Source organism: Miniopterus natalensis, chromosome 16 (assembly GCF_054644295.1).
Source record: "Miniopterus natalensis isolate mMinNat1 chromosome 16, mMinNat1.hap1, whole genome shotgun sequence".
Taxonomy (NCBI): domain Eukaryota; kingdom Metazoa; phylum Chordata; class Mammalia; order Chiroptera; family Miniopteridae; genus Miniopterus; species Miniopterus natalensis.
This window is the reverse complement of record NC_142096.1, coordinates 43291911-43360400: the sequence shown is the minus strand read 5'-3', so window position 1 is coordinate 43360400 and position 68490 is coordinate 43291911. Positions and strand designations below refer to the sequence as shown.

At 54.9% G+C, this 68490-nt stretch overlaps 4 protein-coding genes across 5 annotated transcripts in view; 1 reads left to right on the top strand and 3 right to left on the bottom strand.

Annotated features, from left to right (window-relative positions):
• GPIHBP1 (glycosylphosphatidylinositol anchored high density lipoprotein binding protein 1) overlaps nt 1–851 on the bottom strand; it is a 1985-nt gene extending 1134 nt beyond the window's left edge. The window contains exons 1-2 of the mRNA XM_016220187.2: nt 792–851; nt 179–304 (exon numbers count right to left, since the gene is read on the bottom strand). Of these exons, the coding sequence (XP_016075673.2) occupies nt 179–304; nt 792–843 (178 nt within the window). The 5' untranslated portion in view covers nt 844–851. The remainder of the gene's footprint in view (nt 1–178; nt 305–791) is intronic.
• An 11527-nt stretch (nt 852–12378) lies between these two features.
• On the top strand, nt 12379–14086 carry LY6H (lymphocyte antigen 6 family member H). The gene is made up of 3 exons (XM_087825219.1): nt 12379–12455; nt 13004–13123; nt 13384–14086. The coding sequence occupies exons 1-3, from the start codon at nt 12389–12391 to the stop codon at nt 13617–13619; spliced, it is 423 nt and encodes a 140-aa protein (XP_087681345.1). The 5' UTR covers nt 12379–12388; the 3' UTR covers nt 13620–14086.
• Nucleotides 14087–32923: 18837 nt separating this feature from the next.
• LY6L (lymphocyte antigen 6 family member L) lies at nt 32924–35513 on the bottom strand. The gene is made up of 4 exons (XM_087825218.1): nt 35463–35513; nt 35399–35426; nt 35145–35261; nt 32924–33144 (listed from the first exon to the last, which is right to left on the bottom strand). The coding sequence occupies exons 1-4, from the start codon at nt 35511–35513 to the stop codon at nt 32924–32926; spliced, it is 417 nt and encodes a 138-aa protein (XP_087681344.1).
• Nucleotides 35514–57672: 22159 nt separating this feature from the next.
• LY6E (lymphocyte antigen 6 family member E) lies at nt 57673–60823 on the bottom strand. 2 transcript variants are annotated; one of them, XM_087825216.1, is made up of 4 exons: nt 60747–60823; nt 58414–58514; nt 58069–58188; nt 57673–57984 (listed from the first exon to the last, which is right to left on the bottom strand). In XM_087825216.1, the coding sequence occupies exons 2-4, from the start codon at nt 58463–58465 to the stop codon at nt 57761–57763; spliced, it is 396 nt and encodes a 131-aa protein (XP_087681342.1). In that variant the 5' UTR covers nt 58466–58514; nt 60747–60823; the 3' UTR covers nt 57673–57760. The 2 variants fall into 2 exon arrangements, with proteins under 2 accessions (XP_087681342.1, XP_087681343.1); XM_087825217.1 differs by having other exon boundaries at nt 58414–58517; nt 60747–60782.
• Between the last annotated feature and the right edge of the window lie 7667 nt (nt 60824–68490).

Here is a 68490-nt window from a genome sequence, read left to right as displayed (position 1 = left end):
CCCCATAGTGACTCCTCTGAGCTCCCTTCTCTGGATGGCAGCTGAGGGCACTCGGGGGCTGCTGAGTGTCAGGCTCCCCGCACACATCGTTGCAGCCCCACACCTAGCCCAGCACCTGGGGCACCCACGAGCAGGGCTGAGAGAGAAGCGTGTGCTCGAGGCCGGGCTGGGGCCTGACCTCCGTCCTTGTTGCCGGCGCCCCCCTCAGGCTCCTCGTCCTCGTCCTCGTCCTCGTCGTCGTCGTCATAGTCCTCCGGCCCAACGTCCTCACCCTCGTCCTGCTCGTCCCGCGCCTGTCCTCTCCCTGGCCGCACAGGAACAGGAGTAAACCTCTGCTACCTGGGGCCCCAGTGCCACCCTTCCACTGCATTCCCCCCCCCCCGCTCCAAGCTCATGAGGGCCCTGGGTCTCCGCGTGCCCTGGCCCTGCTTACTGAGTGGCCGGGCACTGTCCTCACACCACCAGCTGCTGAGAGCAGCCCCACCCACACCCTCAGGGTGGCCTGCCCATTGTACAGAGAAAGAAACTGAGGCTGGGGAAGGAGAGGGAACCCCAAAGCTTGCATTTCATAGAGGCCTAGCCTAGGTTTGAGGGAAGGGGAATCCATGACCCCCAGGGACTGGCTGGGGCTGTGGAGGTTTGGAGACCGGTGGGAGCTCAAGACACCATCCATCTCCCTCTGGCCTCAGACTCCAGCCTGAAGCCCTCTTTCTTTCCAAGCTACTTCTTTTCCCCAGGCTGGAGGTCTCCGCAGGCCCCTTGCTGCTGGGTTGCCCCCTTGCTCCTAGTACCTGGCTGCCTGCACAACAGCAGGGCGAGCAACACAGCGGTGAGCACCTTCATCCTTCGCGGCCATGGGTCTGCACTCTGTCCTGCTGGGGCCCTGGATCCGTGGGAAGTGTGACAAAGAGCACTGCTGGGGGCTTCCTGGAGGCTCTGGGTCTTGGCCCCCCCAGCTCCAGCCTCAGACAATTGAACAGGTTTCCTCCTGGACTTCAGGAACCAAGGGAAGGGAAGTCACTGTGGTTGGCCTGGGAAGTCCTGTCCATCTGTGCTGCTCTGCCCTGGCCTGGCCCGCTGGCCTCAATGCCTCAGCCCTGCAGTAAGCCTGCAAGCCTGGCCCAGCCAACACCCTGCCCAGGAGCTTGGTGTCACGGGCCTTCCAGCTGCAGACCACTGACCAGGTGCCTTCAACCCTGAGGCAGCTCACTGACATTCCATGGTCTCAGGAGAGTATTTTAAATAAAGACACAATAAAAGTCCTCCCACTATACCCACCCCACCTCTCACCTTGCGCTCACCCACTGCCTGGAATGCTGTTCCCCTTACCCGCTCAGCTGTCACCTCCTCAGAGATGGCCTTCCCACCACCACCCACCCTGACCTCAGGGTGCCCCTGCTCTCAGTGCTGGGCTGTCCAGGGTGACCCTTCGTGGACTGCGGGAGAGGCCTCTTCTGCCTCCTGATTTTTTATTTCTCCAATTTTTAAAAATTGTGGTAAACGTACATAATATAAAATTTGCCATCTTAACCATGTTTGCATGGACAGTTCAGTGGCACTAAGCAGTCACGCTGCCGTGTGACCATCACCACCATCATCCCCAGGCCGTGGTCATCTCTGCAAACCGACAGACGCTCCACTGACTTCCCCTCCCCTCCCCCTGCCCGTCTCGAATCTGACTAATCCAGGGACCTTGTATAAGTGAAAACACACGGGATTCATTCTCTCACGACTGGTTAGTTCACTGAGCACCATGTCTTCAAGGCTCATCCACACTGTAGTGTGTCAGAACTCCCCTCTGTTTTAAGGCTGAACAATACAATTCCGGGGTACTGCTGGGCCGCATTCTGTTTATCTGCCCATCTGTTGACGGGCACTGCTGTGACCACGGTGTGCAGGTGTCAGAACCAGCCTGAAAGATGAACACACCTGAGTGCGAGGGGTGGGAATGAAAGAGACAAACGCAGTTATGGGATCAGGAGGCTGCCCTCCGATGAGGGGCAGCCCCAAATGGCTTCAACGCCTTTATTATAGAGTGAGTAACAAACAGCTGGTAATGAGGTGAGGGGGACACAAAGTAGTTCTTTCAAGGCCGCACAAACACACTTTCAGAGTAAACATCCTGCCTCCCGCATGAGCCCAGACCTTGGTAATTATCTTTATCTCGGATCCTTACAGGAACTTGTGGGGAGCGACAAGTCCTTGGCTCCAGGCCCTCAGGCTACGTGGACCATGTCCAGACACATAGCGGGCTCTCAATATCAAGGGTCATTGTGGGGAGGGTCGAGTCCCTGACTCCAGACCCTCAGGTGGCGTGGACCACGTCCAGACACGTCACCGGCTCCCAACATGCAGGCTCCCTGCAGACCTGTTCCAAGCCCTCTGGCTGCAGTCCTGGCGAACTTGCTGGATTGCATGGGAAGGCTGTGCTGCTTCTCGGCCTGGCCCTCTGCTTCTGCATGTAAACACAGTCGAGTGCCTCACACTAAAAGAATAAAAATAAACTCCCCTTTCCTTAATTTTCTACCCAAACTCCTTCCCCTTCTCCTTCCTTGTGGCACATCTCCCTGAGCCAGAAGCTGAGCCCCCCCCCCCCCCCCAGTGCCCCATCTCCCCTGCTGCCAACTCCAGGCTTTCCACTTAGACACGTGGGTCAGAGCACCCAGGCACTGGCCTGGGCTCCTTGCCCTCTTGGCCCACTGACACCCCCACTGCCTCCACCCCCACTGAGGGGTGCTGAGTTGGCCCCCAGCTCTCTGGGGCACAACAAAAGCATATCGCCCACATCCTTTACTTCACTGCATTAGAATTCAATCTCCTTCAACTGATGTTAAAAACCTCAGGCTAGCCCTGACCTGTGTTGCTCAGTGATTAGAGCACCGGCCTGTGGACTAAACAGCTGCAGGTTTGATTCCCCGTCAAAGTCCTGTACCTGGGCTGCAGGTTTGACCCCCAGCCCTGCACCGCGGGTGCAGGAGGCAACCAGTCGATGTGTCTCTCACACTGTTTCTCTCCCACCCCCTTCCACTCTCTCTAAAATCAATGGAAAAACTATCCTCAGGTGAGGTTTACTAAAAAACAAACAAAAAATCCTCAGAATAACGGCAGGGATCCGTGTAGCCATGGAAAGGAAGGAAGCGGCTCATGGGCTGAGCCAGAAAACTCAAGCAGATGAAGCGGCAGGAGAGCGGCATGCGCTGCTCTGTGTGCAAGGGCAGGAAACGGGCTGGGCCCGCGAGGCTCGGGCTCCGCACCCTTCCGCTCAAGCTCGAGGCCGGCCTCCCGGGCCCAGCTACGGGGCCGCAGGATGCCTGGGCTGCGCACTTTGTGCCCTCCCGCCCGATGTTCTCCAGGCCACGCCGGCCTCTCCTCGGCTGCAGGGCAGGCAGCACAGGACCTCCAGAAAGCTGGCCGCTGGGCGGCTCTTGCAAGTCCCAGCCAAGGGGATGGGGTCCTGGTCTCGGTCCATCCGCTGCAGCCCTGGGCCGCTGAGGCTCAGACCAGGCTCCACCTCCCGCCCCACAAGTCCTGTCCTCTGAGCTGGACAGACCCCTCTGCTTACACCCTAGGCCCCGCTCTCCTCTTTCTCCAGCACAGCCCAAGTGCCTGGTCCTCTTCTGCCTCTCGCCCTAACCCTCACCTTGCGGGTCCCCACACTGAGCTGGGGAGGACTGCTGACCCCTTTGTCTCTCCAAGCAGGCTGGAGCTCCCTGAGGGCAGCCTGACCTTGTCTGTGTTTGTGCCCCACTGGCTGCTGGGTCTGGTCACAGTGGAACTTGTAGGTGTGGAAGAGAATGCAGCCTCAGGGTCGCCACACCCCTGCCCACAGGTCAGTGAGGCGGAAAACAGGGGTGCTGGTGCTGGGAGGGCCGCACCTGGAGCACACCGAGGGGCGACGGAGGCCACCTGACTGGTGGAAGCATGTCTGAAGTTCTAGGATGTTAGAGCTGGTGGACCTCACAGGTGAGAGAGTCCCAGGCCCTCCTTTTATGGAAGGAGACTCAGTGCCTAGGTGAGAAGTGCCCAGCTCAGAGCGGCCCTTGACCAAGCCCCATATGCCCAGGCCAGCATTGATTTTTACCCCTCAGTTCTTAAACTTAAAAAAGAAAAAAGACATTTTTAGAGCAATTTTAGGTTCCCAGCAAAATTAAGAGGAAGGTACAGATATTTCTTATATACCACGCCCCATGCAGAGCCTCCCCCAGTATTGACATCCCAGCCAGAGTGAGACCTTTGTTACAACCCATGAACCTGCGCTGACACATTATAACACCCAGAGTCCACAGTTTACATCAGGTTCCCTCCTGGTGCTGTACATTCTGTGGGTTTGGACAAATGTATAATAACACACATTCACCATTATAGTATCATACAGAGGATTTTCACTGCCCCCCAAATCCTCTATGCTCACCTACTCATCCCCCACCCCCGCCCCACCTCCACTTGCCCCCACAACTGCTGATCCTGTTACTGTGTCCACAGTGTTGCAGTTTCTGGAATGTCCTGTAGTAGGAATCATATACTATGTTCCCTTTTCCTACTGGCTTCTTCATTTAGTAACAGGCATTTAAGGCTCCTCCAAGTCACATGACTTGAGAGCTCATTTCCTTTTAGCTCTGAATCATATCCCATTGTCTGGACCAACGACTGCAGTTTATATTTATCCATCACCTGCTGGACGTCTTGATTGTTTCAAGTTTTGACGATTATGAATAAAGCTGCCATAAACATCCTTGTGTAGGTTTCTGTGTGGATATAAGTTTTCATCTCCTCTGGGTAAATGCCAGCGCTGAGGTTGTCCGTCAAGCATCCATACCCCTCCTCTTGGTGACGCACCAGCCCAGGGAGCATCAGCTCTGGGGAGGGGGCTCAGGTCTGAGACCACTGCTGGCATCTCCCCACCTCAGCTCTGGACCCACCTGGCCCAGTGTTGCAGAGCCCTCTGGTGGGGGCTTCCAGGATCTTTGGGAAATGTTCCCTCCATGGACAGAGAAGCAGATCTGCCACCCTGAGTTCTTGGCAGCCAGGAGCCAGGATGCGGCCGCCTAAGTACCTGGGTTTGGGATGAAGCTGATAAGACTGAAACCTGAGCAGAGAAATGGAAAGAAACAGGGTCCCTGATGCTGGCACTGAGCAGCTGAACTAAACTCACCCCAAGTCCAGTCTCTGTGGACCTCCAGCTCCTTGAACCAGGGGATCAGTCAGGTGCAAAGAGACAGCTTCCAGCCTCCAGCTTCCACTGCCCTCTACCGGAACTATTTTCTATTTCACTAACCCCTGCAGTCACCTTTATTCCCTTCCTTCTTATTTCTTTAGATTCATATTGCTCTCTCTAACTTCTTGAGATGGGTGCATAGCTAATAAATTTTCAGCCACCTCTTCTAATATTTGCATTTAAGGGCAGCATCTTCCCACAGAATGAACTCTTTGTGGTGAAGTGACCTTCTTTACCTGAGTAATTATTTTTACTCCCAAGTGTATACTTGGCTTTCTTTCCAGAAGGACAATTTGTCTTTCCAGTGGAGCCTGTCATTCTTTTTTTTTCTTTACTCCTCATCTGAGGATATTTTTTTTCCATTGCTTTTTCAGAGACAGTGGAAGGGAAGGAGAGAGAAAGAGAGAGAGAGGGAGGGCGAGGGAGACACATTGATTGGTTGCCTCCCGCACTCGGGCGGGGGCCAGGGATTGAGCCTGCAACCAAGCTACGTGCCTTGGCCGGAGTTGAACCCGGGACCCTACAGTCCACGGGCTGACACTGTAACCACTGAGCCCAACCAGCCAAGGTGAGCCTGTCGTTCGTTTGCATGAAATACACTTGTGATGAAGTTGGTTAAAATCTTTAAGTTCTGGCCCGGCTGGCGTGGCTCAGCGGTTGAGCATTGACTTAGGATCCAGGAGATCCCTGTTCATTTCCAGGTCAGGGCTCATGCCTGGGTTTCAGGCTCCATCCCTAGTAGGGGGCGTGTAGGAGGCAGCCGATCAATCACTGACTCATCATTGATGTTTCTATCTCTCCCTCTCCCTTTCCCTTCCTCTCTCTGAAATCAATAAAGATATATTTTTTAAAAAATCTTGAAGTTCTGTGCTTTCTGCCTGTGCCTATCTTCACCCTGAGATGCCCCTTCCAGATAATTCCTGCCCACTCCCTAAGCCCCCAAATACCCACTCTCTGATGTCCATGCATCAGTTCTGCCACCCTCTCTGCTCCAGGTCACCACCCCCCTGCTGTCCTGGTCACTCCCTTCGGTCAGAACATGAGCCCAGTGGGTTCAAGGTCTTCTGCTCCACTCTGCTCCCCAGCCAGCGTCGGCTCTCAGGTCCTTGACTTCCTCACTTCCAGTGACCCTTCCCTCTGCTTCACCTCGCCAGCCCCTCCCGTGGTCACATTAGCACAGCCACTCTTGGCCACCCACAGCTCTGCCTCCAAACCTCGACCTCAGGTTTGTAAGGTGCTTGTGTGCTCTCTGTGAGTTAGGAGGTGAAGGCATGACTCAGAGGAAGGACAGGGAGAGGGAGTCCCTGCCTTCCTGGATCTCAGGAGACTACTTGCCCCCCTGTCCCTCACTACCCACTCCCTCCTGGCTCAGACCTGTCGTCAACGCTATCATCCCTCTTCTTCCTGGTGAACTACACCTCCAGCCCCCTCCAGCCCTTCTCTGCAGCCCCAGGAAAATTACACGCCCAGCCAACTGGCCTCAAACCTCTGAGGGTGGAGGTCCGTGGTCTCCTGGTAGCCCTCCCTGCAGTCTGTGGTCAGCTAGTTCCCTTGTTCCCTCCTGCAGTCTAGCAGTCCCTTTATGCCCTCTTTTCACTTGTTCTGCCACCAAATGACACCGCGGACCATCCGAAGAGATGCTCCTACACCAGCGCTGACCCCCCTCCTGCCTGCCGTTCTCCAGCCCCTCTGGTATACCCTTTACCATAGAGAAGGTTCCTCTGCTCCCAGCAGACACCAATCCAGTTCCTCCTCATTTTTCTTCTCCAAAACTTTCCTCCTTGGGCACCTTCCGCCCCCAGGCCTCACACAGCTTTCTCCACAAGGAACACACAGGTGCCAGCATCTCAGGGGTCCCTCCTGCCCATGTCCACTGGGGTTGTGCCTTTTCTCCTCTCTCCTGCCTGCTCCTCTTGCTGCAGCAAATCACAAACTTGGTGGCTTAAAACAACAAAAAAGCTCTCAGGGAGAGTCCTTCCTGCCCCTTCTGTGGCTCCAGGTGGTCCTTGGCTGTGGCCACACCTCTCCAGACTCTGGCTCTGTCTGCACATGGCCGCGCCCTGTGTCTGCACCTGAGAGCTGCGGCTCCTTTCTCTTATAAGGACACCAGGAGGGCTTCATCTCCAGATCTTTAACTTAATCCCATCCCCAAGGACCCTTTTTCCAATAAGGTCACAATTCCAGGTCTAAGGGTTAACATTTGGACATCTTTTAGGAACCACCCTTCAGCCCAGCACAATCCTGTCCCCTCACTATTCTGGGGGCCCCGGGGGTCAGGGATGGTCTCCATCTTGCAGTTCAGGAAATGTGCTATGTGAATGACAGAGTGTCCCTGCAGACCCTTGGTTGGCCCTCTCAGTGAGGCCAGGGAGTCGGTCTTTGGGAAATGGCCCTTCCTTGTAACACAGCCGGCACCCACATCCGCAGTCACCAAGGTGTGAAGGGATTCTGATGGTGTCACCAAAAATACCAGGTAAGAAGCCCAGTTGCACATCTCTCCATGACCCCACCCTCGCCCTTTTCCCCACGAGGGCATGACCCAGAGGCCTGTTAGGACTTCTTAGTACCAGATGAGCCAGCCAAGATGCACCGGCCAATGGCTGGAGAGCAGTGGCCTCTGACACTGTCCCTGGTTCTGACCACCCGGGAGGCCACTGTGCTGTGGGCCACACTAGACAATCATCCTGGACCCTGAGCACAACATCAGACATGCACCATGGCCACAGAGTCCCCCCAGGCTGCAGAGAACTTGCCAGAGTGTCACCTGCCAGGGCAAGATCTCTGTGCTCCCTCACCAGAATCCGGGCCTCCGGGCCAGGTCAAGCTGGGAAGACGAGGCCAAGGCAGCTGCCACCAGCTCCCTGCAGAGCTGTGCAGACAGAAGGGCGGCTGCACGGACTCATTCCGCTTCCATTCCCTTTCTTTTGTAATCATGAGGGGTTGTTATTCTTGTTGGGAGGAAGGCAGAGTAGCTTGGAAACCAAGATAGGAATATCCGTTTCCCTGGCAACCAAGCCCAGTGTGGGAGAGCTCAGTCTCTGCTCTGGGGAGCCGGCCCAGAGCTGCACTCCCAAGGGGCTGGCCCTAACCCCTTGGATGTTATTCTTTGAATACGGGGCTTCTGCTCCCACAACCCCCATCATGCCCCCACCAGGCTCCACCCACCTATCTTATCTTTTGCTGCATAACAAATTACCCTAAAATGTAGGGACTTAAAACAACACTATTTATGGCCTCATGGTGTCTTGGGCAAATAAAGAGAACTTGGGAATGGCTTCAAGGTCAGTGATCAGGGATGTCTGCAGAAATGGGAATAGAAAGGTTGAGGTCAGGATGGACATCATAGACTTACATTTCAGAAAATTCCTGTAGGTGAATGAAATATATATATATATATATATATATATATATATATATATATATATATATATATATATATATATATATAGAGAGAGAGAGAGAGAGAGAGAGAGAGAGAGAGAGAGAGAAAGAGAGATTTATTTTAAGGAATTGGCTCATGGGATTATGGAGGCTGGCAAGTCCAAAATCTGCAGGGTGGGCCAGCAGGCAGGAGAGTCAGGAAGAGCCAATGTTTCAGTTCAAGTTCAAAGGCCATTTGCTGGCAGAATTCCCCCTTGCTCAGGGGAGGTCAGCCTTTTGTTCCATTCAGGCCTTCAACTGATTGGGTGAGGCCCACCAACACCTTGGAGAGCAATCTGCTTCACTCAAAGTCCACCGATGTAAATATTAATCTCAGTTATTTTCTTCTGAGCACTTTAAAGATGCTACTTCACAGTCTTTTGGCTTTCACTGTTGCTGTTGAAATTCTACTGTGCCTGGCTGGAGTGGCTTAGTTGGTTAAACATTGTCCCATGCACCAGGAAGTTCTGGTTCGATTGCGGGTCTAAGCACATGCATAGGTTGTGGGCTCAGTCCCTAATAGGGGGCATGCAGGAAGCAGAGATTCATGTTTCTCTCTCATCAATGTTTTTATCTCTCTCTTTCTTCCTTCCTCTCTCTGAAATCAATAAAGACATATTTAAAAAAAGAAAAAAAGAATTTCTGCTGTCAGCCCAGCTGCTATTCCTTTAGAGTTGATCTCCCTTCCTTTTTGGCTGATTTAAAGATATTTTGCCTTTGGTGGTTTGCAATTTCACTATGCTGTACCTAGGTGAGAATTTTTTGTTTGTTTGTTCTATTCAGTATACATTGTGCTTCTCTATCAATACCTATGTCTCACCAGTTCTGGAATATTTTCAGACATAATCTCTTCAAATATTGACTCTCTGTCCTTTGGGACTTCATCCAGACTTACAATAGCTCTTGGCATACTATTTTTTTTTATTAAATTTATTGGGGTGACAATGATTAGTATGAACACATGGGTTTCAGGTGTGGGTTTCTATGTTATAAGACCTGTATATTGCTCTGTGTGCCCACCACCCAAAGTCATACCTTCTCTCCTCACCATATATTTAGGCCCCCTTTACTCCCCACCTCCTTCCCTCTGACAACCACCATACTGCTGTTTATCTTTTGTATCTTAACTGCTCTTTTCTATTTTCCATCTCCTTATCCCTTGTGCTATATTCTTGATAATGTCTTTAGATTTATATTCCAGTTCACAAATTCCCTCTTCAACTGTGTCTAATTTGCTACCTAACACATTTGCTGAGGGTTTGTTTTTTTACAGCCATTTTATTGAAATATAATCCATATACTGTAAAATTCACCCTTGTAAAGCATACAATTCAGTGGTTTTTAGTATATTCACTGACCTGTGCAACCATCATTAACCATCTATTTTTAGAACATTTTCATCCCTGGAAAAGAAACCCCTTGACCATCAGCAGAAACTACTCGTTCTTTCCTTCTCCCAGACCCAGGCAACCACTAATCTACTTTCCGTCTCTTTTGAATTTCTCTATCCTGGACATTTCATATAAAGAGAACCATACAATATGTGCTTCTTAATGACTTTAATTTTCACTTAACATAACTCTTTCAAGGTTTCTGTTGACCTTTTAATTTCAGTGAAAAGATTTTCATTCCTAGAGGCTCTATTTTTTTCAGGTGAGCACGGTCAGTTCTGATAGTGTTCCTGCCTGTAATATATCTTAAGCCTGTAAACAGATGGATTTTATATTTTATATCTGACACCTTCAATTTAGAAAGTTTGTGGGGATTTAAATGCCACTCATCACTGTCTCTGCTGTGTTTCACTTTGGAAGCTTATTCCCTTTGGGTGTTTGCTGACTTCTGACTTTGGGGTCATATTTGAGTTCTTTTGGATCTGCAGAAACCCCAACCCCCAAGTCAGGGCTGCTTGTCCATCCCCTCCTCTGCCCTCACTCTGCTGGAGCAGCAGGAGAGCGGTGAGGTGTACAGGCTCTGGAGCCAAGTGCTTAGGTTCCAACATCAGCTGTGTCCCTGGCCACTGTGTCATTGCGTGCCCTTGGGCAGGGAGCTCAGCCTCTCAGTGCTGTGGTTTCTATAAGGCAGTAATGATGAGGACACCTTCTGTAGGGATGTTGTGTAATGAGATACACATCAAGGGTTTAGAGCACACAGTATGTGCTCAGTGAATGCTATGATTGGCACATCTCACTACGACAGATCAGAGATAATCATTGTCTAATGTAAGATTCAGGGAGGCAGGCCTGGCTGGGCGTGGCTCAGTGGTTGAGCATCGACCTAGGATCCAGGAGATCTCGGTTTGATTCCCTGTCAGGACATATGCCCGGGCTGCGGGCTCCATCCCCAATGACTCTCTTGTCATTGATGTTTCTGTCTGTCTCTCTCTCCCTCTCCTTTCCTCTCTCTGAAATCAATAAAGATATATTAAAAAGTATATATATATTCAGGGAGGCAGAAACCCTCTTTTCATCTTGTCCGGTCCCCAGGGTGGCGCTAGGCCAGCAGTGGGTAGTCCATAATAATAAATGAGGACAGTACCGAAGGAACGACCCCCACACCTGCGCCTCAGCTGTACTTATTCAGGGCGCAGCAGGGCCGGTTCGGGCCGGGGGCGCAGGCGCAGCGCCTGTAATAGCTTTGTTGGGCCGGAAGGCTAGAGACACGGCTAAGACCGCAGCCCAGGCGGCAGAGGGCGCTGATGTCCTGCCCCAAACTGGGACTTGTTGGGGGGGGCTGGACAGGGCAGTCCTAGGGGTAGCTGGGGCTGCGGGTGGTGGTCCTCAGGGGTGCTCAAGAGAGAACAGCCCCGAACGAGTGGAGCCCGGATGGGGCTGAGGAGGGGAGGGGCTCCGGGCGGCGAGTGCACCAGCGCCTCGCACGTTGCCTCCCTCCCTCCCTGCGTCTTTGTGCGTTTTGCTCCGTCTCTCAGTAAACGTCCTTCCGAGAAATTCCAAAGGGATCTCAGCCAGGCAGAGGGGTGGAGGGAGCAGGAACTGGAGAGGGCGGGAGCCCGCTCTGGGCACGGGCCCGCGCAGGCCAGCGACCGGCCGAGACCCCAGAGCCCGGCGCCCCGCCCCTCGCGCCCCCCAGCTCCGCCCCGCCCCTCGCGGGGGCCGCGTCTGCGGCTGCGTTCCCCGAAAGACGAAGCAGCGCCCGGTTCCGGTCCGCAGGGAGACCGAAGGACACCAGGCTCCGCGCTGCCCAGAGCATCCGAGTGCGGACGCCCCAGGGACGTGAGTGCGCCCCCGACCCTGGCTGCGCCCCACGCTCCGATCCCCGGTGAGCGCTGAAGCTTGCGCGGGGGAGGCGACGCGAGAGGGCTCGGCGCGGGGCTCCCGGGCCCCGGCCCAGGGTGGCGGTGCGGACGCGGCGTGCGCACCTCCCCCCGTCAGGTGCGGTGGGCTCGCACCCGGCGCGCCCTTTCCTCTCCGGACGCACTGACCGCTCCCCGGGTAGGAGACGCGCCCCCGCGCCGCCCCCATCGCACAGGTGCTGGGCGCAGGGTGGGTGCGCCCGGGGCGGCGCCGTGCCCGGGGGCAGACCCGTTCCCGCTGCAGGGGATGCTGTGACGGTGGGCGCTCTGGGCCGGGTCGGGGGTGGGTCTCAGAGCTCCGGGCGACCCGGGCGGCGGATCCCCGGCGGGAGGCTGCGTCTGGAGGCCAGGAAAGGAGAGCGTTCTTCGGGCCCTGCCGGGGGCTGTCTGCTGACCGAGACCTCTCCCTGCCAGACTCGCGCCCCGGAGGAGCCGGCCGCAGCATGCTGCCCGACGCCGCGACGGGCCTCGGCCTGGCGCTGCTGGCCGCCCTGCTCTGCTCCGCGCCCGGTGAGTCCGGGCCCCGCCCGGGTGACCAGGCTGCCAGGAGGGCCGGGCTCTGGGCCACCCGCCCCCACCCCCACCGCCCGTCAAGCCCACGCCCCCTCCGGGGCCGCCGCGACCCCAGCGGGCCCTCACCCCTGTGGCCCAGCCCCCCTCCCGCTCCTGGGGGCACAATGCACCAGCTGGCACTGCCTGGGAGCTCCTCAGCGCAGGGGACCCGCCTGGACCCCATCAAGTCCCGTTTGGTCCTCGAAAGCTTAGAACCAGCTGAACTCTGGGAGGGAGGGTGCGTGAGGAGGCGCGGTGCGGGAGGGGGCCCGGGGGCTTTGGCACCCCCAGGGGGAGGAGCCTCCCTGTAAACTAGCGGGAAGGGGCACAGGTCCAGGACCTGTCCTCCAGGTGCCAGTCTGGCCTGGTCACTGCTGGCCAGCGTGCGCCTGGCCTCCCACAGCCCATGGCTCTGCAGGATGGCCTGCAGCAGGCAGGTGGGGAGGTGCGGGGGCTGGCTGCTGGCCCTCCACTCCCTGGTCATCCCCTTCCTCGGGCCCACCCAGCTCATGGCCTGTGGTGCCAGGACTGCACGCTGACCACCAACTCCAGCCACTGCACCCCGAAGCAGTGCCAGCCGTCGGACACGGTGTGCGCCAGCGTCCGCATCGCTGACCCCAGCAGCAGTAAGCCAGGACCTGGACCCAGGGGGGAGAGCTTGGGGGTGGTCTGAACCCCTCTGGCCTGCTGTGTGAGAGCAAAAGGTGCCTGTCCTGCCCTGGCCCCTCCACGGCCCTTTCCATGTCTTTGGGGACAGTGTGGGTGGGTTGAGGGCCTCATCTCCAATGCTCTGGGGTCCGGGGCCAGGTCCTGGGCTGGGCCCTGGGCAGGGGCAGGAAGGATCCAGGTAGGGCTCCAGTTTCAGGCTCCCCCTCCTCTTCCCCAGGCAGGAAGGACCATTCCGTGAACAGGATGTGTGCCTCATCCTGCGACTTCGTTAAGCGGCACTTTTTCTCAGATTATCTGATGGGCTTCATTAACTCTGGGATCTTAAAAGTAGACGTGGACTGCTGCGAGAAAGATTTGTGCAATGGGGTGTCTGGGGCTGGGGGCAGCCCCTGGGCCCTGGCTGGGGGGCTCCTGCTCAGTTTGGGGCCTACCCTCCTCCGGGCTGGGCTCTGAGATCTCCTTCCTTAAGGGCTTCTGAACTTGTTCCCTGGGACCTATGGCTGCCCCCTCCTCAGCCTGGCTTGGCTGGGGCTGGGGCAGCGTTGGCCTGGCTCCACCACCTGTGGCCCCTGCCCTACTCCGTTTCTCTACCAGCTCTGAGTCCCAGCCAGCAGGACACCTCCAGGCCACAGGCATCCACTGGGTGGGCAGGAGGTCTGGGGGTGAGGGCAGGGGGCTGGGACCACCAGGTCTCTGAGGGGAAGACAGGAGGAGCCAGGCCCAGCTGAGCAGCCCAGCTGTTAGTGTCTTCTACAAATAAAGTCACTTCTGAGTCTGGAGACCTCAGTCTGAACTTGGGGGTGGGGGCGGGGCTCCCAGCAGAGAGTTGGGAGTGAGGTGCTGAGGAAGAACAGGTGGGCACCCAGGTCTGTGGTGCTGGGCTGCCTGGGGAACCTCGGGCCTGGTGAGGATTGAGAACAAGGGTGTGTGGGGGGGACTTAGTGTGGAGATGAACAGATCACAGGGTAGGCCTGAGGGTGAGGCCTCATAACCACATGTGCACACTGAGGACACCAGTCACACACAGACGCAGGCAGACTCACCTTAGCTCACACAAATATAGTGCTGTGCACACACACAGCCCGCCCTGCCTGCAGTGTGGGACACCTGCATACACACCCATGCTCACATATTCACACTCTGACTCCCACAGGCGTGCACACACACTCACATGTCTGGACTCCACCTCTTAACTAGAGATTCCCAGCCCGCCCCCCCTCAGGCAGGTACCCCCAAGTGCAGGGTCCTGAAGGCCAGCTCCCCAAGCAGGGGCTGAGGAAGCCCACCCTCTGTGCGGGGTGGAACAGATGGACTGGGGCACTTTGGGTGGGGGAGGCAGGAGGGGACCCCTGGAGGTAGGTCTTAGGGTTCCACTTATCTTGGCCCTTCCTGCTCCAACCGAGGGTCTGTGGTCCTGTCCCTGCCCGAGTCCAGCCCAGCCTTCCACACCCCCTGGCCATGTGGCTTGTCCCATGCCCAGGCTCACCATGTGGTGCTCAGCGGCCACTCCAGGGCTCCTCTGGGGCCAGGTTGTCGACTGGTTCTCCCTCGTCCCTGTGCGGCTGACCCAGGCCCTGGGCACTTCTGTGTCCTGGCCTCCTTGGAAAGGACAGTGGTTCCACCAAGAGCTGGCCTTGACCTCCCCTCCCAGGTTCCTCTGATGAGCCATGGAGAGGGATCTGGGGGTCCAGGGTGAGTGAACCAGAGAGAAGAGAACAGCAAGGTCACTGGAGACTGGTGTCAGTTTCCTGCTGGTGGAAGTGACCGAGGGGCTTGGTTGGGGTGTCTGTGCTCTGAAGTCTGCTCTGCCACTCTGCAATGTACCCCATCCTGCCCCTGCCCAAGCCTCAGTAAAGTGTGCTACCCAACGCTTGTGTCTGGTGCTTTGGGCTGTCAGGATGGTGCTGCTGCTGGTGACCTAGGGCAACTCACTCAGGGGGCATGTGAAGAGAAGTGGAGGGTTTGAGGGGGCTGGGAGCTGGCACCAGTGATGGGAGCTGGGAACCATGAGGTCCTGGAAGAAGGCCAACTGGCCACACCCTGGGGTGGGGTTCAGACCAGGGGAAATGCTTGGTCTGGCAGGCATCTGGATGTGCCCATAAGCCATGTGCCAGGTCAGCACACCTAGATGGACCTTTTGTTTTTGGTGTCTGCTGAGTGTTTGTTCCCTTGAACGAATGAACTGAGATTTACTTACTCGCCAGTCCCTGGGGCACAGGGATCCGCTCTCAGCAACACTGCATGGCCATCTTCACCCTCAGTCCTGGACTCACGAGATAATTTCCACCAGATCAATTTCAAGAAGTGGGCAGCTGGGTCAGAAAGGAGATCCACCTGGTAACATAACACCCCTCAAAGGAGGCTGTGTCGAGTGCCAGGCCTGCCGACCCTCCCACCCTCACTAGCAATGGCTGTGACCCAACTCCGAGTGCTGGCCAGTCTGGTAGACAAAACTAGAACCTTACCAAATTGCCGTTTAAAAAATTATTAGTGAGACTGACCATGTTCTATGTTTGTCAGCCATTGTGTTTCTTCTGTAACAGCTGATCGCATCCTCAGCTCATCCTCTGTTGTGCTGCTTGTCTTTTCTTACTGATTTGTAGACCATTGGGAACACATCTGCAGACTGTTAGGAACACAGTCTTCTCTGTGTGTGTTTTGCAAATATTTCCATGTGTCTTTGTTTTAGTGTCTTCACTGAATATATAAGCATGTCCTCAAGTTTCACATGGCCTAATCTAATTGTTCTACTGTCTCTGGGTTTCAAATCTTCGGAGAAACACCTCTGCCCTTAACTTATGAAAATAGTCTCTATATTTTCCTCTAACATTGTTACAAATGTAGTGACTACATTCAGATATCCAGTCCACCCAGAGTTTAGGATGTGGCAGGAGGCAGAGACTTTTCCCAGAGAAATGGCGAATTTTCTCAATGCCATTGATTATGTATATAGTCCTTTCCCCGTTGGCTTGAAGTGTCATCTTGATGGTAGAATGTGTTCCCTCACATGTCTGCATGTTTCTGATCCACAGTCTGTCGGGATCCCACCGGGCACTTTGCCACAGGGTGCCTGCTGTGCTGTTTCGATTCTGCAGATTTACAGCAGGTTTGACACCTAGTAGGCGAGTGCCAGCCTTGCACCCCTCCTTCTCTTTGTTATGACAGTTGTTTAGCTTCTGTTTCATAATCATAAACTTAACCGTGCGATCCAGCTGGACTTGGAGGGGTAAGGAGAATGCGGAACCCAACGAACTGTGGCGAGAGCGTGAAGACTATGGAACATTCCAGGCAGATGGGGTGGAGGGTGCTCTCCTGAGCTACAGAGGGGATGGTCTGCTGGTTAAGATAAAACACAGTCAAGTTTATTAGCGTTGTCCATAGTCAGCAGTGATCTTCTTGCTGGTCTTGCCAGCCTGGACTCACAATGCTTCATGGCTGCACAATATCCCTGTCGTCTCTCACCTGACTGAAGACCACATGCTTGCCGTCCGACCACTCAGGCTTGCAATGCAGATGAAACAGGGTTCAGCATTTGCCATGGATGAGATGCCAGGACCAGTGAGCTTCAGGATGAAATTCCCATCATCAATTTCTCCCTATAGATGAACTTGTGCCTGTGCCATCATGGCTGCGAGGTCACCACCTGGCACACAAATCCCGGAATGATTCTGTTAAAGCAGGAACCTTCATAGCCAGATTCTTTCTCCCCAGTGCTCAGACCACGAGAATTTTCTGCTGTCTTTAAGACTTTGCAAACAGCTCAAAGGAGACTCAGATCAAGCTTGCAATGTCAAAGAACATGGTGGGGTTCACCATGGCTGGTCAAGGGGGGTTCCAAGGTGACAGCTTCTGCAAAGCCCATGCTCTTCTTTTTAAAAGATTGTTGTTACTTCTCACAATTTATTCTTACAGATGAACTGTAGAATTTGTTTGTCCAGTTCCAGAATAATGCTCTTAGACTTTTGATTGGAATTTCACTCATTGGGTATGAAGTTGGGAAAGGACGCTGTCTTCACTGTTGTAAGTCTCCCCCTTTGAAACACAATGTCGCCCATCATTTATTTAGCCTCCTGATAATGTTCCTCTGTACAATTTAATTTTCTTTGTGTACGTCTTGTGTCTTCATTAATATGTTTATTGCTAGTTGATAGTTTTGTGGTGTCATAAGTGGGATTCCTCCCTTTCCTTTTTAGATGGAATTAGTCCTTTCTGGTGTGTGGCCTGATGCCCTTCATTTTCTTCATGGCATTCTTCCCAGCAGTGCCTGCCCCCCCCCCCCCCCAGGTCCTACTGAAGCAGGACGACTAAGGAGGGATTGAGGAATGGACAGGGCAGATGATGGGTGGAGTGCTTGACTGCTGGAGCCTCAACCCACTGTGACAGGGCATCTCTGATATAAATTCCAAGGCAGAAGGAGCAAGTCTTCAGAGAAGCCACTCAAAACACTTCTAGATGAAGTGGGAGGGAGGGACCTCCCTCAAACCTAGAAGAGATCCACTGGGCTGAGTGGGGAGAGGGGTTGGAAGGAGTGGAGGGTGGGTGGGTCCTGAGGAGCAAAACCTCAGCATGGTAATGGGTGAGGGTGGTCCTGGCAGGTGAGCCATACATAGCCTCAGGCCACCACACTGTACTGTGGCCCCTTGACTGGACACAACTCTGGCGGGGAAAAGATGTATTCTTCATCGACCAATATGTCAAGTTTCTGCCAGCCTGGTAGGATGGGTCTAGAGAGAAAAATGGGTATAGAAAGAGTAAAGTTACCTTGTTCACCTGAGAGTGGGGGCTGTGCTCACATGCTCAGGTGTATCAGCTGGGTCCCTGAGTTGGTCAGCAGGAGGCTTTCATGAGGGTCTCTGCTGGGAGGACGAGAGGAGCTGCTCCAGGCAGGAGGGCTGGCAGACTGGGCACTGCCTCTTGCCCCTCCATGGCTCCTGTTGTTGGTGTCTGGATGTGTCTCCCTGGCAGAATTGAAACCAGGTAACAAACCCTAGGAGCTAGGAGACTGCAGAATGGAGTTTCTGAATTCCAGAAAAATGGGGTCTGTGATGCAGGAACTGTAAAAGATCTGCAGAGGGTGCTGAGGTGCTGAGGCAGCCACAAACTGCACCACCGCCAGAGCAAGGGAGAGCTCCTTGCTTCTCCACTCATCTCCTCCTAATTCTGTTATCAACAAAGTCTCTTAGATTTCAAGGCATATAACCAGATAACCTACAGAGGAAGGCAATTTTGACTCTCCTTTCCCAATATGTTTGTTGCTTACTTAATTTTGAAAAAAAGATGTTTTTTATTGATTTTTAGAGAGAGAGAGGAAGGGAGAGGGAGAGGAAGAAACATTGCTGAGAGAGAAACATTGATTGGCTGTCTCCTGCATGCCCCCTACTGGGGATCAAGTCCAAAACCGACCAGGAATTGAACCAGCAACCTTTCAGTGCCACCCTGTCCCCCCACCCCCACTCTTTCAGGTGAGCTGCAAGTGGGCGGTTGCTCTTTTGGAGCAGGGACCCTGGCCTCAGCTCTGGACAGAGACCCCTGGAACCAGGTCTCTCAGGCCAGCCCCCAGCAGGCAGGCAGTAATTTTGAATGAATGAATGTAATAAAAATGAAATAGGTGAGGGGTGAGAGACAGATAAGTGATGAATCACGAGTTAGTGAGAAGAGGTTTTCCTGAATGCGTGCTGACCACACAGGAACAGTGTGTGGGGGGGCTGGGAATGGTGGGAAGGAGCCCCTTCTGAGGGCTGGGGCCCCTAGGGTCAGCATTTCCTGTCAATCCCCTTCTTTCCACCTCCCCAGAGCTTCCTGTTCTTAAGGGAAGTGCCGGGTCCCTGCTCCATCCATCCTGAGCCCTCCTTCCCTAACTTGGGGACCTGAGGAACATGTTTGCCCCAGCCAGGCAAGGAGATGGACAGATTTCAAGATGGACAGAAAGACAAGCGTTCACCTTTGTGAGGTGACACGATCTGGAGTCTTGATACAGGGGAGGCCTCGAGGGGAGAGCTGTTGTGTCAGAGGCTGAGTAGGAGACTTGCAATTAGCTAATCAAATTAAGCTGTTCTTGGTGACTGTCCCCAGTGCACCACGCAGGAATCACCATGGTTACCGTGCCTTCAGATCCCCCAGAGTTTTCGCAGAGCCCTCCGTTCAGGCCCAACATTCCATTTCTAGTAGCAGCTGCAACAAAGGAGCCACAGTGTCACAAAAGAGTGTGGAAGAATGCCAGCAATGGGACTGAGTGGACAAGTCTCGACAGACTACACACAGCTGGTACCCACACATAAAGTTCTTTATTCTTTTGTTGCATGTAACTGTGATAGAAAAATTACAGCTTTATAGACAATAAAACACTATATTGTCTGTCCTCTACCTATCTTATCCACTTATCTCTCATTCTTTATCATCTATATTTATCATCTATCTATCTATCTATCTATCTATCTATCTATCTATATCTATCTATCTATCTATCTATCTATCTATCTATCTATCTATCTATCTATCATCTATCTATCAATCATCTATCTATCATCTATCTATCTATCTATCTATCTATCTATCTATCTATCTATCTATCTATCTATCTATCTATCATCTATCTATCAATCATCTATCTATCATCTATCTATCTATCTATCTATCTATCTATCTATCTATCTATCTATCTATCATCTATCAATTATCTATCTATCTATCTGTCATCATCTCTGTCTATATCTATCTATCTATCATCTATCTATCTATCTATCTATCTATCTATCTATCTATCATCTATCTATCTATCTATCTGTCTATATCTATCTATCTATATCTATCTATCATCTATCATCTATCTATCTATCTATCTATCTATCTATCTATCTATCTATCTATCTATCTATCATCTATCTATCCATCCATCCATCCACCCACCCCCTCACATGTCACCTCCAGGGAGGAGGAGAGCAGGGTTTTGCAGTATGGATCACAGAATGGGCCCTGGGGAGGAGCAGGGACCATGGGTATGAGGACAAGTCACCCTGTGGTGGGCTCAGGACAGTGATGTCTGAGGTCCAGCCATAGTGATGCTTGTTGTATGAGCTTCCTGGGGCTGCTGTAACAAATGACCACAAATGAGAGGGCTTGAAACAACAGAAATTTATTTTCCCATAATTCTGGAGTCCAGAAGTTGAAATCAAGGTGTCGGCAGGGCCAAGATCCCTCTGAGGGCTCCAGAGACAGGTCATTCCCCATCCCTTCAAGCTTCTGGGGGCTCCTGGTGTTCCTTACCTTGTGGCCGCATCCCTCCAACCTCTGCCTTCATCTTCATGTGGCCTCCTTCCCCCTGAGACTCTGTGAGTTCTTTTCTGTCTCTTACAACAACATTCCATTGGATTTAGGACCTAATACAGGATGTTCTCACCTCAGTCTTTACCTTAATTCCTCCTGCAAAGACCCCATTTCCAAATAAGGTCACATTCTGCTTTTGTATTTCATCTTCCACACTGAGAATCCTGGGACACAGGAGGAAGTAAAATTAGGAGTTTTTAGAATTTAGGTGTCTCATAATTACTCATTTATTTTATCCTGTATCATAGACACAATAGTCTCAAAGTAGCAATACTAAAGCCATTGCCCACAATCTAACTACTGAGAACATTCAAAGTTCATTTTTGCATTCCCTTTGCATTTCTGTGGTTGTGCTGTGTCTATGTTGTTGGAGCAGGGTCACTACGTATTATTTTAGCTCCCTCCAAGCACATTCACACCACTCCTACCCATTCTCTGCAGTATTTTCTCCTGTAGATTCCCCAGGAAGGACTCATGGGAACAAAATTCCCCAATTTCACTGAGGTTGAAAACAGCTTGTCAGTTTTGCTGGGTATAACACCCTTGAACCACAATATCTCCCATGTAATCTAAGTGTGTTTCTCACTTTCGTGATGTTCTAGTAACGCCTGTGGCCCTTGGTGTGCCATGTGCCTTGGGGACAGGTATCCCTCTGACTCCCTGATGCTCCCTCTGAATCCACTCCCCATTCTGGCTGGACCCCACTGTTCCAGAATATCTCCTTTGGTTTGAGAAAACCCTGCCTGCTCACAGTTCCACTTCCATGGAGCCTCACAAGATTGTTCACACTTTTGATCTGCTGACAACTGCAATAAACAGCCACTTAGAGAACTGGGGCTGCAAGCAGGTGGGAAAGAGGCCAGATTTGGAGTCCCAGGAGCATCCTCCAGGAACAAATGGGAAGAAAGGTAGCCAGGGGAGCAGGCAGGACTCTGAAATGAGGGTGTGGGGAACCCTTCTGGGCTGGGCAGGTGTGTGAGTGTGCATGAGTGTGTGGGTGTGTGAGATGGTGGTGGAACAGGAGGGCTCAGGGCAGTGCAGAGGGTGTGTGGCCTCAGTGCCCTGTGCACTATGACCCTAAATGTCTGTGGCAACACCTGGAGATCCATCATTTCTAGAATCAGCTCCTTGTCACACCTTCCCTGAACCAATCCTGGTCACAGCTTCATCCATCATCTCTCTGGCATACATCTCAGCACCCCCCACCCCAGCTCAGAGCCAATCTTAAGATTGAGGGGGACACGAGGTGCTTTAGGAAGCAGAGGCTCACCACTGAGAGCACACGCTTGTCACCTGTGGGCACACCACTCCCTGAATGCACAGCAATATATTCTACATGCACAAGGTAGAAACTGTGCTGGTCAAAAACCTGCGCACACACACCTGCCCTTGAGCAGCAGCACTTGGGGGGCCATCAGACCTTGCCTCCCCGCTCTGACCTGTCCACCCTGCCCTGCAGTGGCTGTACCTGGCTCCACAGCGCCCAGGATCCCCTCAGGGTCAAAGCATAGCCCCTGTGATGAGAGGGCCCAGCTAAGTTATAGGAACAGGCACCTTCCTGTCCCCACTGGTTCCCCTCCCACCTCACTCCCACCACACTCCCTCATTCCTCAGATATTTTGACTCTGCCTACAATCACATGCCCACTGCCTCCCTCTTGGACCAACCCCTGCCCTGGCTTTCATGGCCACCTGAGAACATGGGTAGAGTGGCAAAAAAATTGAGTCACCCAACACACATGTTCCCAGCTGAGCCTGAACAAGGAGATGCTTTCTACTGCAGGCAAGTGTGCTTTTCATGGTCTATTTGGAGCCACATTTTTGTGCTTTTTGTACGTTATTTTGCTGGTTAAAATAGCCCCCAGGCATAGGGCTAAAGTGCTGTCTAGTTTCCTAAGCAGGGGAGGCTGGAATGTGTCTAATGGAGAAATATGGGTGTTTGATGAGCTTCATTCAGGCTCCAGTTCTAGTGCTGTTGGCTGAGCTCAAGGCTCCTGAAGCTACAATGTAACTAAGTAATGTGTCTTTAAACAAAAACACACATAAAACAAGGTTGCTTTTGTTTCCAGTTTTATTGAGATACATGACATATAACATTGTATACATTGAAGGGGTACAGCACATTGATCTGATACATGTATATATTGTGAAATGGCCACCACAGTAAGTTTAGTAACATCCATCACTTAACATAGTTACACATTTTTCCCCCCTTGCGATGAGAACATTTAAAATCTACCTTCTTAGCAACTTCCAAGTATACAGCGCAGTGTCATTAGCCGAACTCATGATGCTGTGCCTCAGGGCCCTGCACTTGCCCAGTTCATTACTGGAAGTCTGCACCTTGGCCATTTCACCCACCCTCCAGCCCTCGCTTCTGCCAACCACCAAACTGATCTGTTTCTATGATTTTTTTGGTTCCAGGTATAAGTGAGCATACAGTATTTGTCTTTATCTGTCTGACTTATTTCACTTAGAGTAACACCCTCGAGTTCCGTCCATGCTGTCGCAAATGGCTTCCTTCCAGTGTGGCGGAGCGGCAGTAATATTCCCGGGTGGTGTTGGTGGTTTAAATGCCGCTGCTATGAACATGGGGCGCAGAGATCTCTTTGACATGGTGTTTTCATTTCCGTTGGGTAAACACCCAGGTGGAATTGCTGATCTACCTGGTAGTTCTGTTTCTAATCTTTTTGAGGAAAGTCCGTCCTGCTTTCCGTGGCTCCAGCGCGCCCGCGCCCACAGTGCCCGGAGCTCTCCTCCTCCCGCTCCGGCGCCCGAGCCCACAGTGCCCGGAGCGCCCCTCCGCCCGCGCCCGCGCCCACAGTGCCGGAGCTCCCCTTCGCCAGCGCCCGCGGCCGCGCCCGCGCCGACACTTACTTCGTCCTCGCCTTTTCCCCTAAACGAGCTTCATCGCCGTTTAGAGAGAGGAAGGAGAGGGGAGAAAGAAACTGATGGCTGCCTCCTGCACGCCCCCTCCTGGGACTGAGCCCGGAACCCGGCCTGCGCCCCGGCGGGAACCCAACCAGCAGCGTTTCGGTGCCGGCCGACGCTCAGCGCCAGAGCGGCTGGGCGAGGGGGCGCTCGCGGGTTGTGGTCAGCCCTCCCCCGTGACTAGCGATGCTAAGCTCCTTTCAGGTTCTGTGGGCTATCTGAGTATCTTCTATTCAGATCCTTCGCCCATTTCAAAATTGGATTATTATTATTTTGCTATTGAGTTGTGTTAGTTTCTTATATATTTGGATATCAACCCTTTACCAGATGTGTAGTTTGCAAATATTTATGTATTGACTCTTTGGTGAAAACATGGCCCTAGGCTAGCAGGGACCTCCCCTGCGTCCATCGCTGGATAATTCAGTGCCTGTGGTGACTTCGAAGAACAGAACTAACCTCAAAACATGGGAGGTGACTTTATTTGCAGCCAAGGAGAGTCCTTCGAAATACCGGCTTAAGACAGCTGGGCTCGGGACCGGTGGTGGGGAGCCGGGGGCGAGCTCTCGGGGCTCCGCTTGCCGCCCTCGGGTGGGCGTGGAGCAGCTGACGCGGCCTCTTCCTGACGGGGGGGAAACGTCCTCCGCTCTCTCAGGTTTCTTGACAGTTGCTGGAAGATGGTCAGAATTTCCTGTGAGAAGCGGGGAGCTTGGGGGCGGAACCCGGGCCCACACGCCCGAGAGGGCACGCGGCTCCCGTGGGGGCTCCCGCAACGCGGCGGCTGCCTGGGCCCCACAGCTCGCGCGCAGCTGCAGCGGCTCGCGGCGAGCTCCGCGTCCACACAGCACTTAGTCGTGTGCGTGAGTTTTCAAAGCCCAAGTGCAAGTCTTTCCTCGCTGACCAGCCTCGAAGGCGTCGCACCGACCCTGGGTTCGGGGCAGCCTCCTGGTGGTGTGGGCACCGGCCTGCGCGTGTTTTCAGTCCTCCCCGAGGGCGTCTGATTTTTAGAGAGCGGGAGGGAGGGAGGGTGTGCGGGAGGGAACCTCCGACGGCGGCTGCCCCCGCGCAGGCCCGCACGGCGGGGCACCCAGCGGCCGCCCGGTGCTGGCCGCCCAGCGCCGGCGGGCGCACTCTTTGGTTTTCGTTTTCACTTCCTCTGTCAGTAACTTCATGAACTTTGTCACTCCGCACAGCTGGGGGCGGGGTCAGACCTACGTTTGCTCGGGGACCCCGGGGGCGGCAGCCTCCGTTCCGTCGGCGCGCAGCGGCCGGGAACCTGGCGCGAGCCCCGCGCCCGGAACCGGGCCGGGCGCCCCGCCAGCCCGCGGTCCTCGGGCCCGGGCCGGGCGTTTCCGGGGCTGCAGTGGGCGTCCGCAGGCGCGGCCTTCAGAGGCGGGCGTGGACGCTGGGCGCTGGCGTCCGCCCCGCGGGGCCGGGAGCTCGGCGCGGCCAGTCGTACGAGAGCGGCTCTCGGGTCATCAGAGAACCACGACGGAGGCCGCACTGACCAGCGATGCCCTTCCCTGCCTCGGTCTCCCCGTAGTGTCCAATACCCCACCGCCAGGCTGGCCACTGACCTTAGAGGCACGTCGGGGGCGCCCTCAGACGTCACAGCTGGCTCCGCGCCCCAGCGCCCGCCCCGGAGGCCGGTCTCGTCGGAGAGGGCGCCCTCTGCTGTCCGTACCTGGGATAGCAAGTCCTCCCATGAGCTTCCAGGAACACTCTTTCCGTCTGATTTGGCCCCAAGACCAAACCCTAAAATCCCTCTCGAACTTCTGGGGGTGGGGCAGTCCTACCCTTCCCGGCGTCCATGCTGTGCCACCCAACATGGGCAGAGCTCGCTCAGTGCGGGAGCGCGGTCTACTGCCAACAGCGCGTCCGTGAGGGCGGGCTCCGCTGCGGGGCGCCGCCGGGGGCCCCTGGGTCGTCCTGGCGCTCGGACGCTCCCGACCCTCCGCGGCCAGGCCCGGGGCCCCGACGGCACAGGCCACGCGTTCTCCGCGGTCCACCCACGCCCACACCTGGTGTATTCGGAGGAGCAAACAAGCTCCGCCCTGGGGGGCAGCCCCCTGCCCGCCCCCCTCGGGCAGGTTGGTGCGGCCGGGAGCGCAGAGCGGGAGCCGCCGCGCACGGCCAGCCGCGGGCCTCGGGAGCGCGACTCCCCGCCGGCCGCCCGAGAGGCCGCCCGAGGGGGGCGGCGGCGGGCGGGGCTCCGCGGGGCCGCTCACTCCCGCTCCCCCGCCCGGGGCGGCGCTGGGAGGCAGAGCTCCCGGGGCGGCGGGAGCCCGTCCCCTCCGGCGGTGCTGGGCGAGGCGCCGAGGGGCGCTGGGAGGCGCGGCGGCGGGGCCCGGGCGCGGGGGCCGCCTCTTCGCCAAGGGCGTTCCGTCCGCTTCTCTCTCGGGCCTCACGTCCTTTTTTAAAAATGTTTTTATTGCTCTATTGATTTCAGAGAGGGGAGGGGAGGGAAGAGACGGGAACGGCCGGGAGAGCCGCTGCCCCGCGGCCAACCGCAGGCGCCAGCCGGCCCCGCCGCCCAGAGCCCCCTGCGGCCCGCGACTCGGCCGCGCCGGGCTCCCGCGCACCCAGCTGTCCCTGCTGGCGGGTTTCTTCACGCGTTTATTGACCCTGGTCCCGATCGCCGGCCTCGTGCAGGCGGAGGCTGCCCCCGTGGGACGTGAACTGCAGGGTCCGTGTGGGGGACAAATGCCACCACCCACCTCGCTGCACAGAAGGGGCGGGGTTGACACTTTGGCCGGGCGAGCCCCCCTTATACTGGGTCACAGGAACGAGCTGGAGTAGAAGGTACCGGCCACTCCACGCGGGGCCGCGGCACAGGGAGGACAGGGCCTGGACCGCTTCTGAGACGAGCGAGACGCGGCGCAGAGCCACGCGGGTTGCGCAGGAAGCCTGCACTTCCCCACGACGGGACCCTCCGCTTAGAGAGCACAGGTCCGGTTGCCCAGTCCACGCACGGGGCGGGGCGGGGCGGGGTCATCCCAGGGGCGTGGCGCGGCCGGAGCGCCCTCGCCAGGGCCAGGGCCCGCTGCCACCTGCGGCCTCCCTGTCGCCCAGGCTCTTAGAACAGCACGTGGCCTTGCCCAGCGCGATCGTGTCTGCGGGGGCTGATCCCACTCAGGGGTGCTCCTGAAGGCGCAGGCGCCCCTTCAGCTCCTGGTGATCAGCTTCTGCCGCTCTGAGCCTGGGCGGCAGGACAGCAGGTGCTCAGGATGGGCCTCCGCAGGGAGGAAGGACCGGGCTTTCCTGACGTCACAGGCACGGACCCTGGAGCTGCGAGCCCCCAGGTGTGAGCCTCTGGGGCAGCCCCGTCAACCCAGGCTCCCAGCAGGATGTGCGAGTGGGGAGCGTGCAGAATTTAGGGGAGCAGGTGAGGTCCCGGCACCTGCAGGCTCCCGGCCCAGGCTTGTCCCGTCCCTGGCTCATGGCCATGATGGAGACCTTTAGAGAGATCTCTGCCTGGGTCTGTCTGAAGGCCCGTTCCCCTCCCATGACAACCCACAAAGGGAGAGAGAAGTGCCCAGCAGCCTCCAACAGAAGAAAGGGCCTTGTGGGGAGCAAGAGGACTCAACATGAGACCAAAGCTGCAGAGAGAGATGGCCCTCAGCGAGGGTGGAGCGGCTGGGTCTGGCCCCCACTGCCCATATCCAGAGCCCAGGATGGAGCAGTGGGAGCCTGGAGAGAAGGAAGGACAAGCTCTCCAGGCCAAGGTGTGGCCACTGTCCCTGGGGTACTTCCTCAGTATCAGGGTAGGGAAGACCCTGAGGAGAAACAGCTGTGTGGAGAGGACAGCCAGCAACGACAGGCTGGAGCGACGTCACCCTGGGCTGCCAGTTTCCCCATGGGATTGAGTGGACCCTGTACATTCTCTCTATTTGAGTCCAGTAAAAAGGGAGAGGTTTCTTCAAGGCTCTCACAGCCTCCTGGCCAGATGCCCCCTTCCAGGGCACCCCCTCCTGAGGCCACTTGGCTTGTAGGCTCTGTGAATGCACAGGGCACTCCCTCTTCATCCCGTGAGCTTCACACAAAAAGGAGAAGGGAGACCAAGTTTGGGGTGTGCAGAGTCATAGCAGGAGCCCTGTGGGGGCAGAAGCTGAACTGGACAGGCACCTCCATTGTGTCTGTCCTGCCCAGCAGGGACTCACCAATTTTGATGACAATCTCATGGGAGAAACACAAGATGTTTTGGGAGGTGCATGTGATGGGCTTGCAGGCAGAGCTGCTGTTGGCCTGCAGACAGTGGGAGCATTACAGGTGGCCACCTGGGGGCAGGGGCAGAGTCAGGCTCGGGGCACACTCAGGTGCTGACCACCCCCTCCCCATGAAGAGGCATGGTGACCAGAGGTTCACTGCACCCCAAGTGGCACACAGGATCCTGACATTCACACCTGAAGGCTACATTGTATCACCACCCCAGGGATACCACAAAGTATCTGCGGTCCTCAAGGAAGCCCACCACACACGTGTGCACACTTGAGCAAGAGCAGCCAAGGCCCCTGAAGCCTTCGCCGCCATGCCCAAGAGACCTACAGGGCTTCCCTCACCCACTTCATTTGGCCTCACCTTTCTCTGCACACACCAGGGCTGACCACAGCACCAGGAGGACCCTCTCATGGCATGGGCAGTAAGACCTGAGTCCAGGGAGACAGAAAGAACCTTACCCAGAGTCTCCCTCCCGCCCCCCCTCACTCATGCACCCTGACTGCTGCTCTCCTCTCCTCCCTCTGGGTCCCGCACCCTCTGTTTCCATTTGTATATGTCCTCCTGGCCCCTCAGGTCCTTTGTCCCCTTCCTGGGTCCACACCCCAAGGCCCCTCACCTGGCCCCAATCTCCTCCACCTTCCCTCAGACCTGAGATGGGCCCTGAAGGAGGACAGAGCCCAAGACCTGCTCCTGGGAAGGCTTCCTGGGGTTCTTAAGTCAGCAGCCACTGGAGGAGCTGATTCACAGCCCAGGGGAGCGGCACAGGGGACTGGTCTCCCCACCTGTGGGTCCACCATCTGGGACAGCCTCAGACTCAGCGTCAGCTCTGATGCACCTTTCCCAGCTGTGACAGACCCATGGAGCAAGACACTGGGTTCAACACAGTGGAGGATATGGGGGTAAGATTTGTGGGGGCCCACAGATGGCTGAGGGACAGACCCAGAAACCCCTGAGCTCCCTAGTAGGGGTCAAGGGCTGAGATGAGAGAGGACTGCACATTGTGTTAAGTTCATGTTCTGTAATACCAAGGGTCCAGCGGGCTCCCCCAGACGCACCCCCCCCCCCGGTGAAAGTGATTCAGCACTCAGGCCCCTGGCATTCGGACATTCAACCGAAACATGAACAAGACTTTCTGGTCTTTGATTTTGTTCAAAGTGTCCAGATTTTATCATTTCTCAAAAGTCTTTATCTCACATTTCGGGGCCATATTGTCTGACTTAGATACAATTAAGTTAGAAGTCAAAGAAAAGATGAACACATTTTTTTTTACATGTAAAAATTAAAAAGCAGCACATTTCAAATTAACACAGTCTTTAAAAAGAGAGTAACTTTCACCCGGCAGGGCGTGGCTCAGCGGTTGAGTGTCGACCTAGGATCCAGGCAATCGGGGTTCGATTCCTGGTCAGGGCACATGCCTGGGTTGCGGGCTCAATCCCCAGTCGGAGGCAGCCGCTCAATGACTCTCTCATCATTGATGTTTCTCTCTCTGAAATCAATAAAGACATATTTAAAAAAAAAAAAAAGAGAGTAACTTTCATATTAAAAAAAAATACCTACAACAGATAAAAACACCACTTCTCGAAATGTTTGGGGTGCAGTGAAGGGTGGTGGTTTGGACAAAATTTATATCCTTCAGAACTTATATGAAGGAAGACTAAAGACAATATTCTGCTTAGAGACTCAGTCTAAGATTTTCATTTTGAAATAATTTCAAATCTTTAAAAGGTTGCAAACAAGTGCAAGAACTGTTCTGTGTAACTCCTTTACACAGATTTTCCAAAGTTTAACACCTTACATAACTATACTATAATGATCAAAGTCACAACGTTAACATTGATATGACTATTATCTAACCTACAGATCTTCTGATTTCACCAGCTGTCCCCCCAATGCCTTTCTCTAGTCTGCCCTCCAGTTGAAGACTAAAGACAATATTCTGCTTAGAACGTGGTTACCTTGCCTTCTTAGTCCCCTCCAACCTGGAACTAGTTGTTTGTCTTGATTTCTTTCATGACCTTGACACTTCTGAAGAGTAATGGCCAACTATTTTGTAGGAAGTCTTATCATTTGGGCTTGCTGTTTATTCATGATTCCTTTCAGCTTAAGCGTTTTGGAAAAATGCCACCTAAATGCGGTTGTGTTCTCAGCACATCACAGGACAAGTGAAGCTGACTTCTTTCCTGAAACAACTATTACCGTGGATTTTTGCCAAATGTTGATTGTTTGTTTCTACCCTTCTCTCTATACTGAACGGTTGGAGTTCTAATGCATTTTACTCTCTTTCTCCTATCCATACCCTGGGATGAACTTTTTATTTTTCATTTTTTCAAGTTTAGATTCCTTTGAGAAGGAAATGGGCCAATGCTTGCTTTTTTGCTGTTGGATGCTTCTTTCCAAGCGTATGTATACTTACTCATACCTCTTTCCAGTCACCATCATATCACGTAATTCCTTCCTCCTTCCATATTTTTTATCTCCTTTCTCCCACAGTGAGAATCCTGACTTGTGACATCATGTACTCAAGCAGTTTGATTATGATATGTCTGAGCATGTATTCATTTGGATTTTCCTACGCTGTATTCATTTGGCTTCTTAAATTTATAGTTTTATTTTTTCTTATCTTCTGTGTACAGAGTAACTTTGGTTTCTATCCTGGAATATTATGTTCTGAGACACCAAGTCTCCTTTCCATCTTGTGAAGAGTGGTTCGGTTTATGCCGAAAGTGCAGATCAACCTTCTGTGGGTTGTGGCTTCTATGTCAGTTCAGTTTTTAGAGGCTTTGCAGTGTTCAGGCACCCAGTGGCCAACCCAATACCTAGGTAGAGGTTATAGTTCAGTTCTTATAGTCTGTGTTGTTCAGGGCCAAATCCATGTATGCACAGCTCAGGAGTGAGCCTGGCTTTTCAAAAACTCCTTATGGAGTTTCTTTCCCAAGCTCTGTACTTCCTCCAGGACTTTCCAGTTACCTGGGGCTCCTCTTTTTGTTATCTAGTCAGAAATCTGGAGCTTAGCTAGTCCACAGTGTGGCATTCTCCCCACTCCTGTAGCCACAGGAGGTGGGAAGATGAAGAGAGAAAAACATCAATGGGTCTTAGCTCATCCTCTTGGGATCACAGCTATTCTGATTGGAGAGCACAGCTCTAAGGGAAGACCCCTAACCCCTTGTCCCTCCACCATGTGATCCTTTCCCCTCAGCACTGACTAAAGCTTAGGCCACAAGAAATTCCTGATGTCCTGTGTGGAGAAACAGTAACAGTAGATGGTGACAGGCCTTCCTAGCCAGTCCAGGGGACCAAGGAGCATTTAAATTCAGCATGAAAATTCACAACCATAGTGAAGGGAAGAGAGGTCCTGCTTCAGGCCAGGAATTCAGGGCTGCAGGCAACCCCAGAAGTCTCTTTGGCACAGAGGGAGCCAAGGTCCAGGACCACACTGAACTGCAAAGGTGGGACACTGAGGGGCAGCCAACCCACCTCAGTCCATGGGGGGAATGGTGGCGAGTAGGAGATTGGGGGTAGGTGTGCAATTGTGGGGGGGCAGGTGTGCAGACCCTGGGGAGAGGTGTGCATGTAGGGGGACTCAAGAATGGGTGGCCTGAGGAGCTGGGAGTGGCTAGCAGGTGTGTGGATCCAGCCCTCCTGCGTGCTGGGGACATGCCACCTGCCCCACTGCATAGATGTTGATGTGAACAGACTGACTCCATCTTTGTGGACCCCGCTCTCTCTCTATTCAAGCTTCAACTCTGACTAACCTGACTGGTCCCAGCCAGCAGACACAGGCCTCATAGATAATGATTAGCTAGGTTCTGCAAGCCTATGCCATGTAACCAATGCAGGTTCCTGTCAGGAACGGTGCAAAAGGCAGAACAACTGAGACAAATATCAAACTGGTGTTGGCGTCAATTCTATGCACTTATCTGCCATAAGACCACCAGAAGGAAGGTGAGTTCCTGGCCTACCCTGCACTCTCTGCCTTGTCAATCACCAGTAAGTCAGCTACTGCAAAGCATTTATGTAACCATTGCTGTGTATGGGAGGTGACCTGTGCAGAGTGCTGGGTCGCCTCTGCTCCGACTCCATCCCTGGAAGTAACTACCCAACAATAAATCCTTCTATAATCTACAAAGTTACCCGCTAAGGTTTTTGGTCTCAAGACACCTTTACAGTTTGGTGCTCACTGCACCTCCAGAGCTCATTCAGACACCCCTGCTCGTCCACTATGCTGAGGGCCCTACTCTCTGCCCTGTCCTCTGTCTTTCTGTTCTCCAGGATGTTCCATGGGTGACCCAGCTCAGCCTGGACAGCCCTGAGCTGGTCCTTAGCTTCACCTGTCCCGACCTGGTCCTCACCTGTGTCCCTCACCAAGGTGGTCCACCCCAGGCCAGGTGCAGGGCCGTCATGGGCACCTCCAGCCCTTCCATCAGCCTTCACTGCCTTCAACCAGGCTGCACACCAAACATGGGTTCCATAGGCCCCACCATCCCCTCCCAGGGTCTCTGCATTCCATCACCCTAGATGGGCCCCACCTACCCCCACCATGTGCCCCAAACCCTCCAGTCCCCCTTCCTCCTCCACACGGAGGCCAGCTGGTCCTTCTGAGAACCTGACCTGAGACTGTGACTCCTGCTTGCCCCGTGATGGGCCCGGAATGCAGGGGTTATGCCTGAGCTTGGCTGCCCAAAGCCCAGCTGGATGGTTTTGTCCAGATGTGACCAAGATCCAGGCATGAACGGCACATGACCACAGAGGTCTGCTGAGAGTTGGGCCAGAAGGATGTGGTTTGGGCACAGTGGGTGGAGATGGTAGAAGGAGCTAGAGGGGGTGAGGTTGAACAATAAGTTTATTGCCTCTGGAAGGAGTGAAGGTCGTGGTCCCAATGCCTGGGTGACACCCATGGCATGAATCTGCCTGGGCCTCCTTGGACAGAGGTGGCCAGGATAGAGGAGGAGCTGGCCAAGGAGACAGAGCAAGCTGCAGCTACCATCTGGCCTTGCCCAGGCTATTCTTGTCCCTCACCAGCCCTGGGCAGTCTGTTCAGGGCAAGGAACATTATACAGGGAGCTGTTACCCTAAACTAGGGATGGTTCATTCTCCTCCAAGGGCTAAATTCTCCAGGCTATGTAGGCAGAAAGCAGGATGGAAGAAGTAGCCTGGTCCTGGATGGAGGCAATGGCACCCTTCCCACTACCTCAAAGGCAAATGTCCCACCCAGTGTCAAAAAGAGAGGGAGACAGGACCAAGGCTTGGGCAGGAAGACAGGTTGGGCCTGCAGGGCTGAAGGGAAGACACTCACAGCAGGGCCTTGAGGAGGCTGAGGCCCAGTGGAAGCAGCAGCCCCCCTGGCAGGGGCCAGGGACCCCCTGGGGTGGGGGGCGCCGTGTTGCAGAAACTCCCAGTGCAGCACTGCCTGATGATCCTCCTGAGCAGCCGGTGGCCCGACAGCCACTCATATACCATGTTGGTGTTGGGGCATCGGGGGGCACAGCGCTTACTGAGCAAAACATTCATCCCTGATCCTGCAGAAGAGAGAGGGCAGGTGGCCCCTGGCCTCCAGGAAGGAGGACTCAGGGGGAGCCAGCAGGTGTGCTGTCCACATGGCCAGTGCCCTTGGAATCAGAGAAGAGCTGTCCCCACAAGCACTACCAGACAGTTCCTCCTGATGCTTTCACAGGCCAGTCCTGTGGAGCACAGCAACATGGCTGTCCAAGCTGTCCATGGCTGTCACCTTAAAGTCACAGCAAAGACAGGACCCAGGACTGCTGGTCCTGCTGAGGGTTCTTCCCTGAAACCATTCATGGCCCTGGCCACCCCAGCCAGCTTTGAAAGAGAAGCAGAGGACAGGATGGGGGCCACAGAGACCCAGCTGTGTGCTCAGCCTGGGCTCAGTTGGGATCTCCCCACTGCTCCTTTAAGGACATGGCAGAGACTTTGAAGGAACCATTGGGGGAAGCAAAACACTCAAAACAACCCAAACTATAGTAGGAGAGACCACCTTGGGTGGAATCCACTGCTATTACATTGTATCATGTTATGTTTGTTTCGCTGAATTACTGTATTGTATGGTAATTCATTATGACATCTCTTCTCAGGCTACAGAGGATGCTGCTGTGGTTTGGGCTCTGGGCTCACCTGAAGGCAGGCAAGAGGCAGGACACTTCCTCCAGAAGCCCCCCAAGGCCCGACCTTGAGTAGCTGCCTCCCCTCCCCAAGGCTCAGGGTGGAGATCTCCAGGCAAAGGTGAGGGTCAGGCAAAGGTGAGGGTCAGGCAAAGGGTCTGAAGAGAGCCCTCCTGAATCCCAGAGTCCCCACTCTTAGGAAGCACCATGACACAGCCTCCAGCCACCGCCATTTAGGCTGAGAAGCTGTAACTGAAAACTCCCGTGGGACCACAGGTAAAGAAAACAAAACCGGAGGGGGAAAGGTGCAGATACTTAGTCAAAGAGCTTGTGCCCCTGTCAGCCATCAGCAAATTCCTTCTCTCAATAAGGACAGGGGGTGCTTCCAAAGGCATGCCCTCAGAGACAGGCATCCTGTGGAGACCGTTCAGGACCAGGAGGAGGGGCGGGGCCTCCATGCTGGTACAAGTCCACCTTGAGTTTTAACAGAAAGGTAAAGGTGGAAGGAGCATGTTACCCATGACACTGGTGTGATATTGGCCATAGGGGTGGACAGCCCTGTCTGCCAGTGCCACGGAGACAGAGGCCACCTCCACAGCAAGGCCACAACCTTAACTGTGCCTGCATTTCTCATGGGCCCTTCCACTTATGGATTTATCTCCAGGGAGCCCAATAATTGAGCAACCTGCACTTTCTGGCATGGGTACTGGAAAGTCAGGGGGCGGGAGATGAGAGGTGCATTCAGGAAATTAGTTAAGAATGATGCCCAGCCTGGCCCCTGGGACTTGCAGCCAGAGAGGAAGCAGCTCTGCTGTTGCTGGCGGGTCCCCAGGGACCTGGCACCATGTAACCAGCACCAGCAAACCATGATCACGGATTCTGGAGGAATAGATGGTCTGCCCACCTCTGGATGTCTTGACATTTGTACACTTGTAGTGGTTTGCCAGTGATATTTCGGTGGGCTCCAGGACGTGTTCAGGCCTGGGTTTATAATCTCCTGTAAGGCTTGTTTTCGAAGTGGACTCCTACCCAGTGAGCCCGCAGCCGGCCCTGTGGGTGGGCGGCCTGGCGAGGGGTCCTGGGCGCAGAGTAGCCTGGCTGCCCTGCTCCCGGAGCCGTCCCTCCGCCCGGCCAGCCCTCCGGTAAATTCAGTTACCCCAGAGCCTCAGGCCTGCTGATGGTCCTGGCGAAGTGACATTTGGCAAATCGCCCTTCAAAAGGAGGGGGAAAACGCAGCCCAGATTCAGAATCCGCGCGGGGGAGAGCTGGAGGGGTGCTGTCTGCCCGAAGGTCCCAGGGCACCCCCTTGGCCCCCATCCCTGCAAGGAGCCCAAGGATCCAGCCAAGTGCCAGTCCCGGAGACGCTGCGCCCCGCCCGCGCTCCCGGGACTCACCGAGCGGGAACAGGACCGCGTGGGAGACGCAGACGCGGTCGGCCGGGGCGCACGCGGCCGGCCTGCAGCGCGCCTCCGAGGTGACTCTGAAGCATCGGAAGCAGGTCAGGTTCACATCTGCGGGGCGACCCCGGCCCCGCTGGAAGGACTGGGAGCGCCGGGGTGCCCAGCGCACCAGCGCAGAGAGCCCGAGACGCGCCGGCCGGAGACCCCGAGGTCCCCGCGGCTCCCGGGCCTCCCAGCGCACCCCTTACCTGCCCGTGTGGTGCCGCCAGCAGGGTCCTGGGGGGCAGCCTCAGGGTCGTGCCGGGCCAGGACTGCACCCTGGCCCAGCAGCAGAGCCCACAGGACTAGAGCCAGTTTCTCCATGACGCGGGAGGGCTCAGCCTGAGGGTGGAGAGGTGGAGCAGAGAGCGGTGCGCCCTGAGCGCCCGACACCCCGGCCGCACCTCCCTCCCCGCGGCCCGCCTGCCTGGGCCCGGTCTTTCCCTGCCCCTCCTTCCAGTGCCCACCGCCCTCTGGCTGCACCTCAGCTCCTGCTCCAGGGGGGCCTCCTGGGGCCCCGGAGGGCGGCAGCCTCAGCCTCCAGCCCCTGGAGCGGAGGCGGCCAGGGACGGCCTCCCCGCGGCCCCCGCCAGCCGGCCCCAGCGTCGGCCCTGCCGCACCTTTTCCTTCCCGTAACAGGCCCCTGGGGGGCAGGGCCTGGCTCTCGCCGTGGGGACACGGGGGCAGACTGGAGCCCACGGATGGCTGAGACAGAGAGGCGCCTTCCCTCAGGGGCGGCTGGGAAGTGGTCTGGCGTCGGAGGCGGTGGAGAAACAGGGAGGGCTTCAAGGGGGAGGAGGGAGCAGGAGGGGGAGGAGAGATCATTGGAGCTAGAGAAGGGGTGACATTGGGACGATTAGAGATGAAACTAAGTCCAGTGGCAGAAACACCATGAACCTGACCCAGAGCAGGAACCCAGGAGAGGACCGTGCTCAGGGCCAGGGGGTCGGGGTGGGGGGAAAGAAAAGAAGGAGGGAGGGAGGGCAGGGGGAGGAGGCGATCAGATCACAAGTACTGAATTTTGAATCTTTTCCTTCTGAGTGCTTGGGGCCACTTTCCCGTGGGAACGGTGGTCTGGGAGGCCCTAGAGCAGGGAGGAGAGCGCTGAGCTCCGCTGAGCACCTATCACCTGGCTCCAGCAGGCACAGCCTGAGGCCCGGCTGTTCCACAGGTCCGCAGCTCGGCATGACAGAGCTGTGCCGCATCCAGGACTCCGCAGGCCCCGGGGCCCTGCAGAGGGGTGGCAGCCCACACACACACACCCCACTTCACCTTATATTCCCTACAAATTCTTCCCTCTGTCCTGTCCTTTATTCCTGTTTCTCAGGAGCCTGCCCTCACAGGAACTAGTGTTGAGAAGATCCAGTGACAGTTGTTAGGCAAGAGGGCTTCTGTGGTGGGTGTGGGGACCACTGCGAGGGTTGGCAAGTGGGAACTGACAGCCAAGCGGACAGTGGGGCCAGGGATGGAAAGTCACCAAGAGGAGGCACAGGGGTGCAGTTCGAGACTGAGGGGAAGACTCAATACCGTTAGGGTTTAAATTCTCCCCAAATTGATCTGCACATTCCTTGCAGTGCCGCCTGCCCACCTCAGCTGGCATTTGTGGAGAAATGAGAGAGAAATCACTCAAAACTCCATGAAAGTGCACAGGGGCTGAGACAGCCAGGCAGCTTTGAAAAAGAGGGGTGAGTCTGGAGGCGCCACCCAATCCGGAGTCTGGCTCCAAGGCTAGTACACAAAACCATGGTTCTAGGCGTGAGGATGGGTAGACATATAGATCAACGGGACAGAAATATGGATTCAGAAAGAATCGAACACATATATGGTCAATCAATTTTTACAAAGTCATCAAAGGTATGTGGGTATCATTGATTTCAAGAAAATCTCACCCTATTAGGTGAATTGGGGTAGATTTGATTAGCAAAAATATATATTGTCGCCCTGGCTAGGTGGTTCAATTGGTTGGAGCATCATCTTGTACACCAATAAGGTTGTTGGTTCGATCCCTGGTTGTGGTGTGTAGGGGAGGCAACAGATCAGTGTTTCTCTTCCCCCCCCCTCTAAAATAAAAAAAACATATCCTTGGCTGAGGGTTAAAAAAATATAATGTGCCCTGGCTGGCTTGGCTCAGGGGTTAGAGAGTCGGCCATGGGCTGAAGGGCCCCGGGTTGGATTCTGGCCAAGGACATGCACCTCGGCTGCAGGCTTGGTCCTGGCCCTGGTTGGGGCACATGTGGGAGGCAACCAGTCGATGTGTCTCCCTCACACTGATTTTCTCTCTCTCCCTTCCACTCTCTGAAAAGCAATGGAGAAAATATCTTCAAGCCAGGGTAAAAATACATATATATTTTGTCCTATAACATTGCTTAGTTGGAAGGGAACAGGTTCTGATTTAAAAGCAGGCATTCATTAGATCTCTCTGCCATTTGTGCAGAAGCTTTACTCTGAGGGAGGAGGCAGCTCAGTTGGGTGTGGTTAAGAACCTATAAAGTAGCTCCAGGATCTGCAAGGGCCTTAGTAGCTTCCCCTCTTGTGGTAATTTCAGTTGCTCCTAAACTATTAGTGAGAAGGAGGAGCACCAACGCATTGTCCTTAGAGTAACCTTAGTCTACTCTAGTCTTCCTTCTTTCTTTTCTCTTCTTAAATCCCACTTCTGTCTTCTATAACCCTTTTTAAGGTGGCCTGGCTCTCTACAATAAAAACAGACTCCTCTGCATGAGATTCCCAGCAAACCCCCTTTAGTAATTCTGTTTTGTTCCCAGAAGCCAGTAGGTATATTAATTAGGAAAGGTCAGAATAACCAGGCCCATATTCTCTAACAGTTAAAATACATTTCTTTGTAACCATTAAGGCTCTGGAGGAAGTCGGGGAAATCTTTAGGTAGATTCCCCAATTCTGTTCTAGTCTAAGGAATGTACACAATCACTGTCTTTCCAGGTAAGGAATAAAGGTTGATTTTCTGGGAAATGGCAAAGAAAGAACCTCAAGACATTTTGGGAGACCTCAAAAACTCGAGGAATTCACCTAAACCCATAGGTATTGCAGGCAAAACCTGATGGCAACTGTGTGGCTTGGCTTCTTTGCCCTGAGAGGCTACTTAAAGTTCATTCTGGACATTTTTGTTGTTGTGATAAGGGAAAACCCGGTCTCTAAAATGGCCAACAGTGCCCCCCCTTGCCATCCTGCTATGATCCTGTGCGCCCCAAACCAGAAAGGGCTTTTCCCCGCCCTAAGTAAGATGTAGCTGCCACGTGGGCGGGAGCATGGACGGTGTATAACGCCCTGCTCCATTGTGCTCGGGGCTCAGACTTTGGACTGGGACTCCTCTGGGCCTGCCAGCGTAAAATAAACCTCCTGAACCCCGAGCCTCCGAGTGCCGCTTGGTCTTTCCGTAAGGTGAGCGTCTCCGGTTCCACAACATTTTGGTTCCCTGACCGGGAAGCCCAGCCGCGCTGGCCCCTTGCAGCCACCGGTTTGCGCGAGAGCGCTGGGTGGCGGACAAGGAGGAGGGGTCGCAGAGGAGAAGGCGCCCTGCCCTGACTTGGCAGTCTCCCATCCCGCTGCCTCCACTCGCCCCACCACAGTCCCCACCGGACTCGAGGAGGCCAGGCGGGACAGGACCAGGACCACGCGTGGGACACGGCAAAGCCCCAGGGCCCAACTGAGTTAGGTGTCCCGAATGGGTGGAAGGGGGGCCTGATCACCTCCCAAGGACCTCTAGTGGTCCCCAGGTAAGGTTAGTCAGGGAGGGAATGTGACAACCTCTGAATGACTGTGAGAGTGACTGTGAGAGTGAATGTGTCTGTGGTCCCACGGCAATAGCCACGGGATCTGAGTGGGCTCCAATCCGTGTCCGTAGTCGGCTGTAACGACGTAACGGTGATTCAGCTTTGCTGACCAGGCCCGGGGATTATACGGGTGCACCTTAGTCAAGGCCGGCCCAAGTTGCGGCGAGGCAGCGGACAGCCAGGCATCTGAAAGGTCCCTCCGGGGACCCCCCCACCCTTTGTCTGTATCCGATACCATACACGGGACCATGGGAGGACCTCAGGGAAAGCCCACCGTCCTAGACCGTATGCTGAAAAACTTCGAGAAGGGCTTTTCCGGGGACTATGGCATCAAAATGACTCCCTGCACACTTCACACTTTGTGCGAACTTGAATGGACCGCCTTCAGGGTCGGTTGGCCCTCGGGGGAATCTTGGATGTCCCCACAATCCGCCAGGTCTGGCAAGTTGTCACTGGAAACCCTGGAAACCCAGACCAGTTTCCTTACATAGATTCCTGGTTAGAAATAGCGTAGACTCTCCCCCCTTGGGTACGGTTCTGCACCAATAGGCAGGGAGAGGCTGAGGTCTTCGTTGCTCAGCCTGAAGGAAAACAGACCCCTTGAGTTTTTGCGGGAGACGAAGAAGATGAAGAAGAAAGTTAGCCTCCTAGAAGCGGCCCTCAGAGAGGAGGGATTGGGAGGGCAAAAGAAGACTCACCCGCCAAAGGGGGGAAATCGATGGACCCCATTGGTGGCGGACCAGTGTGCCTATTGCAAGGAGACTGGGCACTGGAAAAATGAGTGTCCCAATAAAGGAAAACCTCGGAAACCTAGAAAATATCAAGGGGAGCCACAAGAAGGCAACCTTGTTGGGTTAGTCGGCATAGACTCTGACTGAAAGGGATCGGGCCCGATACCCCTCGGCCCCCATGAGCCCAAGGTCAGGATGGATGTTGGGGGCCAAAACGTGACTTTTATGGTAGACACCGGAGCAGAACACTTGGTAGCCACTATGCCTGTGGCACCTGGCAGGAGGACAGCCACAATACTTGGAGCGACCCTCCTGCCAAGCTCGCTGTGTGAACTCGGGGGCCATCGGGTGTGGCATGAGTTCCTGTACATGCCTGAATGCCCCATCCCTCTCCTTGGCCGAGACCTCCTCTCTAAGCTAGGGGACCAGGGCACCTTTGGACCAGGAGGGGCTACCACCCTGCAGCTACACCCTGGCAGTGAAGACGCCACACCCCTCATTATGGCGGTTGTCATCCCAAGGGAGGAAGAGTGGAGACTGTTCAGCACTCCGGAATGGAGTGACCCCCCGGGGTTCCAGGTGGAATTTCCTCTCTTCTGGGCTGAAGATAACCCTCCTGGACGCGCCCTCAACCGGGCCCCAGTGGTGGCTGAGCTAACACCCGGAGCTCGCCCGCAGAGGCAAAGGCGGCATCTCCCCCCGAGAGGCACCCTGGGTACCCGAGGCCACCTAGTCAAGCTCAGGGACTCTGGTACCCTGGCCGAATGCCAACTGGCTTGGAACAGTCCCCTGCTGCCTCTCAAGAAACCCGGGGCTGGATACCGGCCAGTGCAGGACCTCCGGGCCATCAACAAAGTAACTGTCTCCTCGCATCCAGTGGTTCCAAACCCAGACACCCTCCTCAGCCAAGTCCCTGCACCGCCGCGTGGTTCACCGGCCTAGACCTAAAGGGTGCCCTCTTCTGCCTTCGGCTCGCACCCCAGAGCCAGCCCGTATTTGCCTTTGAATGGACAGACCCAGACATGGGAAGACAGGTGCCACTGACCTGGGCCCGGTTACCACAGGGTTTTAGGAACTCACCCACCCTGTTCGGGGAGGCTCTAGCCGCCGACTTAGCCGCTTACCGGTGAGAGGCTGTTCAATGTACCCTTATTCAGTACGTGGACGACCTACTCATCAGCGAAACCAAGGAAGATTGCATGGCAGGAATGTGGGCCCTCCTCAAATTACTGTCAGAAGCTGAGTATTGTGTCTCATGGAAGAAGGCCCAGATCTGCCAACTGCAAGTCCAGTACCTCGGGTTCCTCCTTTCACAAGGCCACCGAGCCCTAGGACCTGAGAGAAAGAAGGTGATCACTTCGCTGCCACAGCCTCAGACGAAGAGAAGCCTTCGAGAGTTCCTAGGGGCTGCAGGGTTTTGCCGGATCTGGATTCCAGGCTTCTCAGCAATAGCGAGACAGCTTTATGCTGCCTTATTCGGTCCCGATCGGAGTCCTCCGCGTTGGACAGAGGAGGCAGAGGAGGCATCAAATCAATCCGGAGCATCAAATCAGCCCTCGGATAAGCCCCTGCATGGGGATTGCCTGACATTGAAAAACCATTCAACCTGTTCATCCACGAAAAGGACAAGATAGCTCTAGGGGTACTCATGTAGCCTGTTGGTTCGTGGCAAAGGCCCATTGTCTAAGAAACGACTCAGTAGCCACTGGATGGCCCCCCTGTCTCCGTGCCTTAGCAGCTACTGTCCTCCTCATCAAGGAGGCTGACAAACTCACCCTTGGTCATAGTTCCAGTAACCCTCAGGCCTCACCTGGTATCTTAGTACCATCAGCTCATTCATCTTGGAAAAACTGCCCTGGAAGCCCTTCTGAAAAAACAGTATTACATCAGCCACCTGCCGGCGCTGTGCCGAGCGGTAGGGGAATGGTGCACTACCTGTGCCAGGAACAACGTGCATTCCATGCCTCGGCCCTCTCCTGGAGCCCAAGGAACAGGAAACTCTCCTTTTGAGGACCTAGAGTATCTCCTGGTTTTAGTTTGCACATGCTCAGGATGGGCCAAAGCATTTCCCACTGAAAGAAGCAGAGAAGTCTCGAAGACCCTCCTATGGGAGGTCATCCCTAGGTTCGGCCTGCCGCTGAGCATCCACAGTGACAATGGACCGGCCTTCATAGCTGAAATCATCCAAACCCTATCGAAGGCCCTCAGCATATTATGGAAACTCCACACACCATATCGGCCTCAGAGCTCAGGGAAAGTAGAGCACATGAACCGTACCCTTAAGGAAACATTAGCCAAATACAGCCAAGAAACCAGTCTCTCCTGGGTAGATCTACTGCCCTTGGCCCTGCTACATACCTGTTGCACCCCTGGAAAGTTAGGCTTTTCCCCTTTTGAGTTAGTATATGGAAGGCCTCCCTCAAGTTTAGGAAGCATCCCGGGAGACCTACATCAAGTAGAGGACCGGAGCCTGACAGAACAACTCCAGGCCCTGGGAGCTACCCTGTCAGAACTATAGCAGTACACAGTCGAAAGGGCCCCCATCCCTCTAGGGACCCTGGTCCATCCATTCTGGGCTGGAGACCTAGTATGGACTGGGAAAAGGGACCCCTCAGGCCACATTGGACAGCACCACCCCCACTGCTCTTAAAGTTACAGGTATCACCCCATGGATCTTGACTCTGCATTCTAGAGTCAAGAAAGCCCACAACATTCCTGAGGAGGAGCACTCGGATGACTGGAGAGCCAGCCCAGACCCAGGTGACCCCTCAAGATCTGGCTGAGGTGGACAGCAACCTGATGAGCACAGAAGACCTCTGGTTCCTAGTTGCAGCCGGATTCATCACCTTGGTCCTTGGACTTGGACTTGCTGCAACAGCCCCTCCTGACTGGACTTTACTTACTAGAGTTGTATTGTTTACTATTTACTGTACCCTGGCATCATGCATTTTCTTAGGAGAGGAATGTTGTTACTTCGCAAAATAGTAGTTACCAAAGTAAAGGAACTCAGGGAGAGAATCAACGGAGGGAGCAAGAAACTGCCAGGGATGGTGCGGACAAGGGCAGTGGTCCTCCTGGTTACTTTCCCTCTCCGGGCCACTCATCACCATTGCCCTCCTTATCACAATAGGTCTTTGCCTCCTCAACCTACTAATGAGGTTCATTGAAAATTCAGTCTCCCTTTGAATCTCCAGGACCTGACTCATACCTTTGGCCCTGCCCCGGTGATTCCCTGAGACCCCACCGCTCCCTACCTGCAAGCTCAGGCAGGCCATTTCCAGTGGCTTTTCTATGCAAGTGGCCTCTCGAGCCTTATGCTTAGGACTTTCCTAAAATCTCTCAAACAAGCAGCATCATGCCCCATATGGCTTGATAAGTGGCCCCAGGCCTGGCACTAGCAGCAGACTGCATTGGTTCATAGCTTGGCCTCTCCTGGACAATGCCAAGCCCAACACAAGTAGCAGCCAACTACGGTTTGCTGTGGAGCTCATGCTGGGTGGCCCTGGTCAAGACACTGGCACAGGCTGACTTTGCACCTCTTGGGAGGCCCCAGAGACAGTGCACCTGGTAGTCAAACTCGACCACGCTGGATTACAACCCTACCACATCCACGAGTGGTACATTCAAGGGGTGCACTTGGTGAACACCAAAGCTCCACTGAAGTAAATCCTGCTCCATAGGGGTGTCTCCAGCACAGCAGCTCTTTGGTTGTAGTTGCAGCTGGTCCTCACAGTCAATTGGCCGGGGGGTCAATTCCTCCCAGTGACGCCAACAGCCACCAAGGCTCAACTACAACAGGACAGAGCACACAGCCCACACAGGGGAGCACCTAGAAGGCCCAGCTCAGGTAACTGGGGAGGCTGAGCCACTGGACTCTACAGGACACCTACTACACAAAGCCACTCTACAAATTCCAGGAGACATAGCAGCTCTACCTAATACATAGAAACAAACACCAGGAAGCAGCCAAAATGCAGAGGCAAAGAAACATGTCACAAAGGAAAGAACAGAAGAAATCTCAAGAAGAGGAACTAAATGAAATAGATCCAAGCAAACTAACAGATACAGAGTTCAGAATTTTGTTTATAAGGATGCTCAACCATATTAGTAAGAGTATTATGAAAATAACTGAGAAAATTGATGATATAATAAAGTACCAATTTGAAATGAAGGCTACAGGAACTGAAATGAATAATTTACATGGAATCAACAGCAGAGTAGAGGACGCTGAGCATCAAATCAGCAATTTGGAACTTGAGGAAACAAAAAACACCCAACCAGAAGAGCAAAAAGAAAAAAGAATCCAGAAATATGAAGATAGCATAAGGAGCCTCTGGGATAACTTCAAGTGGCCCAACATTCGTATTATTGAGGTGACAGTAGGAGAAGAAAGAGAGCAAGAAATTAAAAACCTATTTGAAAAAATAATGACAGAAAACTTCCCCTACCTGGGGAAAGAAATAGACTTACAAGTCCAGGAAGCACAGAGGGTCCCAAACAAGAGGAACCCAAAGAGGCCCACAGCAAGACACATCATAATTAAAATGCCAAAGGTTAAGACAAAGAGAGACTCTTAAAAGCAGCAAGAGAAAAGCAAGAGAAAAGCAAGAGAAAAGCTAGTTACCTACAAGGGAGCACCCATACGACTGTCAGCTGATTTCTCAACAGAAACTTTGCAGGCCAGAAGGGAGTGGCAAGAAATATTGAAAGTGATGAAAAACATGGAACTACAACCAAGATTGCTCTACCCAGCAAAACTATCATTTAGAACTGAAGGTCAGATAAAGAGCTTCACACATAAGAAAAAGCTAAAGGAGCTCATCACCCCCAGACTAGCACTACAGGAAATGTTGAAGGGTCTTCTTTAAGAAGAAGCTAATGAACAAAAGAATCTGACGAACTAAATAGATCCAGAGACACTGACGCATGCAACAGACGATCATATTTCAGAGGAAAGAGGGAAGGGGGATGGAGGGTGGGAAGAGATTAACCAAAGAAATTATATGCATATGTGCATAACCCATGGACATAGTCAATAACGGGGTGAAGGCCTGGCAAGGGGTTGGGAGCGAGGTGGAGGGGGTCAATTGGGGGGAGAAAATGGGACACCTGTAATACTTTCAACAATAAAGATAAATTTAAAAAAAAAGAAAGAAAATTCAGTCTTCCACCTAACCACAGCCAAGGTCTTAGCTTTACGAGGGTATCGGCCACTAGATGACTTTAATGATGCCCTCTGAGGCTCGCCACCTCCGGGGCATCAAAGAGGGGAATGATAAGGGAAAACTCGGTCTAAAATGGCCAACAGTTGCCCCCCCCATTGCCATCCTGCTATGATCCCGTGCGTGCCAAACCAGAAAGGGCTTTACCCTGCCCTAAGCAAGGTATAACTGCCACGTAGGCGGAAGCATGGACGGTGTATAACTCCTTGCCCGATTGTGCTCAGGGCTCAGACTTTGGAGCTGGACTCCTCTGGGGTCATGGGCGGAAAATAAACCTCCTGAACCCAGAGCCTCTGAGCGCTGCTTGGTCTTTTTGTAAGGTGAACATCTCCAGTTTCAGACCAGTTAATCTTCACCTGAGGATATTTTTTCCATGGATTTTTAGAGAGGGGAAGAGAAAAGGGAGAAAGAGAGAAACATTGATGTGAAAGACACATTGATCGGTTGCCTTCTGCATGTGCCCAGACCAGGCCGTGGATCGAACCTGCAACTGAGGTATGGACCCTTTACCAAGAATCAAACCCAAGATCCAACGCTCCAGCCACTGAACCACAATGGCCAGGACATTCTGGACATTCTTTATGAGATTCTAGCTAAGCAGATTTAAGAAAGCTTATATGAGCAATTGCTATTCTTGTATTTATGCTAATAATCAGGCCAAATTGGGACTAGACTTAATGCAGTAAATGAATTGGTCTTAATTTGGCTCATTGATAGAAATGAGGGTGATTTTAAGGGGGTTATGTTTCAATAGAATTTATAATACACAGTTGTGGAGATTAGGCTCTAGCTCAGTTAATTATCTTCAAAGTTTTGTTCTTCACCTTTGAATTGAATTGGATCCTGAGTTTTTCTAGTTTTCTTAAATATTTGGCTACAACCCTTCACACTACTGTTTCATTTCCCCCCCATCCTCTGACTTGGAATCATTGAGAACTAAAACTTTTCTCCTCCCACCCACTATTAGTCATAATTCTTGCTCTAGCTTTTGCCCCAATGATAGAGATTGGTAACACAATTTGTCTCCACTAGGTTACAAGCCCTACCTGCACTCAGGGAATACCGCCCCTTGCCAACTCTGGGCATCGTTGTCACCTCCTCCCATGCTCAGCCTCATGGTCCATCTGACAGAGAGCAAGGATCTCCTGGCTCTGAAGGCAAACACCACCCCTCTTCAGCAGGAAGCAGCTACAAAAGAGATCCCGTGCCCCTTTCCCTTAAAGAATTCAGAACCAAGAATTCTTCAGGGGGAATATGGTGGGCAGTTAGACAGACATGAGCAGAGCAAGGACGATGGGCCAAGTACAGAAGATAACCAGGATGGAAAGCCCTGGGTGCCTAGCAGGGGGCAAAACTGGGAAAGCAAGGACCTCACCCCCAGGGTAACCTTTCCTCCCCTAGCATATTGCTGGTCATTCGGTTTAAACCCCATGACCTCTCTTCCCCTGAAATGTGACTAGTCACGGGACAGACCCTGTTGAAGGAGGAACAAGGTGCTTAAGAGTGGCCTCATTCGACTCCCACGCAGATCCTTCCTTGCTCAACCATTCTTTAAGCATTAAACCCTAGGGATAACATCTAGGCCTCAGTTGTGTTTCAGCTCCAGGCCAAGAAGAGCAGCAAAACCAGATGAAACAATACCCAGGGCTGATATGAGGACTAATGACCCTCTGCCCTAGTGCTGACCAATCAGTGGAGACCATGACCCTGAAGGGACACACCTGGAAAGCTGATAAATATTCTATTGAGACACTCCCCTGGAACCTCACATAGCCCCCCAAAAGCCCTTAGGATGGAGGACCCAGCGGGGCTCTTCCTATGGAGCACACCCTCGCATTTCCCTACCCCTTTACCCCTGGGCAGGTTTTCCTTGCCTCTCTCTTTCTAAGCTCCAAGGACCTTTTTTATTTTTTCACTCTGACTTATTTCCTGAGCCCATTGCTACTATGGCTGACTTCTACCTCTGTGACTTTCTAAATAAACTTTCTCTTATAGTTTGAGTCTTGACTCTGAATTCTTTCTCAGCCAGAACTCAAGTTCTAAGGTGGTTGAACCAAGGTCCAATCACTGGTAACATTCTGGTGCCATTTTGCAGCCAACAGACAGAACGGAGACATCCGAGCAATGCAGCCCTGACACAGCAGAGGGCCCCATGCACAGCTGGCCTGCTGGCATGGCCAGTCATGTCTCAGTGTCTTGTGGTGACTGGCAGGGCAGTAAGGTCTCTGCAGGCCCAGGCCGCAGCCAGAGCTGCTGTGACATTCCCGAGTCTCCAGCTCTGCCCTCCTCCTCCCCACTGATCAGATGGCCTCCATGCCACATGGGCCCAGGCCACCCAGGACAGACTCTCATCCGCCTGTAAAACACACACTTAACTTCCAGGGCTAAAAGCCTTTTTATTTATATTTATTTATTTATTTACCTTATTCCTCATCTGAGGATATAGTTTTCCATTGCTTTCCAGAGAAAGTGGAAGGAGGGAGATAGAGAGAAACATGGACATGAGAGAGACGCCACGTGTGCACCAACTGGGGCTGGGGATCGAGACTGCAACCGAGGTAGGTGCCCTTGGCTGGAATTGAACCCGGACCCTACAGTCCTCACGTCAACACTCTAACCACTGAGCCAAACCGGCTAGGGCCTGAATGCCTTTTTAAAAGAAAAGGTTTATGGGGCCCTTGCTAGCAAGAAAAAAAGAGCCCAGGTCCTGGGGTAGGAGTATAACCCCCCACTTCCACCCCTGAGCCAGGAGGAGATGACTAGGTGTTGCCAATGTGAAGCTGACAGGCTCTTTCAGACATGAAGTGGGGACAGAGATGAAGTTGTTTGGAGAGAATCTGCACTGGCTACAGATAGGGGTGAGAAAGGTAAGGACCGGCCCTGGGATAGGCGCAGTCCCTGAAGAAGGCTTGGTTGCCCGGGAGGGTTGGGGATCCAGGTCCTGGATCCAAAGGCACCTGGCTATTCTCTCTAGATAATGGCAGGAACGGCCACCTGGACACTTAGCTCCTACACACATAGGAATGTGAATGGTCTTTGCTGGTGAAAGTTTAGGGGTCAGTGGTGATGAGCGGGCAGCTAAACAGGCATCTCAGATGGTGAGTAAAGAAAAATTAAATTTATTAAAAGGTGGTGGGGATAGCCAAAGGGAAGGGCAACACTGAGCCAAAGGGTGCTGGGTCCATGATGTCAGCAAAAGCGTACTTGGGACAGTGAGACAAGGACGGGCATAGAAGAGGCAACAGGAGAGCCTGGGCCAGGCTGCTCTGGCTCCCTGAGAAGCTGGAGAGAAGGGGTCAGGTTCGGGGGCCTTGGAGACAGGTTCAGGGGGTAAGCCCAGGATGAGCTGCTGCTGCCCATTGCTCTCCTGGTTGCAAGCCTGGTGGGGTCCCCTCAGATGGATGGAGATGGCACTGGCGTGCTCCCCTGGTGGGAAGCATGCACTGGGTCCTTTGTCCTGAGCATATTTATCTTTTTCTTGCAGGCAGGAATCTTAGGGGAGGTCCCAGAGGAGGGTCTCAATAGAATATTCACCAGCTTTACAGATGTACTTTTTCAGGGTCCTCGTCTCCACTGGTTGGTACCAGGGCAGGGGGTCATTAGTCGATGTATCTGGTCCTGAGGCAGCCACTTGTCTGGTTTTGCTGCTTTTCTTGACCTGGAGCTGAAATACAGCTGAGCTCTAGATGTTCTCTTTAGGGAGAAAAGCTCAGGGGTCTAAACTGCACAAGCAGGAATATTCTGGGGGAGGACAGGTTACCCTGGGGACCAGGTTCTTGTTTCCCCAGTTTTGCTCCTTGCTAGGCATCCAGGGCTTCTTGCCCTGTTGAGTCTGCAAACCCGAGTTTCTGCACCTGGGTTTCTGTAGCTGGCCTATCTAACCCTTGGTTTTACCGAATCAGCAGCTTACCCCCTGAACCTGTCTCTTCCTCCCACCATCTGGCCCCTGTAATTTAATTTACAACATCTCAGAATTTTCTCCTTGCCACCCACGCTCCTACTTGGGTGGTAGGAGCTGTTTGCAGGGCTTTCTTACCCCCCCATCCACTCCCAGGCCTGCTCACCACCCCCTCCCCCTCCCAGGGCCCATGTGGGAGAACCCACCCCAAGAACCAGCTTTTTCTTTTTCCAGCAGGGCCCCCAGGGGCACTGCTCCTGGGCTCGGTCCCCTCATCCCAGACAGCCCACTCTCCTGTTAGTACCTTGCAGCAGGGCCGTGGTCACCCCTGGCCCACCCTTGCCCACTTCCTGGGTCTTTTGATGTCTTCCTAAGGAGCAGAGTGTAAGTGTGGTGTGCATGTGGATGGGGGTGCATGGGCAGGGATAGGATGGGGAGCATGAAAGGGCTGTAAATGTCCAAAGATTGAGCACCTGAATTAATCTCAAATATAATTATATTACTTATAAAATTGTAGGGATTTACGTTCCTTTTTTCCTTAAGTTTCTTTCTCTTAGGCCTTTGTGCCCGTACACTCCCCCTGATCTCGGACGAAGCAATTAAGGAGGTGAGGCAGCTGAGAACAAGGAATCAAGGTATCATCTTATCAAGACAACCAATATGCATGGTCAGGCCGACCCACCCAGGAGTCCAGATATCACCTCATCGAGACATCGCCAGACGACCAAGAACAAAAGAATGAAGTCTGCGGACCTCAGGGGCTGCTCATAGCTGCATTCCATTCCCAGCCTAGTTTGCCCCATATATAACCCGATCCCTCAGGCCACTCTGTAAGACACGTTTTGGATGCTTGTATGCTCCTTGTCTTCTTGGTTGGCCTTCTCAATAAATGCTTTATATGATTCAACCCTGCCTCCCTTGAATTGGATACAGCGACAGGCAGCCCGAGCCCCACTGAGGCTTCCCGGTAACAAGCAGACAAAACAGAAAACAGAGCTGGGCCTCCTGGAGAAAGCTTCCCTGACACCCCACACCCTGTATGAGGTGCCCCACCAATGGCTTTCAGTTTCTGTGCCCCTGTAGTCAGTAGCAGGAAGCACTTGGCCTCACTGGCTCAATGCCCTCTGGCCTTGGGCCCAGTTTTCTTTCATGCCCTGAGTTCCAGGAAACTGAAACTCCTAGGCTCACTGAGCCATGCCCCTCCTCCGTCATGAGTCTGCGTGGAAAACGCCCTCCGCGGAACACAGCTTCCTCCTCGCACCCAGGGGACAGCCCCTTCCTCACTGAAGCCCTGCCCTCTTCCCTGAGGGCACTATGAGCCCCACCTCCTCCGGTTGATCTGGAGAGGTTGGAGCTTTGCTCTGGTAGCCCAGGCAGGCCCCGGGGGAGGTCTTCAGCTACATGGATGATGTCACACAAACAGCAGGCTCCCTGTAAGAAGAAAAACGCCCTCGCCTTTCTGGCTCAGGGTCAGAGTGTCAGCCCGCAGAGTGAAGGGTCCCAGGTTCGGTTCCAGCCAAGGGCACACACCTCGGTTGCAGGCTCGACCCCTGGCCCTGGTTGGGGCACGTGTGGGAGGCAGCCCACTGATGTGTCTCTCTCCCATCGGTGTTTCTCTCTCCCACTCTCTCTGAAAAAGCGACGGAGAAAATATCCTCGGGCGAGGATTAAAAACAGAGAGAGGTAACTGGACTGATGAACACAGTGAGCAGGAGGGTCCCAGAACAGTTGGAGCCACGCCTGTGCAGGGATGCCAGCTCAGGAGAGGGGAAGGGCCCGAGAAGGGAGTGGAGCTAATGTTTTCAGGGCTTTCTAGGGGTGAAGGAGAACAGATATTGTCACCCCAAAATACACCTCTGATTTTATAGCCAGGCTATTTTTAACAAACAGGAGGCAAAAAAGAAGTTCTGAGTAGCTACCCTTTTGTAGGAGACATTTACATCTATAAGGGAATCTCCATCTGTAGAGGGTGTCTCTCCCTCCCCATCAGAAGAGACCTGAATCTCTAAAACCTTCACAGTGGGGAAGGCTGGACTTAAATCTGCATAATAACCACACCCTCTTGACTGTGCTTTTCCAGAAAACTTCCTGTAACTGACCCCCCTCTCCCCCCACACACAGATTTTGTCTTCAGCTGGAGATGGTATCGAAGGTGGTGGCGGGGGCCATTCTGAGGAGTTACTTGGTGTTCCTGGGTCTCTCCCATGTATACTGGAGGTACCCATGTTTTAAATGTCTGTTGGTTTTCCCCCTGTTAATCTGTCTTTTATCAGAGGGCAGGTCTCATCGAAAAACCCAGAAGGGCAGAGGGACAATTACTTTTCCCTCCACAGCGGCCTTTGCCGTCCTCGACCTTGGTGGTTCTGGTGGGTCCTCAGATGACAGGGGTGGAGGGGGGGCTGGGGTTTCACCCTCATAGTGTGGCTGGGTCATCCCTGTCTTCCCATGGCCTCAGTATTCCCTTCTGCTGGGTGCCTCTCTCCATAGTCCCATAGGAACCACAGTCTTCACCAGGCTCTGGAGCTGGGGCCCAGAGGATACACGGACCACTGGGAACCCAATTCTGGACTCGCCACCCCAACTGGCAAGGGCTGAGAGTTCAGAGGATCCGCATGGAGGACAGAATGGGGAGTGGGTAATGCTTAGCCCCATAGAGGCACAGGGAGGAGACTCTGGAACAGGGTCCCCCCAGAGTCCCAAAAGAAATGTGGTGAGGCAGGGTTGAAGTCCCTCTGTCCAGTCTTTGCAGTCCTGGGGAAAGGCTGTGGGATGACTAAAGGAAACCTCACCAAAGTGGAGTCAGGAGGCCTGAAGGGGGGGCTCTCACACTGTATCACTTGAGGTCAACTACAGATCCCAATAGGAAGAAGCATGCCTCAAATTTCCAACAGGAAGTGTCTCTACTACTCCAGCAGGAGGAAGATTTTTCTCTTTGCCTGGAAACAGACCCAGCCAACGAGAAACCTCCATGACTAAGCCAATAGGTAGTGAGAACAGAGTGGAGAAATGGAGTCACTATGGTCAAGCTGCTAAATTGCTGAAATCAAGTAAGCAGAGGCATAAGGAAACAATTCTACTCTTGCTTTAACTGCCTGGGAACTTAAACTTTTGAAGTCTCCAGTTATGCTAGGAAATCTATATCATCTATCATCTATCTATCTATCTATCTATCTATCTATCTATCTATCTATCTATCATCTATCTATCATCTATCTATCTATCTATCTATCATCTATCTATCATCTATCTATCTATCTATCTATCTATCTATCTATCTATCTATCTATCTATCATCTATCTATCTATCTATCTATCTATCTATCTATCTATCTATCTATCTATCATCTATCTATCTATCATCTATCTATCTATCATCTATCTATCTATCTATCTATCTATCTATCTATCTATCTATCTATCTATCATCTATCTATCAATCATCTATCTATCAATCATCTATCATCATCTTCTATCTATCACCTTATAGATAACCCTCTGATTACCTCCTGAAGGTCTTAGTATTGTAGGTGGCAGGAACAGCACCAGATGTTAGACAAGTGGGGTCAGACTGGACCTAGATTTAGCAACCTTGGTACTTTAGTTCTGGCTAGGAAAGAATTCAGAGACAAGACTCAAACTATAAGAGGACATTTATTTATAAAATCACAGAGGTAGGAGAAGTAATTCATAGAAGAACTGGACTGAAGAAACAAGTTATAGAGGCAAAAGAAGGGCCATTGTTGGAGCTTGGGAGTGAGGAAGGTAATGGTAATATGCCTGGAGGGGGTGGGGTGGGGGCAGGGAAGGGAAAGGTGAGGGCATATTCTCAGGAGGGAGAGCACTCTGGGTCCTTGGTTCTAAGGGTTTTAAGAGTGGAGATTTTAGGGGAGGTCCCAGGGGAAGATCTTAACAGAATATTCACCAGCTTTCCAGGTGTGTCTTTTCAGGGTCTAGGTCAGCACTGATTGATTGGTCAATGCCAGGATAGGGGGTCATTATTCAATGCAGCTAGTCCTGAGGGCAGTATTGGTGTTGCTTGTCTGGTTTTGCTGCTTTTCTGGGCCTGGAGCTGAAATACAAAGGAGGCCTAGACATTATCTCTAGGGAGGAAATATCAGGGGGTCCAAACTGAAGGACCAGAGATATGCTAGGGGAGGAAAGGTCACCCTTGGAGTGAGGACCTATAAAAAGCCCTATGTACCTGGCCCATTGTCCTTGCTCTGCTCATGTCTAACTGCCTATCACATCAGGAAAGACTATTCCTGTATCCAGACTGCCTGAGACTACCTGAGATCTGAGAGATCACCATTTCTGACCAATCCTGAAGCAAAGAATGAAGGACTGAGTCTTCTCAAGAATGTACTTTTTTCTATAAGAACTCTTAGCTTTTCTTTCTTCTTGGGAATACTGTGGGTATTGCTGAGTTGTGCTTCTGGTTTGCAAACCCTAAGGCCCTTGAATAAATATTTATCATTTATTTGTAGCCAAAGCCTCCTGAATAATTTACACTCAGTGGACAGTGGCCACTACACTTAGAACTCCAGTTTCCTCCAGTGGACATTTTGTTTATAACAACCTTTCCAACTCACCTTTTTCTCTGTAAAGTAATGCTCCTCTCCTTTGTTCTTCAGACTTGCCTATGGGTTCACCATAGCTTGCATGTCCCGAATTGCAATTCCTGTTATTCCTGAGTGAACCCATTTTTCTGGTAAAATAACTTGCTGTTTTGTTATTATAGGTCAATAGGCTGTATATTAATAGGGAGAGATTCAAGACTCCTGCCTCTGCCCAGCCCTCCAGGGAAGGGTGGAGGGTCACTTGGGGGAGTCTGAGCCCCACATCTCTACGGACCCAGAGTTATGCTCCCTCAAGGGCTTAATGTGAGAAGAGGCCCAGACCCACACCCCAGTACCTGTGTAGGTAAGAGTGACTGGAACCCACCCTTCCAGCCTCTGAGCCCCTCTCCTCTTGCCCCCCAGTTCAGGCCTGGAGTGCCAAGAGTGTACCGTCCTATACCCTGGCCTATGCTCCACGATGCCCTTCCCATGGTCACTGGGACAGTCAATGTGGGTAGATTAGTGTTCGATCCCATGGGTGGGGTTCCAGGGGCTCCGTTTTGAGCCCCCCTGTCTAGTGGAAGCCTGGCCTAGGGGCAGAGTTCAGGGACCTGTATGGCTGACCTAAGCCTCAGCTGGGTCCCAGGGCAGGTGGCTGCTCTGCACTAGCTGCCTTAGTGTCCCCACTGGCTCCTGGGCTTTCTGGAGGAGGGATCATGAGGCTGGGGGCAGGCAGCAGAGAAGTTGAGGAATGAGAGGGAGGGGAGTGGCCTTGGGTTGGGTGTGAGAGGGTCTGAAGGCCCTCAGTGCTGGTGTCCTTGTGCTCAGGAAGGAGCCCAGCTATGTCAGAAGGGGTGGGCTCTTTCTGTCCAATATTACAGAAAGGTTCCAGGAGACCTCCCTGTACAAAAGTGGGATGGCAAATGGACTGGGAGACTGAAACACTGAATGACCACTGTTTAAAGGACCTGAAAAGGGTAGGAGTGGGGAGGGCTCTGCTCAGCCTGGGGCCTGCCCCCTCTGGGCTGTGCCATGAGCCTCCTACCCACTCTGCCCTGGTTGTTGTATTGGAGGGGTGAAGGCAGATGTTACTGTGCACAGGCCTCAGGGTTTCCATCCACCTGATGCCATGTGGATGCCCAGGGGACAGTGGCCACACTGGCCACTCCTGTCCCAGCTGCCCTACCCCCAGGTCTAGAACTGTGGGTGCTTACTTCATCCTCACACCCCTCACCCTGTGCTTTCCACCTGTTTTCCAGATGTTAAATCCTTTCCACCCAAAGAATTCACATTTCATTCAGATTTCTCTAGGGGGCTGCCCTTCCTAAACCACTCCTCAAATCACCCCTTATGAGGTTATTACCTAAGGGGTCCCAGGAAACTCCCTGGGGTGGGGCTCAGAGGGCTTGCCTGCCCACTCCTGCCCATGGACCCCTTCTGGGTGCTTGTGCTGTGGCTGAGCCAGCAGCCCCAGGGATGGTCTTGGCACCACCCCCTCCAGTGGGGAGCAAGGCAGGGAACACAGAGGCAGATGGATGTTAAGGACTGGGAGGAGGTGGTGCAGGGCTCTACAGGGCCGTCAGGGGTGTGGGCACCATGGGAGCAGTGGGAGACTGGTCAGGACTGCTCTGGTCCTCAGGTAGGGGCCAGAGGATATGGAGCAGCCTGTGAGGACAGGGGCTGTGAGCCCCCCACCCCATTGGACACGCCAATTCACTCCCAGAGACCCCATCTGTGGGTGGAGGCACGAAAGTGGGGGTATCACCTGGGCACTGAGATTGGGGAGTCTGGGCTCCTGACCAGTGTGCCCAGCTGGACAGTGCTGTGCCTGGCCCCTCATGGCAGCCTGGGCAGATACCGGAACAGAAGAGACTGGGGTACGAAGCCCTGCACAGGCTCCCCTCCCCTGCCCTTCCCCCCCCTTCTCCCCCTCCTCTGTCTTCCTCTCCTCCCACAGGCTGCAGGTAATCAAAACTCAGGGCCTTGGGCTCCCTCTCCCACCTCCTCCACTCCCTCCCCATACCCACCCAGCCTCCCTCACCCCAGCACACAGCCCCCCCCCCCCCCAGGGAGGGGCAGCAGAACCTGGAGTGGCACCGGCTGCCCCAGAAGGTCAGGGCCACCTCAACCCCAGCCCTAGAAGGACTCAGGCCTCCACCCAAGCAGAGGCAGCACCAGGCCTCCAGGGTCACAGACACAGCAGAGCAAGTGGCTGCAATCTTCTGGGCCTGTTTCCACTTAGCAAACTGGGGATACCTGTACCCACCTCTCACTGTAGTTGCAGGAAGCAAAATGACAGATTAGTATCACCTGGGTAGGAGTAGGAGCTTAGGTTAGTATCAGCAGGCAGAGTTGTTACACAGGTATTCTGCCACTGAGGCCAGCCCTGTGGCTCCTGGGTCCCCAGAGTCAATTCCAAATTCCTGACAGTGACTTTCCTGTCCACCTGTGCAGCTTCCTCTCTCCCAACTAGGCCACTGCCCAGCCCAATGGCCTCACTGGCCTCAGCCCCTTCAGCAAAGCTGCCTGTGGTCTGAGTGAACAATGTGGTGATTGCGTTTTACGTGAGGACTCAGAACTTGGATGGTCATAGCCTGACAATCACCGGTGGTCCTGGCGGAGGACATTCTGATCCCTCGCCCCTTGAATTCTTTTGTTTTTAGTGCTGGTCTGACCCACTCAAGTGATTCACATTTTCACTGCCTGATGAGTCTCAACCAGCCTGCTCCAGTGTTGACCAGGCCTGAGGCTCTTTCCCTTAGTCTTCCCTCTGGGTCACCCCAACTTCCTGGGGCAGACCCCTTCTCGACCCATCGCCACTGGCCGTCCCCCTTTGGTGGCCATGGGGACAAAGGCACTGAGCTCGTACTTTCACAGCGACCATCCTGTGCAAAGCTCCTCACCTGCCCCTGACCTCAGGGATCCTGAAAGACAGGCCAGAATCTTGGTCCCCATGGTGACCACTGTCCCATGGCCCTGGACACAGGCACATCGGAGCTTCTGGCCAGCCTGGGATGGCTTGGGTTGGGAGCTGAGTGGATAGAGCACCTTGCTTCCCTCATTCACTCATCCTGCTCTTGCCCACCGGCCCAGCCAAAGCCCCTTGGCTGTGAACACACGTCCCCGGCAGCAGAGTCCGTAGACAGTTGCCCTGGGTCCTTACACCCATAACAGGTTTGCCAAGAAAAAATGGGTGTGCAGCAGAGATGGCTGGGGGCTTGGGGGCAGCACCCCTGCCCTCCAGCCAAGGTCTAAGGCCTTCTCCAGGGGAGCCCCCAACCTGCTCCCATAGGCCTTTGGGGCAGGTCCTGGCCATGCACTCACTGAGTGAGTTTCCTCCTGCCCAACCAAGTTTTCTGTCCTCTTTGGCCCAGTAGGCCCTGGAATTCTGGCCCCAAGTCCCAGGCCCCCTCAAGTTCTCTTCTGTCCAACCTGATTCCTCCCCTCCTCCCAGAAGCACGCTGATTTCCCTCCCTGCTTCTGACCAGTCCTATCTGAGAGAGAACTTCCCACATGGCCCTGCTCAGCCTGGGGCAGGAGAAAGTGGAAGACATGGGGTGAGCTCCCTTCTAGAACCATGGGCAGCTAGCTCTGGACTTGGAGGTCCCTCCTCCCACACTGTCCCCAAGTGGGTCTCAGTGAGGAGCTGCACCACAGAGGCATCCCCAGACCCCCCACACTTGGACACAGCTGGAATGGGGGTTGCCACAGCATAACAGGAAGAGGTGGGTGGGAACAGCTGTTTATTTGAGGCACCAAAGAAGCAGGAGGGCTCCAGGGTGGGGGTGTGGGGTGGGGCATGGGTGGGTGCTACTGCTGGATTGGGGGTGGGAGCTGATTCCCAGGTCCACAGTGGAGACCTGGAGGCGGCTATTGAAGTGAGTGGAAAGTGAAGTACAGAAATGCATAAGACCGGGCTCTGGTGCTGGAGCTCAGGGCTCTAGGGCTGCTTACCCTCACCCATCCCCCAAGCACGGCCAAAAGGGCTATACAGACACACCTGTCCATACAGCTGGGTGTCTACACCCACAGCATGTTCCCCCTTCCAAGCCACTGTCTAGGATGGGCAGGGCCTGGATGGGGACACGGCCTGGGGCTTAGGTACCCCTCCCAGTGTGTCCCAGTGATGCAGCTATGACTGCTGGACCCACAGGCTCCAGGAGGACCCTAATTTGAGGAAGGTCACATCATTGACCCTGGAAGTGAGGGCAGCTGGCCCCTCTGGGGGCAGGTGTAGGTGCAGGGGACAGGCCTGATGGTGGGGACTGAGGCCGAGGGGGTGGGATCAGGCAGGGTGAGGAGTCGAGGGGTCTGGCTGGGGCTGGGCTTTCCTTCCTGAGCTGTGGGAGTCAGGGCCCGGCACAGGGTCCAGGTGGTCAGGGGCAGAGCCGCAGCAGAGCTGACAGCAGGCTGAGCAGGAGCCCGAGGCCAAGCACGGTGGTGCTGGCCCGCAGCCCGCCATCAGCTGCGCTGATGTTGCACAGGAAGCTCTGGCAGCAGTGGGTGCCCATGGATGCCACACCGATGTTGATGCTGGGGGGCGCAGGGCAGACTGGGGAGCAGCCCTTGTTCAGGCTGTGGCCAAAATCCACAATGTTCCCTGCACCGGAAAAGGAGGGTGAGTGGAGAGGCAGCAGGGACAGGATGGGGTGGGGGCAGGCCTGACCGCCTGGCCAGCACTCACCGACGCCAGCAGCGGCAGATATGGTCACGCAGTAGTTGTCAGAGTCAGAGCAGATGGTGGGCTTCAGGCAGTAGAAGTTGCTGTTCTGATTCGTGCAAGAGAAGCACACCAGGGAGTGGGCTGTGGAAGAAGGGGAGAGGCTGCAGAAGATATCCAAGTGCAGGGTGTAGGGGCAGGAGGCAGGAGGAATGGCTTGGAGGGGGAGAGGGGCCTCCCAGGTTGCACAGAACAGGTCACAGAGAGACAGGCTCGACGGATGTGTGGACACTACTCGGGAGAGAGGGGTAGAGGGAATCCAGGAGGAGAGCACAGCCACCCAAAGGCAGGGGCCCCAGGGCATCTCACCTTGTTCCACACCCAGAAGGGCCGCCAGCAGTACGGGCAGGAAGACCTTCATTCTGGGGGGCACAGGCTCCTGTGTAGGTCTCACACGCTAAGAAAGCCTCCTGCTTTGAAGAGACACAGCTGGTTGGAGGCTGGGACCCTGGCTCCCACCAGCACAAGTAGCCTGGTGACCCCACTTGTAGGGGGGCTGCAGCTTCTAGCAGTAGAAAGGGAACATAGGGCCCTTCTGCTCCATCCTTCTCTCCTCATGCAGTGCGGACTCCTAGCTAAGACCCCTCCCCAAACCTGTGGCTCTTGCTGCTGGGGGTACAGCATCAGTAGAGACCAAGGGAAGACAGAGTGGCTGCCTGTGGTCCTGGGGGTGGGGGATGGTGATCAGAAATGCTAACTGGCTTCTAGAACTTACCACAGGCCAGCTCCACGCTTGCCATGGGGACCCAGGGGCTGAGCTGAGCACCTGCTTAGGGCAGCTTTGGCAATGGGGAAGCTCAAGCCTTCTGTGTGTTACTGAATGCTGGAGACCATGACCCCATAAGGACCTGCTATTCCCCAATTTCATGGCTGGGAAACAGGCTCAGGGAGAGCCAGTGGCATATTACAGGTGGGAATGGGCACAGGTGAGTTTCCGCCTGTGAGTGTGAGTCAGTGGGGGCTGCCCTGTGCCTTCCGACCCAGTGGGCAGAGACCAGTAGCAGTGGGTGGAAAAAGCACTTTGAATGTAACTAGCTGAGGTTCTGGTCGGTTTAGTAGGAGGCACAAAGTGGGAGGAGGAGTATGGTGCCTTTTTCAGGGGGCAGCTGTGGGCAGGGGAAGAGCATTCCCTGCCTGGGGAGGCAGTTTCTAGGCACTGGGAGGAAGAAAGAGAACAGGCTTCGGGAGAGGTTGGTGGTGCCCCTGAGAATGGGCCCCAAGCCTCTCCTGCCCAGCCCTGGAGTGGGTGGACATGCCAGGCCCAGCTGGGACCTGTCCCTGGATCCAGGTGGGCGGGCGGAAGAAGCCTGTTTCCCCGCCTTCCCTGAAGTGAGGTTTGGGCGTGGAGGAGCCCTGAGCTGTCCTCAGGGAAGCTCTGGTATTCACAGCCACGAACAGTCCCACCCAGTATCCCAGCAGCCCCAGCAGCCCAGCAGCCCCAGCAGCCCCAGCAGCCCCAGCAGCCCAGCAGCCCCAGCAGCCCCAGCAGCCCCAGCAGCCCCAGCAGCCCCAGCAGCCACGAACAGTCCCACCCAGTATCCCAGCAGCCCCAGCAGCCCCAGCAGCCACGAACAGTCCCACCCAGTATCCCAGCAGCCCAGCAGCCCCAGCAGCCCCAGCAGCCCCAGCAGCCCCAGCAGCCACGAACAGTCCCACCCAGTACCCCAGCAGCCCAGCAGCCCCGCAGCCCAGCAGCCCAGCAGCCCCGCAGCCCAGCAGCCCCGCAGCCCAGCAGCCCAGCAGCCCCGCAGCCCAGCAGCCCAGCAGCCCCGCAGCCCCGCAGCCCAGCAGCCCAGCAGCCCCGCAGCCCAGCAGCCCCGCAGCCCAGCAGCCCCGCAGCCCCGCAGCCCCGCAGCCCAGCAGCCCCGCAGCCCAGCAGCCCAGCAGCCCAGCAGCCCCGCAGCCCCAGCAGCCCCGCAGCCCCGCAGCCCCGCAGCCCCGCAGCCCCAGCCAGGCCCCTGGCCAAGTGGGTGGAAAGGCCTGGAGTGGATCGGCACTAGCAGGGTCAGGAAGGGGGCAGCCGGGCACTTCCGGGGCCAGACGGGGCCAGACTCCTCACCGCCCCCAGGCTCGCGGGCTGATTTCTGGGAAAGCTGGGCAATCAGTGACTCGGGCCGGCAGGCGAGGTAGGAGCCTGTCCTGGTCCCCAGAGATGAGAAGGGCGGAGGTGGCCCAGCGCACGCCCGGCCCCTGGGCGCCCCACACGCCGGCGTAACCTATGTCACACGGGGCGGCGGCGCTGCTGGGCAGGCTCCTGTCCTAGGGTGATCTGATCCAGGGGGCAGTTCTCCCCGCCGCCTAGATCCCAGCCCCGTCCTAAGCCGGGAAGGCTGACGCTCCCCAGTCCCCACGGAAGGCGTCACGGGGCGCCCAGGGCTGCGTGACGGCCCCCGGTGCCCGCGCAGCTCGGGGCCGCCGGCCGGGGGGCGCGGGCGGGGTCTGCCCGCTGCCGCCCCCGAGCTCTGGGAGCGGGAGCGCGGGCTGGGGTCCGGGCGCAGGCTCAGCCGGCCGAGCACGGGCCCGCCGCCGCCCAGCTCCCGGCCTCCCGGCCCCCCTCGCGCCCCCCGCCCCCTCCGTCTCCCGCGCCGCCTGGGCCCCGTCCCCGCGCGCTGCGCCCGCCCCGGCGCGGCCCCGCGGCTCACCCGCAGGACGCAGCCCCACGGCGCGGACCAGCAGCTCGGCCTGACTCGCGCGGGCCGCGCGGGCGGAGGGAGGCGGGCGCGCGGGGCCGGGCGGGGCGGGGCGGGGCGGGGCGGGCGGCGCGGGCGCGGCGGGCGGGGGCGGCGGGGGGGGGCCGTCGGGCCCCGGCTCGCAGGCCCCGCCCGAGCTGCCGGGCCTCCTGGCCCCCCGCGGGCCCTGCGGGGGTGGGGGGCGCTCCCACGCGGGCTCGAAGACGCACAGGTGCGGGCGCGTGAAGGGCTGAGCACCGGGGCGGGGATGCGTCCGAGGAGGCCGGCGGGCCGGCACAGGGCTCCTCCCGCGGGCCGGCGGGCCGGGAGGCCTTGGGGGGGCTGGCCCCTCGCGGGGGCGTGGCGGGTGACAGGACCTGGAGCCGGGCTGGGCTTCTGCGGCTGCTGGCCCGTGGCGTGGGCAGAAGCGATCCCCGGGAAACCCGGCCACACCGGCGTCCGGCTTGGCAGGCTCCGGCCACTCCGCCCCTGCGGGCAGGGCCTCTGTGGCTCCCGCCTGGGCCAAGACCCTCTGCCCCATGGACTCCAGCCTTCTGTGTACCCGCCGGACCCGCCGGACCCGCCTCGTCTGAAGCTAGGGGTCCACTCACGAAGCCAGCCTGCCCTGACCCCGGCGCAGAACCCACAGGCCGGTTAGAACGACGCCTGCGGCCCCGGCCCGACTGCGAGGCCTTCCGTGTGCCCAGGTGCCCACTCAGGGCCATGTCCAGCGCATAGTCACGGAGCACCTGCTGTGTGCCGCGTGGCCTGAACCCGCACCCGCACCCCGTGCCCAGCGGCCGCTCCTGCTCCTGGCTGGCAGGGACCGAGACCAGCCCCCTCCACACGTCTGTGAGTCTGGGCCTCCTGTGTGTTCCCCGAAGCTCGCACCTCACACTTAAAACAACAGGAAACCACCTCACACTAGTATAGCACATCGCCTGTCAGGAGCTGTCACCCTGACCTTTTTGCTCGGCTTTTCTGGGTCTTGGCTGTGCCACAGTGAAAGTGACAAAGGCCACAGTGAAAGTGACAAAGGGAAGGAGCTTCTTAACTGTACACAGGGGGAGGGGAGACGAGAGGAAGAGGAGAGGTCTGAGGCAGGACGGCAGGATGGAGCTGGGTGGGAAGGACCCTGTGACAGCACCAGTCCCATGGGCAAGGTCTAGGGGTACGTTGGGTACCATGTGAGGAGTGTGCATGGGTGTGTGAGTGCATGAGAGTGCATAAGAATGTGAGTGTGTGTGTGTGTGTGTGTGTGGCGCATGCATAAGTGTGTCTTCAGAGTCCTGGAGTTCTGGGATCCAGGTCAGCTCCTTCCATGGTCTTCTGTGACCTCGAATGACAGGAGTATGGGAAAGGTTGGCTTGGGAAAGCTTTGGGGGCTTTTCCTTTGGAGGCTGAAGTCTAGGCTCTGTGTGTGTCACAAGATGTTCCCAGCCCAGGTGTGGTGACACTGTAGTGGTTCCATAGCATTGGGGGTGAGGGCCCCGCTGCCCACAGGGACATGGGTGTGCAGCAGGCCTTTGCCCGTCCAGCAGGCCTTGAGTCTGGGCAGGGCTGCCACATCCCACATCCATGCAGTGGCCGCCTAGCATCTTATCCTGAGCTTTGGGCTTTTCTTCAGTGGGCATGTGGTGCTCCCCGGGAGAGGAGCACTCTGGAGCCCCTGCCCACCTGTCTAGGCTGGAGTGGCACTGCCCGTTGGTGTTTGTCTGGGCTACTTGCTTGTTGCCTCCCCCCAGAGCATCAGCCCTTGAGGCCAGAGGATGCTGTTTCTGTGTCCAGCAAGCAGACCACCTCCGGCCCATGGCAGGTGCTCAGCAGGGATGTGTGGGGTGAAGGCATGAGTGCACTTTGACTCACAGGACCCTGTGGCTTGCAGAACAAGCTACATTAGGAGGGGGGTCTCATGATTTTGAGCAACCAAGGTCAATTCACAGTGTCCCCAAGGTCCCTGGCATGGATCAGACAGAAGACTCAGGCATCCTTTGAAAATGTGTCTGACTGCATGGCCGAGCCCCCGGTTTGTGCGATGCCAGGTTATTATGTAATCTGTGGGGCTATTTGGAAAATCATGGGGGACAGGGTGGTGGTGATCCTGGCATGCAGTCCAGCAGGCACATCTGAGAGGGTGGCTGTTGTGACCACATTAGCCCGCTGCCCTCAGATTGCCCTCCAACTTGACCCTGCTGTGACCCTGTGGCCTCTCTGTGCCACACAGACCTTAACATCCGACTTTGTGCTCCAGGGCCATGGGTCATAAACCCCAGGAGTTCTGAACATCCAGGCCAGCACCTGCAGTGCTCTTGTATCTTGTAGAGGCAGTTCAGACTCACTGTCGCCTGTTCCCCACAACCCAGGTGTCCGGCCTGCCAACCAATGCTTCCCTGCTAGGGATGACATTCTTGTAACCAGGCCTCTGAAGCTGGGGAGACAGGTCTGAACTCTCCAGGTGTGTACTCTCCAGTCACCTAGGTCTGGTTTGCACATCCTTAGGTATGTAAGTAGGCGATTTGGTTGCCTGGGTCTCTTTGCTGGAAATGTGTGGGACAGTGGCCATCAGGGTGTGGCTTGGGCAGGAGCTAGTCAGTGGTCTTGTCATGGCCCAGAGTTCTGTGGCCACCATAAGGTGGAGAGTTTTGGGGTGAGATTTGATCAGAGTTGGAACTTTCCATCTCCCCTGGGGCATGGAACCACCCACCTTACAGGGTCACAGGGGACCTGCCAAGCAGTGACCTGGAGGGTGTGGGCGCTCTGGCTTTGTCCCTGGGGTGGACGGGAGGACCTATGGCACACTCAAGCCCAGGGGTGGGGTGGTATTCCAAGTACCCTGCCCCCGTTGGCTTCACTGATTTTTGTCTCACTTCGAGATCTGGGTTTGGTCTCCACGTTCTGTCAGCACCCTGTAGCTTTAGCCTTTTGTCATCTGGGCCAGTTCCTGCCTGAGGATGTGCTCTCTGAGGATTTCTTGTCCCTAAGACTAACCTTTTACAGGCAGAATATAATTTTCCCTTCAAGTGTGGCAGGTCGTCCGTGCCCACCGTCCTCCGGATTTCAGGGTTCTAACCAGGAGGAATTCAGCATCTCCTCTGTGCTCTGATGCCGGTGCAGCAGCTTTGGCTGGGCCCCATGCACACCCAAGGTGGGACTGGGCAGTGGGAAGGCTACAGGCTCCATTCCAGCACACCCTTGGTCCCCGGGGTCACCCTCCGCACTGCCGGTCCCCTCTCCTTTAGCTACCTGGGAAGCTCTGGGCTTGCCAAGTGCGTTGGGCTTTGAGAACTGACTGCCTACTTATGCCCTGCCTCCCAGCCCCTTAGCACAGAATGCTTTTTCCTTTTCTACCCTGCTTTGCCCCAAAGCCCCGGTCCTGAGCATGGCTCAGTGGGTGGAGGTTGGTGCAGCCTTGGCTAAATGTCTCCCACATGGGCACTTCCTAGGAGCTGGTGTTCCCCCATCTGCAAAGGGCCCAGCCCCTGCCTGCAGCTCTGCCTGGTGCCAGCACCCACCGCCCCTCCATAGGCTGCCTGCTCCTGGGTCCCCATGCTAGCCAGGTTGGTCCAGGAGGCCCTGGAATGATGCTCTTTGGCCCCTAAATTTCTACTCCCCTTGCCTGTATCTCTTGATTGAGCAGGGACCCTAGAGCCAGACATATAGGCCTTAGACCTGGCTGGGCAGGACCCTGCTACTTTCGGCTCTAGCTAGCAAGAAGGCCATTTTGGCAGCTCAGTGTGCAGGGGAGCAGCCTGAGGAGCCGGTAAGGTTTGCTGACAGTGTGACCTTGAACTCCCTGCCCAATCTCTGTGGGCCTAGTTCTCAGTCTCAAAGGGGAACCTCATCACACTCGTCTCAAGCTGGCTCCCACCTCTCTCAGAAAACAGTCCAACGTGTTACCGTGACTTTGGTTGGAGCCTCGGCTCCAACCACCAGGGCCTCAGGCTCTTCCTTCAACTCACACTCTCACCTCAGGGTCTTTGTGTGACTGTTCTCAATCCTGGAACAGGAAGTCCACTCCAGACCTCCCTGGCCTGTGTACTCACTTCTCTGCTCAGGCATCCACCTCAGGGAGGCCTTCTCCAGCTCCCCAGGTGACAGCCCTCCCCCTCCTGCGTGGAGAAACCCAGCACTTCTCCCCCCTCTGAATACTGCCTAGTGTGCACTGCGTGCTCCATCAGTAGCTGGGTGAGGACATTTGAGTGAAATACAGCTTGAGAGATGGTGTTGTGGGGACAAGAAGCCACAAACTGAGAATTTAGAAGCTTGGTATTTGAGAGGATGGCATTGCAGTTCCTTTATTCACCTAAGGCCACTGGTTTCCTGTATGCATAACCTGAGACCTTCCAAGAACTGCCTGGTGGCCAGCTGGGTGTAGGAGTCCTATGAGGCTCAGCAAGGAGACAGCTGGGTTTTGTAAGTTTGCACACCCAGCACAGCTCTCTGAGAGAGGAGCTGATAATACGCTCCAATCCGCCAGGGTATTTTTCCCAGAAGACAACGAAGACCTCTTACCTAGATGACGGGTTGTCCTAGTAGGATGTTAAGGATCTTGAGAGTGGAGACCTACATTGTAAGTTTCTCCTGGTTAAGGAAAGAGATTGGAAAATGGTGATGGTGGAGCTGGCTTACCTGGTGATCCAGAGAGGCCTGCTGGGGCTAAGGACCTGGAGGCTTACATTTGTAGATGGGGGATGGAAACAGAGGGTCAGGGCCTCCCTTACAGCAGTGCCCATGGGAATGCATGGAGAAGACACCACCTCTTACTAGGCAAAAGTCCTATATTCCCACATCTCAGCCAGGCAGTGGCCTTCCAGATTCCACCTCCACCAAGTTCTCAGCCCTCTTAGGGGTCCCACGGGCCCCTGAGGGAGGGTCCGGGAGGCCCTGCAGAGCACCAGTTTTCCGACAACCTGAGAGCGGGAACTGTGTCCCTGTTCCTGGCGCTAGCACCCTTCCTGGGACTCTCGTGCGCTGTTTAGTAGCCAAACGCTCACTACACCCTCCTGAAGTCTGGGAGGCCGGCTGGCTCTCCATTCCGTGTATTCGGTGGATTCTCTCACGAGGCCCCAGGGACTGGCCAGCAGCTGCTTTCATCTCCGAGGCCTCTAGGCCATTCCTGCCCTGGGCCCTGGTCAGCACCCACAGGCCACCCAGCAGGTCCCCCCAACTTGAGTCTTGGGGTTCCTCCCCTCACACAAGCAAATCTGCTTCAAGCTTCACAAGGTGTCCTGGGGTGTGAAAGAGACCGTCTGTGGGGACGCCTGCTGTTATCCTGCTGGGGAGTGGGCCTTGGATGCCAAGTCAAAGGCTGACACCAGGACACTGCAGCTTGGCCTGGGTCCCAGCTTCACTGGAGAGCCTCGTGTGGCTCTGGGCTCCATCAATAGAGCAGCCACCAAAGGCCAGGACTGATCCTGCACCACATGGGGGGCAGAAATCCTCCATCTGTGGCCACTGGGAGCCCAAATGGCTGGAGGCTGGACGTGCCTCTTACATAGACTGTTGCTTCCAGCAGTTTCCCTCCAGACTCTGATCTCAGTTCAGTTCTCAACACCCTCAGCCTGGCCAGTGAGTTTTCCATCAGAAGAGGTTCACTCTGAGCAGAGCTGGCCGGGCTCAAGCACCCTCCAGGCCCAGTCAATGTCTGAGCAAGAATACGAATGAGCTCTGTGGCTGCCACACTTGGCCAGCAGGGGGCAACAGCTGTGAGCTGCTAGCATCACAAGATTTTTGCAGATGAGAGCTTGTAAAATTTCTGCTAGGTAATGCAGAAGACTCACCCCTCAGCATCCCAAATGGGAAAGGAGAAAGTCCACAGGCTGTCCTCAAGTCCCAGCCCTCGGTGATATGATGGAGTAGAGTCTGCCCTCCCAGAGGACCCGTTGGTGTTCCTGGAAGTGCAAAGCTACATGCCCTTTGTCCTTGGTCACAGGGCCCACTGGATGGCTCCCTACACCACCCTGTATCTCCAGCTGACTACTCCACACCACAAAGAATGGAGGGGAAGTAAGGGGAGAGGACAGAAGGGTGGGGAGGGTGTCAGTTCAGGTGCTCTGGGAAGCAGGTACGGGGACAGTGAGAGGTACAGGAGAAGACTGGCAAGGAAGATGGTGGGGCTGGGGGAGATGAGAGAGCCTGCTGGCTGTGATGCAGGGCTGCAGGGCCGAGCCCCCAGAAGGAGGGAGGGAAGAAGACTGGACTGGGGAAGAAACCTGGGGCTGGAGAGCAGCTGGATGGAATCTGGCAGGAGATGGGGGCCACTGAAGGCCTGGCTCCTGTGCCTGCTCAGCACTGACAGGAAGGACAGGGCTGCTATAACTTCTTCACACAGGCTGTTACTTGAAGGGACTTCCTTGGATGCCATGGAAGGGAAGATGGAAAGTGTTTAAAATGGCTTTGTTGTAACAACATTTAATCTATTGTCTGTCTCATGGCTCTGAACTTTTCACTCACCTCACGGCTTAAGGGTCAGGCAACAGAAGAGAGTTTCCTTGGGTCCCTGACAGTCCTGAGCCAGGCCTTAGCCTGGGTCCCTGGACAGTTATCTCTGAACTGTGGATGGAACTCAGGCTGCGGGTGACGCCAAGCCTTGGTCAGTGACCCCATGACCGTGGTCAGGGACTGGCCACCACCCCACCCAACCCAGCCACAGTTCTCCCCTTCCTGGGAGACTCATGCCAGAGCAAGCACACTTTTATGAAATTTTGAGCAAAATCTACTGTAAGAAGTATATTTTAAAATTATGACCTATATATATAAACTCTTACTGTGGGGGCACTTTGTATTTTCCTATTCTGTCCAGGTTACCTCATTCCATTCTATTTTTTATTTTAAAAAACCTAGTCAAAAGCCACTATATCGATTTTACCACCCACAGTTTGGAAAGCAAGACGTTAATTTTTTGGATGACTTCTCAGGACTTTCTACAGAGAATAGAAGTGATTCTACTGTAACAGAGCATCAAGTTTGAGAAATAAATGGAATGTTAAATGGAAATGAACTGATCTAGGCCATAGAAGATAGGACCTGACCACCTGCCAGGCCATCTCCCCACCTGTGGCTTCATTGATCACCACAGCCTGACTCGGGAGTACCCCACAGATGCCTACACCTGGGACCCTCCTGTGTTCTCCATGCTGCCAGTGGACTGGGGAGAAGGCTCGCGTGTGTGTACCTGTGCACATATGCACACGTGTGAGTGACTGGTGCAGCATGGAGCCAGGAAGCCTCTGGCATGCCTCTTGGTGCCTCAGCTTCCCTTGAGCTCCTGTATCCAGTAGTGAAACCACCGCCTGTCCTGATGGAGCTCAGGGCCTTGATGGGGCAGGGACAAGTGTCCACCTGGAGACTGACAGACTTGGGTCAACTTCAGCCTCCCCATGAGATGTCAGGGTGACTCAGGGAAGGAGCCAGCATAGTCTGGGGCAGGGTTGGGGGAGGCCTTCTGAATGGGGGAGAGAGGCAATAAAGATGGGGCAAGTCAGAAAGGGGCAGAGACAGGCCAGGTGAGCTGAGACAGGAGTCCTGGGTGGGCAGCAAACTTTTGCAGAGTGAATGAATAAGTGAGCGAATGAGTGAATGAGTGAGTGAATGAGTGAGTGAATGAGTGAATGAGTGAGTGAGTGAATGAGTGAATGAGTGAATGAGTGAGTGAGTGAGTGAGTGAATGAGTGAATGAGTGAGTGAATGAGTGAGTGAGTGAGGGAATGAGTGAGTG

Coding starts and splice junctions, on each gene's coding strand:
- LY6H (XM_087825219.1), top strand. CDS start 12,389: ATGCTGCCCGACGCCGCGACGGGCCTCGGCCTGGCGCTGCTGGCCGCC. Junction 12,456..13,003: donor CCTGCTCTGCTCCGCGCCCG/GTGAGTCCGGGC, acceptor GGGCCCACCCAG/CTCATGGCCTGTGGTGCCAG. Junction 13,124..13,383: donor CATCGCTGACCCCAGCAGCA/GTAAGCCAGGAC, acceptor CCTCTTCCCCAG/GCAGGAAGGACCATTCCGTG.
- LY6L (XM_087825218.1), bottom strand. CDS start 35,513: ATGGAGAAACTGGCTCTAGTCCTGTGGGCTCTGCTGCTGGGCCAGGGT. Junction 35,427..35,462: donor TGCTGCTGGGCCAGGGTGCA/GTCCTGGCCCGG, acceptor GCTGCCCCCCAG/GACCCTGCTGGCGGCACCAC. Junction 35,262..35,398: donor TGGCGGCACCACACGGGCAG/GTAAGGGGTGCG, acceptor GTCGCCCCGCAG/ATGTGAACCTGACCTGCTTC.
- LY6E (XM_087825216.1), bottom strand. CDS start 58,465: ATGAAGGTCTTCCTGCCCGTACTGCTGGCGGCCCTTCTGGGTGTGGAA. Junction 58,189..58,413: donor CCTTCTGGGTGTGGAACAAG/GTGAGATGCCCT, acceptor CTTCTTCCACAG/CCCACTCCCTGGTGTGCTTC. Junction 57,985..58,068: donor ATCTGCCGCTGCTGGCGTCG/GTGAGTGCTGGC, acceptor TTTCCGGTGCAG/GGAACATTGTGGATTTTGGC.